We start from the raw sequence: 64253 nt of genomic DNA, 5'->3' as shown, positions 1-64253 counted from the left end.
ATATAAGTGTGTAATAGATTGTAGTTGTCCTGTTTATTTGTTCGTCTTCAGATCTAGGATAAGCCAAATAATGCATAATCTCATAAGCCTAAATGAGATAGCGTTATGTGTGGAACGCTGCCATCAGGGAGTACACCACGTTATCAGTTTAGTGATATGTGTTATCTGGTGTCATAGAAATAGCATTATAGCTCGACATAAGTGCACAGCACAGCATAATCACACTAATGTTATAAATGTGAAAGTTTGTTTGTTTGGATGTTTGTCCGCCAATCACACTGAAACTACTGAACGGATTACAGTTTGGTATACAGACAGAGTATGAGTTGACTTAACTGATAGGATACTTCTTATCCCGAATAAATGCTACCTTGGGATAAAACAGGAATCTTGATATCCGGGCGGAGACGAGACGAGCGTCTAATATAGGAATATCACATACATTTATAAGCTGTGTATAACTATGAACATATATACATCTATGCTTATTATCTATATAAGTTTTTGAAGGTATGTATATCTATAGCATGTAGGTACGTATCTACGTACAAGAAGGAAGGATGGTACAGGATCAATTAAATAATATTGACGTGACAACGTCTTAAATTAGGTTGCGGCTCGGAGGCACTTATGAAAAAGTGTAACGCCCGGTAACGTTACGATGAGTCACCGAACTATGATCGGTCCGCCGCGCGCGCAGCACTAGAGAATTAGGCGCATTGAATGGGCGCGTGCTTGTGTCTCTGTCTCTGTCTTTTTAGTAAACAAAATATATTTTCTATAGTTAAAATTTGTGCAATTCAATTCCTTGTTCCTATTGTGCAATTTAGTAATATTCATATCAATAAATATTCTACCGAGAAAAAGACGTTGTCACTTAAAATCTTCGCCCGTAAAACCGACTTTACAGGCAACCTTTTTTTTTATTTCGTTTGTATCCTATATGTAGAATGTTCTTTCCAGATTCAAAAGTTTTTTTTTAATTATTATTGCGTATGCAATTAAAAATGTACGCAGTGTAAACGTTACGTAGCGTTTTTATAAAAAAAGAAACATTGAAATTTTTGTGGTGTATTCTTTTTTTAAACGTTCTGTAAAATAGAGTAATACAATTGTTATTTCAAACAACAAACTGAAAGCGCTACGGAATACGTTAAAAATATTTCGTAAAACTGATAAATAGTTGATATATTTTCGATAAGTAATTGAATCGATTTGAAGCTTGTTTCACATTATTGTTAGCGTGTATAATGGGGCTTTAGTTTCTCACAAGTTCACGAGAGCCACGTGAATGGTTCAACTAATTGCAAATATTTGAGATCTCGGCATTAATTAATTGACGAATCCATATGAGGTGCTTACAAGTTAGGGCTAATAGGCACTTGATTAATTATTAATTTGCTATCAATATCTCAAGCAAAGTCTATTATTTTGAAAGGTTTGTGTTCTGATTATGATTTTTTAATGTAAGGGCGGGCAACTGAGCTAGTGTCGTCAATCGTCGATGGTTAGCCATCACCACCGCCCATGAACATTTCCAGAGGTAGGGCTGCACAAAGCCCACTTTTGCCCGCTTTTAAAGGGTAAAGGATTGAAGACGGGAATTAAGGAAAGGAATGGGAAGGGTGAGGAAAAGGATATATTGAGCACCCCCACCTGCCGAACGTAACATAGTAGCATATTACTATTCCACGCCGCTTTTCTTTGGTGGTGTGGTATTTCCCCCGTGCGAGCTGTCCCAAGTCGTGTCGAAGAGCACTCGATTCCCACACTCTATAGTAAAAGTTTTGAAGTATTTGATGTTAAGAGCGTGATTTATTAAACTGACATAAATGTAATGTACATAGCAATTATTTTATTATTTGTAATCGATTTGTATAAATGATGTTTGCATATGTTTAGAGGTGACCATCTGTATAATTTATAAATTAAAGAATCAATCACATTATAAAAGGATTTAGAACGAAACCCTTAGCGAGCGTAATAGCTTGTGACTAGTACAAAACATTTTCTGTAATACATATTTTTTAAGAAATATCTAATTAATTAGTACTAATTGAATTAATACATAATACCAACTTACTACCATTAATATCAAATAATTATGTGTTATATTATTGGTGTTTCAAAATTTTTAAATTGACGTATGGAATTAAAATGTATTTAACATTTGCTGCACTCTAAGATGGTTTATTATAAATACATTTTTAATAAAGATTAAAAGAAATTCACATTTCGAGAATTAATAATGCGTAGTTAGTAATTATATAAAACATATGGTTTAACTATAGATATGATAGTTAAAAATCAATTTCAACAAAATTTTCTAAAAGCGGCACTGAGCTTCGAAGTGTGCGGAGCCTTTTTGTAACAGTTTTACCCATTTTGGGATAAAAAGAGAGAAACCAGAGGTTCAGTTGAAATGTAAAAAATTGAAGACACTTCTATCTTCAGTTTTGCTTATCATTACTTCATTAAATCTTGGGTTGATGCATCCTATAATAACCAAGAATTTTTAAACTAAGTAAACTAACTATTAATGAACTATTTTCAAATATGATTTCAATTTTGATTAAGGAAGTAGTTAATACAGGAAAATCATCGCCATCACGCCGTTCGTCGTAAATTTGTCTACGATAAGTCTATGCCACTTGGGAACAATGTAACTTTCTTGTACTGAATTGTGAAATATAAGCTTATATTTAATTTATGTTTTTTGTATAACGATCAACTTTAGAAACAATCGATTTTATTACATAAATATGTAAGGAAGATGGTAAAACACGAAATATAATACAAATAAAGGGACACTGAAGTACCATTTGCATGTAATATAATGGAAGTAGAGTGCCTACGGAAATAGCTATAACACGGGGCAATTTGTGAGTTTTCGAACAAATTAGAAACGGCTAATTTATACCCATCGCGACAGAAATCTACGTCGTGACTGCGAGCGCCATTAGAGTGCGGCCTCTTTGCTGCGAATTCGAAACAACAATATGTATTTTTTGATTTAATTAAGTCCGAAGTCATACAGAATATTAACATTCACAAATCTCTGTTCATACATAGTAAAATTGATAGAGTCTTGAAAATATTAACTACTAGCTGCGCCCCGCGGTTTCACCCGCGTAAGTCCGTATCCCGTAGGTATATCGGGGTAAAAAGTTGCCTATGTGTTATTTCAGTTGTCCAGCTGTCTGCATACCAAATTTCATTGCAATAGGTTGTGTAGCTTTTGCGTGAAAGAGCAACAAACACACACACATCCTTACAAACTTTCGCATTTGCAATATTAGTAGGATTAGTAGGATAGAATTCAGCTTGATTTCGATACTTGATCAAAAGATTTAAGTCTGAATAATGGTGCAATGACAATAAATAAATGTGATAATAATTTAAGCAGTTTGTTTAAATGATGATAGGATCATCATAAAATTAGAGCGTTCCTAAATGATACCATAGTTTAGTAAGTAAATAGTTTAGTAGTTTAAAAAGATCTACATAGATACTTTTTGTCAGCATGCATAAAAATAAGGGTACCTAATATATTGAGTATTATATTAATCTGTAGCTATCCTCACAATGTAAATATTTAAATACTTCTATGACGCTGTTATAAAAATTTCGCTCTAAAAATTGCTTCAATTATCCGTTAAAATATTGAGGAAATCCATTAAACATTGTTACTTAAAACCAAATCTTTAATTATAATTTAGATTGTAAGCAAAATTTAAATTAAATACCAGTCGCATTTACTTACAGAAATAGGTAAGGATGCGTGTTCATTTATTTGTTTCATAACATTCTAAGTGAACTCCACTTTTCCAACACTCCCCTATGAGTATGTAATATGAATAAATAAACAATCACCAACACAATTACAAAGTGTAATCAAATATATCAAATGATAATGCGCCTGCGATGGAATTGTATTTCTACACAAAATTATATCGTACAAAACGAAATGGATGCAGCTAATAGTATGGGTATTAGCGTGCGGACTGTATACGTCGAATTTTTTTATTTTTTGTTATGTATAAATTTAATAGTGAAAATTTTGAAATCTGGCCACGTTCACCTCATTGTTGTGAACGATCAAATTGGTTTGTTAAGCTTCGATGTTTAAGGTACATAGTGGAGGACACATAGGTACATAATACTGAATCAAATGTGATTATTTTGTTAGAGTGTTGGATGTAAGTATATTGCATTTGTAGATCGAAACATATAGCAGCTATAGTTAGGTTGTTAAAGTCATGTTCTTCAATGAAAAAATGTTTATATTTTTAGTTTTATTACTTTAGTAGCAAAGTCTTTATTATTTTTGATTAATTAATTTTAATGAATAGCTACTTTATGTAAAACAAAGTTCTTTTAAAAATAATTTCCTATCAACTTAAATTTACGAAGGAAAACATGATGAGGACATTTGCATATTCTGAAACCGGGATCGATGACTTAACAACTGCCAACCGGCAGATTGCCAGCGTGCTGGTTTTTTTCTCATAACCCTGCTAAGAGTCTTGTAGTGGCCATAAACTTTATATGTAAAGATCATAATAGACAATAAGGGAATGCACAATTTGCACGATTAATTAAATAAAAATTTGAATTTTCTAGTATCTAAATTTATAATTACATTTCTATACAGGTCCGAGAAAAAGTATTCCAGTAACAAATTTTAATTATAATCATTTTGTCGCGCAATTAGCATAAATCACCATAAGGGCAGTCAAATTATACGAAATCTCAAGTGCTCAATTTCACTAACAATTCAGTCTTAAAATAATGGATACAAGAAGGTCGGAGCTGGAGTGGAAATTCGGAAGGTAAAAAAGGCATAATGTAAAAGAATAGGTAGGGTTTTCGCAAGCCGAGGAATCGGACTAAAGCCAGTCGTGAATGAATGACGTTTTAATTATCCGGTTAGACTTCTTGATCTGAAGAAAAAAGCTCTTCATTGCGATTCGTCCTGGTTCAACTTTGCGGGTTAAGATTGAATGGAAGTTTTGGCGTTAGGCTCTCGTTAATTGTGTGTTTTTTCATGTCTTATTATGAATTATACTGCGGGTATTGTCTTTTTGATTAAACTGTTTAAAATGGGATTTTATATTTTTTTAGCGAGAACTTTGTAAGAATTTAGAGGAAGTAGGAGGAATAATATTTTTTCATGTTTGCTTATTTTTTTGAGTCTCCTAAAATGATTTCTTTATCTTTCTTCACAGACATTCTTACTGCAAAAATATTTACCTTTTTGGGTTTAAATAAAAAATTGTTAACTGGCAAGGTACCTAAATATGAAATCTCGCTATTTTATGTTTAATTTATTTATTATAGCGTTTCCAATTTAATAACACGCTTTTTGGTTTTACTTGTATATCTGTATGAAACAGACTCCTTTCAATTCAGTTTTGAATTATATTAAATGCACAGTACAATAATTTAATGAGTTAATCATACTGTCCTGATAAGGATCGATAAATTTCATACGTATATAGTATAAGAGCACGTGAGACAATTAAGTGGATTCTGTAATTATTTCGGTGTGTTTTTTATTTTAAAATTGAATAATAAAAAAAATTACGGGAGAAATTAATGAAACAAATAGCCTACATAAACATCAACAAGATAGTATTTTCTTGTGTTTGATTTTACGCGAGTATTATACATTTAGAATATATTTACAATATAATGAATAAATCGCGTTTAAAATCCGTTAAAAAGCTTTTAATTTCTAAATCAACAAGATAATTCGAAAAAGACTTCCAAATACAGGTCAACCAACCCTATATATTTAAAGCGTTATATTATGTCGGAGTCGAGCACGGTTCGCCACGAATTCACCCCGTATCACACCCCCAGAGAACATGAACGTAAAAATTTATAATATCCTCCTGTGTTTCTTACTATGAGAGTTGGGAGTCGGAGGCCCATTTTCTTTTCTTCACCTTACCCAGTCTATTCCTCTAATCCTGTCGCCAATCCTTTCATTACCTCTTGAAAGTGGACACCGCTGCTTATGGGCATTGAGTATTGCTTACCAGAGGTGCACCAGTTCGATTACCCGCTCTAACATGAAAAAAGTAAATTGATAAAAGTTCTTTCTTCTATAAATTGCTAAAATAAAAACGTAACTTTTAAGGGTGGCTAAATTCGTGACGAAGTATATGCGACTCAAGAGACTCCTTTATTTAAATTAATTCAATGGCTCAGTACGTTCGTACTAATTCTAAAAGTTTATTTTTAGGGAATTCATTTAAATAGCTAAATATTATGTTGAGCGACGTGCGCCGTTAGTGCTTTTAATGGATCTTATAATAGTTCCATTTTACTGTAAGTATAGGAAATACAAAAGTTTATCGACTTTCAAAGTGCCAACAATTGCACCATTGTTTTATTCAAACAGGTATAACTCTGGAACTCGTAAGTATTTCTAGGGGTATTGTTTCCTATTTAATGTGTTTGTTTCGATATTTCTATCAAATAAGTAGAGTAAAACAAGTTTGTTTTAAACGCATTTGAATTTAAAAATAAAGAAAAATGTTTTATTTGGGTTACCCATTACAGAAACCCGCGTCTTCGAAGCTTGGTAATACTGAAAAGTTCCATAAATAAGTACATAAATGACAGGTTGTCAAACGTTCCTGCTCTTAGGTCATTCTTTATTTTGTTATGTTGATAATCAGTTCGTTCATCGCTAATTTGAAATATTTAGCGTGATCGATACAAAACATTCCGCGTGATCAACCCTACAGCAAATTGGATGTAAAACGTGTTAACAACAACCCATAATGCGAACTAAAAATCCTAGGTGTAGATAAAACAAACAGAACATTTCTGTTTTCGTGTCAATGAGGCATTAGGGTTTAGTACGCTGAACATTAAATAAGTAGGAATGTTTTAAAGGCGTAGGTAGGTGTACCGAATTTTTTTTGTGAGTAGGTAGGTACATTAACATTAATAACGCGACGTTTGATTTATTGCTTTTTAAATGTATGTTCTTTCGCTTTGTTATTTTGCTTTTGGAATATTTTGAGTCCTTAGCTTTGCTATTTATAAAACGGACGAGTGATGTAGCTTTCATTTTAATTTGATGCTAAATTGCCGAGTATATTAATATGTTTTCTGTCACCGTGTGAAGAGATTTTTGTGATTGCTTGTTTAATTTTAAGGAGAGCATGGTTTTTGGATAATAGACAAGGTCTTGTTGTTAAATTGTAATAATGTATTGATTGTTGGTAATACATTATGTGATTGTATGAGAAATTACAAATTGTTTGTGAAAACATATTAAAATACAGATTTGATAATATGTTTTTATTTTTCTCAGATAAGTACAGGAACATCTGAGAAAAATGTAAGGTACATAGTATTTATGGATTGTAAAGTGGTGGCAACACTTGGAATATTATTAACACATAAGCACTATTTATTTTTTCTCAGGAAACAAATAAAGTTTTAAAGTCATCGTCGACCTCTGGGAGTCGATGCTCTTGGTTTAATATCATATCATACCTTATTTATTTTGTAATGCCAAAACGTCACAAACTATTATTTAAATTTAATTAAAAATTCCGTCTTTTACTGTTTATGTCTTAGTATTATCCGATTTATTTTCTACAAACAACCTAAGACGTCCGAAATTCATAAGTAAAGCAAATACGTTCCGAAGCCATCCTCTCTCTTCTTTCCATTAATGTATTTTAACATTATTATAAAAGTTCATTTAAGATTTAAGCGTCGATTTACCGTTCAAATGAAATTACCTCAACCTCTAATTGTACACGATAATCTAGTAATTTACCGAGAGCCACCCCGAAGATTCGCCAGTAATCTAGTTACGTGAAAATCTGCCCTCCTTTTATTCATAATGAAGTAAAACTGACCTGAAGCATTTTGCTAAATTGCTGTTATTAAGTTTGCTCGAACGGCATTTGATATTTTCATGTCACGTTATTCATAGGAATAAATTGCTATTTTGTAACATGAAGATGACTTTTGTGTTAGCTTGCACTTGTTTGTGAATTGTCTCTGTTTAGAATTGATTGAAATATTAATATTAAATGTAATGTAGTAAGAATACTGTACTTGCTAATTTTTTAAATGCAAAAGTGTATTTATTTGTCTTATGATGTGTCATTTTTTGATATAGCTAGGAAACTAGAGATGGTATACGCTTCTTTTTACCGAGGCGAAACATCGCATTCTACAAAATACTAGCTGTATATTATAATGTTTTTGATGCGTATACGTTACTTGATTATTAGGCTATGTTTATCACATATTTCTATTCCTAGTAGCGGGGGTTAAGCTTGTTTCAGGCAAAACTTCAATGTAAAGTGAATAAACTTATTATTTACATTTAAAACAACTGCAATTAGATAAAAAGAAGCTACTGAGCTTCTCATTTAATGCTTAGTTGTATAATTTTTTCTAAGATTCTAATAACATAGAAGTAATGCAAGTACCGTGTCATTTATTTTTTCTCAGGCTGTAAGACGTAATAATGCGGTCCGTCTTCGTACATTAACAAAACGAGTAATTTGTAGACATAAGTCCTGATCCTAGAACTCATAAAACTGCCCAAATATTTGTTGAGTTTACCGCTGGGAGGGCACATATGTGCGCCATTTCTTATGAGGTGCTAAGCGTTTACAATATACAGTTGTTTCTCTGGAATTATCTTTATAAAGGGATGTTTACTCGGCGTGTTCATTGTAATGAGGCTAGACTTTTTCCGTAGAACTAAGATTGTTTATTTTATTTGAATCTCAATTCAAATTTATGAATGAATCGTATTATTAATATACACTAAAGATTCTAAAAAGGGACCAAAACCCACCTTCCTCTTTTGGGATCGTCGATTAAAATTTTCTCCAATCTTCGTTTAAACTTATAAGTTATATATTACAATTGATAATAATTAAGTAAGTATAATTGTTCTGTAGACAATAAATTAATATTGACTTTCAACCACATTTATACTATAGAGTACAATAAAGTTTTTCATGAAATACAGTAAGATCACGTAAGTTTCGGAGTTCCAACAAACTACACATTCCCTTGAGATAAACCGAATTTCAGTACTATATCAGTCGTAAATTGTAGTATTTACTCCATTAAAAGTTTTTCTTTATTGTTCATCCACATCAAGTCTGATAAACATCAGAAAAACAAAAAAAAAATCAAAGTAAAAGAGCTATTTTGCGCTAATGACTTAATATAGTAGTCATATCCGATATAATTCTACCATTTCGGTTCACTTAACTAAAGAGCTACTATTTCCGATAACATTTCTACAAAGGCCTAGAATTAAACCGTTAAGCTCTGTTAATACGTAGTCAATTATAAATGCGGGGTAGCACGGGGCCATTCTTTTAGTTTCACGTATTTTCATTATATGACTTGTGCGTGAAATTCCATGATATAGAGATGCTGGAAGACTATTGACCATTATATTAAGTAAAAACACTTATAAAGATATATGGAATATGTTATAATAATAAATTCTACACTTATGTTTTGAAATACCAGTTAATAACCTCATATGGTTATTGCATTTTTTTGTCAACTGCAATTTGTTTCTTATATTTAGTGGTTGTTGCAGAGTGACAAGCTTATTTCAATCCCTTCAAAGGTACGAAAAACAATGATTTTTGTGCGTTTATGAAAAAAAGATGAAAAATAGTTAACGGACGTAATTAATGAAAGCTCGCCAAAATAGCCGTGTCGCGCTGTAATTGTGTATCTGATACAAAACTAGTTTGTACCTTCTAGATTTATATATCCTGCATATAAAATTGTTGCTTTATATTGAATACAGGTGGCGTGTAAAACGCTCAAAATGGCCGATCCCGGTTTAATGTACAGCCGACACGACAATACGTTCAGGGCTGACTCACTGAATGTTTGTACAATTACACGGAAAAGTGTAGTTAGAGATTTTTATTTAGATAGCAATATAAATGAATACCTGAAATGTATTTATTGTTACGTGGACGTAAACAAATGGATATAATATTTTAATTTACGTGCGTATCAATTTTTGTTATGTTCAGTGACCTTTTGTAAGGCTCTTGAATACAATACTGAGTATTTGACGGCGTCTAGGCGAAGTATTAAGCTTAAAATATAATCTAATTATTATATGCCAACTTATGTTACCTACATATAAAAAAAAAACAATTGCTGTCTCAAAAATCGTTAGTCTCGCTAAAAATGGAGAATGGCTAGGCTGATTTTAATAATTTTGGTTTGATGCAATCGTGTTTATAAGATACAAACAATCAGGAACTTCAATCAATCAGTGTCAAAAATATTCTTTGGCATTGCAAAGTACAAAATAATTCACTACTGCCATATAAAATTGTTGAATTAAAGAAAACAATAAAGCACTTAATAAGGGAGTCAAGACTGATGTTGCCACTTAGCCTTAAACTCCCGTTAAACGTTCAAAGTTGCTCTCGTAAAAATCAACTAACCGTAAAAGAAATTATAAGGGTACTAAAAGGCAAAAAATATTTATGACGTCATCATGCCTTACCTTCTGGACAAAGAGGTTCCATATATTAGCGTCTGACCTTCCTATTACTCTACGGTATTCTCAACCGTGACCTATAAAAAGTCTATTACATTTTTCTTAAAGAGATAAATTGAACAGTGGACATGTCAATTGCGTACGTGAAACTTTTAGCGCCTGATAAATGTGTGTTAGCAAATACGTTTATATGCTATTTGCAAAGATAATTTTTCCATATTGGTTGGAATAATATGAAATAATGGATATTTATTACGGCTCTGTTTTAATAGATTTATCGAATATCAATCACATAATTATAGTCGAATAAAGAATCAAAGTTGCAAAAAATTAAAAACGATAAGATCTTAATAAATCTTTTTGTTATTAAGATAATGTTAATAATGAAAAAAAAAGCGAAGCTTCCTTTGACTTATGGACACATAAACGTAATGTTAAATAACGTATAATTTATTATTACGGTCTCCATAATAAGACATTTGTACCTATCACATAACTAATTTGTCTTTCTGATGTTCGTTGAAAAAGCAAGCGTATAACAGAAGATAATATAACCTTCGAACCTATCTTTGAGCGCGTCTAACAATTCCTCACTAACAATAATGAAAGCGGTCAAACACTGACAAATACGTGCAGTCGCACGTAAAAAAGTACGTATAGTGACCCTAACAAATGAAACGAATAAATCAAAAAACCGTGCCAGCCCTCATGTTTATGTTTCACGCAATACGTGGCTACTTCCATATTTTTATCGCGTAATATTATAATAGCGCCATTTTTCATTTATAATTTACTTCCTTACAACTTTTATAATAGGTTATTTAAAAATTTTAATTGCGCGTACTTAATAGCTGTGATTAAGTTTTTTGTTTAAATTGAAATTGCTGAATTTTAATGTCTAAAACACTAGATTATTGTTATTTATAAAGTGTATTGTTGTTAGTTAATGGAAATACGCGGTAGCAATATTTAAAATGAACACTTTTATGCACTTTTACAATTTATGGGAGTTCATTTAACACTTGTAAAATATTTATGACTGGTGTGAATTAAACATTATCACGTACGTCGTATGCATTTGTAAATTGTTAAAGGGAGAGTTATCATGCCAATTTATTTATAACAAGATAACTATGTTTATTTACGTTAAAGGTTTTTTTCACAAGATATATAACTTATCAAGAACAGAACTGTTATACTGTATATATATTCTGAAATAAAATACATTTATTATAGTTAACAATTAAAGTTACATAACAGGTAAAAGTGACCAAATTAAATCGCAGGTAATCAAATATAACGCGCAGCTGCGTTTGGCATTTCCACTCATGTAAAAACCTAATAACATACAGAAAAATTTATGCTATTTCATTTATTTATAAATCGTGTGTGGTTGGTAAATGTATAAATCAATAGTAAATAATCTAATCTAGATTTACGATAGTGCAAAAGTTATTAATAAATTAAAACACGGTATGGTTCAGCATCGGATTTTTTATGTCATAGCGGGCAATTGAGCTGGTGATTCACCTAATGGTAAGCGATCACAACCGCCCATGAACATTCGCAGAGCTAGTGCCTCTGCGAATGCACTGCCCGCTTTAAAGGGTAAGGTATGAGGAAAGGATTGACGACTAAGTATAAAGACTGAGTTAGCAGACTTTATTTTCTATAACTTCAGTCGGCATATTTACATAAACAAAGCGCTACTTTAGAATATAATACATCTGTATAATAAGTGTGATGAGTATAACAACAATATATAGACACTAAACTAAAAAACGCCATTAATTTTATTTTCACTTTTATAGAATTCAAATGCTTTATAAATGAGATTTTATTTCCTATTCTTTTAAAATATCTCAACGCTATTAATCCTAAGTTAAAATGTAATAAATATCAACAAAAATTACTACAATGTTAATGAAAACCACACACGTGTTGAGATATCAAACTGAGATAAATACGCTCAACAAAATAGTACGCGTATGCATGTTTAATACCCGAGGGTTTATATCGACTCGGCGTGGCGAATAATGAATCTATAATTTAGTCATTTTTATCTCCTTAACAAGACACAGGATTGACAGCTAGACCGGTACCTTCATCATATATTATTTTGTCAAATGTCGGCTGACTGTGTGACGAAGATATTTAACCTATAACTAGTTAAAGTTCCTTTTTCATAACTTACAGTATCTATGTCTACCTATGTGTTTGATTAGTTTCAAACGTGTTTGTGTTGATATTTGATGGAACCGTTGTCTATTTTATTGGTATTTTTGTATGTTTGTAACGTTTTGATCCATAATCACTGGACTGATTTTAAAAATTTTACCTTTAGAAAATTTTGTGTGAATGCAACTTTGCTGAGTGGTATAGGCTATGTACCACGTGCAAATGAGATGCATACAGCTACTCTGTACTAATGTGATCTTCAGTGGTCACATTTATGACATTTTGATAGACTTACCACAAACAATTAATAGAGAGCAGGTTTAAAAAAAATGAAAATAATGGATTAAGAAGCGATATTCAATCCTGACCAATACAATCCTCATGATTTTATCTCGGCAATCGAATTTCTTATGTGCATATAGGGACGTCCTATGCCATCTATAAAGCATAAGATAAATGTTAAAACCATCTTAAGTTATAAAACTTTCAATGATCACAATATTGTCTCCATGGAACGCAACCTTTTCGTATTTTATTGCATTATCATAATGCACAATAAAAACCATTGAAAATGTTAAAGAATAAAAAAATACCGATCATAAGACGGGATTAGAAATGATTGACGAAAAGTTGTATTCTGAAATGGATTTTTCAATATAGATCGACCGATATGTCGAAGAAGGAGTCAATTAAGAACTGCCGGCCATGTTGTGAGGCCTTCATCTATTGAAGTTATTTTCTGGAAGCAATTTCCAATCGTCTTTGAAGGATCGTTTCTTAGTAACCATAAGAACTCGTACATAAATGTATTTGGATATGAAACATATAAAAGTGTTGATGTCTTGAAATGCCAATTATTGTATGGCTTTATTATGATATATTAGTTTCTAAGATAACGCGCAAAACGGGATATAATCTGTGTAAAGATTAAAACATTTATAAAAATCTATACTTACACTAGCTGACCCGGCAAACGCTGTTCTGCCTTACTCTTATCCTTTAGAGGTATGAAAAATAGATGTTGGCCGATTCTCACAGATACCCAATATGCACACAAAATTTCATAAGAATCGGTCCAGCCGTTTCGGAGGAGTTTGGCAACGAAAACTGTGACACGAGAATTTTATATATATACTTACATTATAAAGAGGAAAGATTTGTATGTAAGTATTTGTAACGTTTTTATACAAAAACTACTGCACCGTTTTCAAAAATTCTTTCACCATTAGAAAGCTGCAACTTCAACGAGTGACATAGGCTATACATAGACCACGTGTGAAGCCGGGGCGAGTGGCTAGTATAACACACACGATTGGTCAAGTAATTGCTTACCCATACTTTGAATTTAAAGGAACAAATTACTTCTCGATAACTCGATATCAAAACACCCGCAAAATATAAATATCAAATAGGCTAGAGGTCCGGTTTCGCTCGTGGTACATATATTGCACTCACGTGAAATTCATTTTGGAAATCGATTCCGTAGTTCCTTAGATTAGTACGTTCCAACAAACAAACTAATAGAATAGATATAGATTATATAAACGGGCAAAACAAAAATCCTTCTCACTGAAGAAAAAGTATAATTGGCCCCATATCATCCCACTGAACCCTTCCCATAAATAAAAAGAATAGCGATGACTCCTATCAAGTGCACCTGTCGATACGCTCGTTATTATGGAGGCGTATATTTTTTATTTTGAATTCATTTCTTTGTTGGCTCGTTTACGTCTGCCGTCTTTTACAGTTTGACACAACAAAGCCATCAGTGTACAGCGTACAGCCCTCATTGCCTTAAAATAAGATTTTCGAGAACAATGCTCCACTAGTTTTCTATTGGAGGAGATAAGATCTGTTTTTATTTAGCAGCCTTTGTGAGGCGCGAGGGTGTCGAAGTTATTTATTTAATGGAGAATATATTTTGTATGAAAGGTTAGAATTTTATAGAGCCCCGTTCCTCGTTTTTGATATAATGGTTGAAATATCATTATTATAATATTAAATGGATGATATACATACAATTTCATTTACATAAATATATATAAGATAATATACCAGTCGCATTTTCTTATTAGCTAATAAATATTTAGATATACTGTACTGTAGTTTTAAATGAGTCCATTTCCACAGAACTCAGCCGAAAGAGAATGATATAACGTGACGATATCGAAGTGTCAAATCGGATTTCCAGATATTTCGCACCCAATCTACGGAACCCTCGAATCTGGCTCGCCAATAATTTTTGACCCTTAAACGATTTTAGGCTGTATGTAAATTGTGTTAAAATGTCTTTTTACCTGACAGCGCCAGTCATACTTATTTGTGACAGGGACATTTCATTGTTTTAAAGATTTATTACATAAAAACATATGCAAACCTTATTACATAAAAAAGTCAAATTGAGCTCAAATTTTGCTGTTGAAATTCTGTTTTGTACAAAATTTCTGTTCTTGCTGTTCTAATTATTTTATAAATACGATATATGCTTACGATCCCAATAACAAAATAAATCCAAAACTGTAAGTTTTTTAAGTCATGGCCCAATTCGCATCCCACATTAAAAAGCAGTGGAGTATTTCTATTTATTTATGTAATTTAAGGCACCTTAAAATTGTAAATATCCTAGATTGTTTCCAGGTAGTATAAACTAATATCTTGGTAAACATCCTACTTCCCATCCTATCTTACTAATATTATAAAGGTGAAAGTTTACAAGGAAGTGTGTACGTTTGTTACTCTTTCACGCAAAAACTACTGAACCGATTGCAATGAAATTTGGTACGTAAATAGCTGGACAACTGGAATAACCATAGCCAACTTTTTATCCTGCTATTCTTACGGGATACGGACTTACGCGGGTGAAACCGCGGGGCGCAGGTAGCGTAATATAAATGAGAAAACCTGAAAAGAAATCTTCTCAAGCACATTTTATTTAGTTATATAGGTTTATTCTGGTTTAATTATTATTGATTTTGTGTTCAACATAAGTGTTTATGCCAGAGTATGCTTAAGCTTGATAGGGATCCTGAATATTCCGATGGAATTATTCAAATGGGAATTTCAGTCAGTCAAAACGAACACTGAATGTCAGAGTTGGGGGTACATCAAGCGAAGTTTACTGTGGACTACAGATTTACGTTACAGATAACATAATACTATACTAGTAACTCTTGTGTAATTTCAGTTGTTTGTATATTTCGTAGCTGATTGTGTTAGACTTAAACTCAAACTCAAACATTTATTCATTCAATTACACTTCTTATAGAAGCACTTTTGAATCGTCATATTACACATTTACCACCGAGAGGAGCCACTCTGTAGTTGCTCTTTTAAAATAATATAAATTTTACATTTTAATTCTACACAATATGTAACATGTACATAACAATGATGCCAATGAACTGCCCTGTGGTTCTTAAGCGACAACATTCCATGGATTGTCATCTTCAATATATTTCTTAATGCTATAGTAGGCTCTCTGAACTAATACATTTTTAATAAAGTTTTTGAATTAAGCACTACTTAACGATTTAATACTATGAGGAATTCTATTGTATAAGCGTTTCATTAAATATAATTCTATTGTATAAATTCTATTATATAGCTTGTCCCATAAATGAATTTTTTACTTTACTAAGCCGGAAAACAGGCATTTCAATTTTATTTCTATTCCTCCTCTCATAACTATGTCTATCACCTACTTTTGTATGTCTTTTTTTAATGTCATAGCGGGCAACTGAGCTGGTGGTTCGCCTGATGGTAAGCGATCACCACCGCCCATGAACATTCGCAAAGGTAGGGCCTCTGCAAATGCGCTGCCCGCTTTTTTGGGGTAAAGGAAAAGGAATGGATTAACGACTGGAAAGAAGGAATGGATTGGGACGGGTGAGGAAAAGGAAACGGGCCTCCGGCTCCCCCACTCACTGTACGAAACACAGTGGCAATGCCACTATTTCACGCCGGTTTTCTGTGGGGGTGTGGTACTTCCCCGGTGCGAGCTGGCCCAATTCGTGCTGAAGCGTGCTCGACTCCCACAATAAAAGTATGTAAGTCGATGTTACTGTGTATGTGTAAAATGTTATTAAATACATACTGTGACGGCACAGTAAGTATAGTATACTGGTACTCTTAAAGAGATCTCTCAATGAGTCCCTAAGACTTAATTACTATCATGGCTTAAAGATTACGTGATCATTTTTCGCAATGTAAATTGGAAAATATGGAGGAATAGAAGAAATGTTAATCTGGTGATAACGACACACACATACATGCTTATTCATCCCTCACAAGGCACATGCACACACAGACAACAGATTTCAAATATGCAACTGTAAAAGTTGTAAATTTTGAACATAGCTTTTATACATAGCTTTTTTTATATCTTTTATTTTAATATTTTAAAAATTTAAGTCTCAATTTAAAAAAATAAAATGCCACAAACTACTTCTGGATTACTAAACTAGTTATAGTGTTCGCCAAAAACTGTATAGACGATAGCTCTTAAAAACGTCTCGTAGAGCACGTATGGCCAATATTCGGTAATACCCTGACAAAATATATTTATTGGCACGTTGACTCATATAATTGGTGTGTTTGGAAAGGTAACGTTTCCCATTTTATAAGCTGCAATAAATTTAAATGTTGACTTTTATCTGTTGCTAGCGGTCTGCCCTGGCTTTAACCGTGTAACGTTTTTTTATCTTCATGAGTAGCTAACCTGTGACTTAACAAAGACCTTGTTGTCTTCATTCTACAAAAAAGGTCTATTGAGACGTGAAAAAAGACAAACAAACACACATTAAGTAAGTCATTTCTCAAAGGGGCCTATTGTTTATAAAAAAATATAGAAGCTATTACAGTAATGTATTACATTAATGTTAGTACACGATATAAATTATAATCAAGTTATAGAAATTAGAATTTTCCTTGGGCTAATTCTGCACCGCTGTTCGCAAACCGTAAAACGCTTGAAACGATGGGTTAATTAATATCATTATTGAAAGCTTATAAAACTTGTATGTGGTGGTCGAGCATGCTTCGGCACGAATTGGGCCAGCTCACACCGGGGAAGTACCACAACCCCACAGAAGACCGGCGTGGAATAGTATACTGCTGTGTTTCGTTCGGTGAGTAGGGGAGGCAGAGGCCCATATTCTTTTCCTTACCCTTTCCATTTCTTATCTTTATTCCTCTCGACAATCATTTCTTAATCCCTTCCCAATTTAAAGTCGGAAGTCCATTTGTAGCGGCGTAAGGTCTGCAATGGACCTTATGCCTCTCAAAATGTTTATGGGTGGTGGTAGCGCTTACCATCAGGCGCCCCACCAGCTCCATTGCCGATTGTGACATTAAAAAGAAATCAGTAACTCATACGAGCAAACCAATGGAGAGAAAGTAAGGTAATAATAAATACGCTTATTTCAATCATGGCGGTTAATCACAGTAAGCTTTTTTTATAATATTCTGACAAGGCATTCGGAATTTCATATTTTATATTGAGGGCCATTTTCAACTCTTCCCTTTATATACATACAGTATTTGTCATTTTAACTGACAAATAAGATAGATAAATGATATCCATAAGTTGGTAAACTGGCTATAATACTTGTAACTCTTATATTAAAAGTGGATTTCAATTAGGGCCAGCGTTCCGCTCTCAGCTCAATGTAAATAACTCAATTTTTACAGCTTTTATTCGAAGATTTATGTGGGCGTTTATTGACTTTTGTATTACCGATAACTCTGTTATAAAGTGTACTAGTAATATGCCTTTAAATAAATTGTAATATAAAAGAAAATAATATATAAAAGTCGTGTTGGATACTGGGAAGATAAATCAGCCCATTCAATATTTTATTAAATGAAATGAATCAATGAAATAATTTATTTGAAAAACTTTTTTATTACGTTAAAAGAGATTAAATCGTTGATTCAGGGTAAGAAATGCATAAGTAAATAATAATTAATTAAATCTGTCAAGTGCAAGTCGGACTCGCGACGCAAAGGCTTTCTTTTTATAGCAATACTAAAATATCAGGTATCTAACTATTGTAGTATATGAGATACAGTGTAGTGAAAGACGTACAGACAGCGAATTCTAAGTTATAGCAAAGATATAATATAATACTTTAGGTTATAAGTTTCCATTTTACCCTTTACATACGATCTATATCTATAAATAGAATAAGAAGCGTGAAATACTAATTTGTTTTACTCTGGTATTAATAACATATAATTAGTACACAGACAAAAGAAAATGTTATAGGTATCTGTAGAGTCTGTTTTATGTTTGTTTCAATGAGCTATTCTCAACAACTACAGGTTTAATCAAAATGATTATATATCAATATTTCCTTTTGTTGGATATTTCAAATATATCGAGCATTAAGGCTATAACTAAACCATAATTACAATTTTACGAATATAAACGAGTCATCAAAGAAAAAATAGATAAATACATTCCTTCTTACGCATTTTACGCAGTTGCGTGAGTTATTTTTATTAAACGCTATGTTGTATTAAAAGCTACTATACTAATTAGTATTAAACACTACGGCGTATCTTTGGCTATGCCGTAGTGTTTCCGTAGTTTTGCCATAGTCTCACTGATATGATAAGAAATTCACCAAATGTAAATATTGGTTAAACAACAATAATTATTTTGAAGTGAATAATTAATAATTATTCATTTAGTGAACTTATTAATTCCCTATTCCAGGATGATATATATTATACGCCTAAAAATTCGTACTCTAAAAGGGTATTAATATCTTAATTATACAATCAAACATTAACAGTGTATTAAAGGAGAGACCCTAAAGGACTATGAGTTTCGGTTTCAGACCTTCAGTCTTAGCGAGACCGCCGTTGTGTGCGAACGTGTCTTAACTCTTAACATGTTTTAGTTCTCGTGAATATACCTCGCGAAGGGCACGCTTTTCATATGTTATCTGTGCATCTCGATCTAGTGCGCTTTTAATAGCTTGTTTTCGCGCGTTTAATTGAAATTCGAATGTTTGATTCGAATCCAATGAGGTTTCATGACGTTCATGTAAGTAAAAGTTTTTCAAACTTTTATAAACTAAATTGAATATTAAAATAATTTTGTGACAATATTATGGTTTAAAATTTGTGTAAATATTTTTATACTTTTGCGTTGAAATATAGTAACGTTATAAATTATTATCCAACCTATGACAGAGTGACAGCTTTATATAAAATGATAGAATCTATAAATTTACGATACAAAGTGAAGCTTTCGAATTAATAAGCCTGAGCATAAAATATTTAAAGCCGCGCAAAATTTACGAGACAAGTTAAGTAAAAAGTTTAATATCTTTTTTGATAGTAAAAAATTTACCTCACAGGCGGCGTTCGGGGTTGTATAGGGTAAAAGTTTTTATTGTTAAGACCCCAAGCTCTTGCGTTAAGCCGTTTAAAGATTCTTTTAATTAATAGGTTAAATATTATTTGCGTTATATCATTTGAAAAACATACAGGCCTATGAGAGGTTTGTATATAGATATAGATAAAGATGAATATAATATTAAAAACGTTTTTTCATTTTTAACTCTGAGCAATAACAAATTGAAGCTATGTTAATAAGTATTAATTAAAAGAAATGAACTTATCGCTATGAAGTTATTTCTTTCAGACATCCGTATCTATGGAGGGAAATTGAACACAAGGAAATGAGTAGGGTAAATCATAAATATAAAATTATTATTATAGAAGTAATAATCATTTTTGATATCTAAACTGATTTAAACATAAAATCTTCGTATTGAGTTTTATTCAATATAAAGAGGTACTTGAAGCATTCCTTTGAAATTATTCATAAGTTAAAATAATATTGTTGAGCACCTTCAATGTTGACTTATACCTAAAATAAATAACATAGGTCTAGTCTAGATTTATAGCCAGAGTGTACAATTATGTTGACAAGGGTATGTTTATTTTCTTCTGTTGATTTACGTTTTGTTTGGTAAATAAAGTTAGTGATACAAATATTAATTTAAGCTTGTGTTAGTAGGGTATGTGTTTCTCATTCAGTTGGTTTTATTTTACATGTGTATAATATTTTGGGATAGTTTCAGCGGATTATGTTCTTGGAAACACTATTCCCTACTACTTATTTTTATATCTTTCTGTATCATTTAACGTATGTTTGGTTACAAGGTGTGATTTCGTAGAAATAGTGTAAATGCCTATGATGTACTGCTTTGAAAATTATTACAGATTCCATGTTTTAAACTCATAGAAATACTAATAATGCTTTGAATTTTACGGCGAATGTATATAGTGGTAAACAGGTAAAGTAACATTCATGGAAAATCATTTCTTTCTTCGTGATGCAGCATTATCTTTGCAGTATTAAAGATGATCTTGTTATAATAATTGACCACAAGTAGTCGTGAATAGTCGATTCGGGCGATTAGCGATAGAGATCTCTTTAATATGATTTATTAGTAGCCGCCGTTAATAAAATAATGTGTTCTTTGTTATGGAATGTATTGTAATCACTTCACCAATTTGACTATATACAATATATAAGGTCAAATTTTATCGATGTGTTAGTTAGACAACATTAAAAAAATAATAATGACAAAGATAAAGTTAAACGAGGTAATCGAACAGAAACATTACATGAAAAAAAATCGTATTCCTTATTGAATAAATAGGTTATATTTTCTTGTGTTTGATTTTACGCGAGTATTATACATTTAGAAACTAAAGACTTTTTAACGGATATTAAACGCGATTTATTCATTATATTATTAAACCGACGTTTCAAACACTTTACAGCGAGCGTGGTCACGGGGAGACTGGTCTGGACAGTATCCGTTAAAAAGTTCTTAAATTTCTAAAAAATAGGTTGTCTATTTCATCATTAAATAATACAAAATGTTTTCTACATGTCACATAATACATTTGATACCTAATAAGCATAATATTATCAACAAATGAAGACCGATCTTCGCGCTTTTATTGCCCTTATATTCGGTGACTTTACGAAATTGGCTCTTTATAGCCTTTCAAATTGTCACGTCTCATTTTGAATTCTTAACACCAATATCAGTCGTAATATTGGAATATATTTTCATAATAGTAATTAAAAATAATATTATTATCAGAGTACAGCACTTTTAGTGCAACAATTTCAATTAATAGTTTAATGATGGTAACACTTATATTGTGTTGATTTTAATTTATTTCACGCATTTATAACACTCAAAATACTTCATTGAATTTCATTATTTAATTAAAGCTGTATACAGGAAATTTACTTTTGATTGTTGACTCTTTGTTTCTTATAATATTTCGATTGTTTATGTTTGTATGCTGAGATCTTTAAATTACGCAATAGAGTTTGGTTTTAAAAATAGATAGAGTGTTCAATAGGAAGGTTTATTTGTATAATAAAATCCATTAAATATTGAAAATTACTGCTATTTTTGAGGTATACGCGTGCGAAACCGCGCGCAAAAGCTAGTTAACAATATCACACTAAAATGGTGACTTATAATCAAATATTAGTAAACATTATCACGTATATTTGCAGTGGAATTCCTGCAGGTACAGTTGCAGCTCACATTAGTTTTTATTGAAATTGGTGACCATTACAGTTCGATACAAGTTTTTTTAATCGACGCCAATGCGCAGAAACAATAAAAGATATTGCTTCTGTTGATAATGTTTTGTTTTCTATCAAACTGTGTATTAGTTAATCGTTTTTGAGTTGCCTGTAATGATAATAGATTACTTTAAATTAGTTCTTGGTCCTTTAAGTACGCTTTGAGAATTTTATCTACAGATAATTAAATACCTACTACGTAATATATTAATTTATGGTTAATTTTACATTATTTTTCTTATATTTCTTTTCGTTTTATAAAATTTCAACTATGTGAGATTCAATGTAAATATTCTGTTTATTTTGCTTTGCATTAATTAAAGTATTATGTTTCCGATTAAAAAGTATATCTTGAATCTTTCCCTGTTATTTACGTTCGTATGTACGTACATACTCGTATACACATGAATTACTATATATATATCACAGATAACATAATCCGATATGATAAATGCAACGGGAAACTATATGAAATCTCGCTTTTTCTCGCGCTCACTTCGCTCTGTAGACATATTTACATAACACTCGTAATATGATGTTTCAACAGTTATTATTATTTTAGTTTCTAGTCCAATGAGTCAATATTTGAGTTTGAGTTTAATTTAAAATGATCGAAAATTTTACGACTATGACAGTTTCATGAATTATCCATTTCGAATCTGTCACCCAAAATAATAATTTTTAATGAATTTTTCATTATTGTTTGACGTTATTCGATAAATGTGCACGTTACTTAATGATAAGGTTATGCGCAAGTGAAGTGTTTTCGCTACACGGCATGTAGGTACCTCTACAATCTGTAATTACACCACAACTTCCGTTGGAGCGTAAGCAGTAGGCCAGTCGACTGCGGGCTGTCTGGCTGAGGTTTTTCAGTTAGAGATATACCAACTTCTTTCAAAAGATCTTTTAGCTGTCTTAATATAACTCAAAGGTGATTGACTGATATAGTGATCAACTACGCACAGCCCAAACCACTGGACGAATCGGGCTGAAATTTAGCGTGCAGATAGATGTTATAAAATAGGCATTCGATAAGAAAGGATTTAGATAAATTCTAACCCCAAAAGGATAAAATAGGTGATGAAAGTTTGTACCATGACAATTTATTTCGACCGTACGGACGAAGGTGCAGTCAACAGCTAGTTAAATATAAGCTTACCGCGAACAGATAGATAGTCACCTGGTTTTCCCCACGAAGTTCCTGTTCCTGTGGGACTTCTATTATAAAATTATCCTATGTCATCCTATCTATTATTTATAAGGTCTCAAACATATATTCTCATTCATAAAGTCAAGCTATCCCTGTATCAAATTTCATCTAAAAAAATCCAGTTATTTAGGCGTGAAGAAAAGTCAGAACGACAGAGTTATTTTCGCATTTATATTATTAGTAGGGATTGTTACGACCCACTCAGTCCATTGTATGTGTTATGTTTGTGTATGCACAACATAATAACTTTAAAGATATTCATTTAAGACCAATATTCAAAAAAGGGAAATAAATATAAAACAACACACACGCTCACACTTACTATGGACGCCCACATTTCACCCCAAAGTAATATTAAAATTTCAAGCCCCAAATGGCATTTTTGCTTAATTAACAGATGCACTTATCGGTCGCCGGCGCTTTTTGATATGTTTTAAGGGACACTTTGTACTAATTAAAGTTTATGTAGGTAATTAAATGTGAACCACAACACTGATGCAATATTTCAAAAGGGTTTTAAACGCACATTTTATTTAGAAAAACGTATGCGATATTTTGTGATTAAATTGGGTATACAGTGAAAGATTACATAATATTTGGCGTTTACATTTCACAAAAATTCGTTATAAAATCCAGCGCTTCAAAAATAAAATACAATAATTTGTAACACATTTGAAATAATTTTTTCTCTATAATCCTGTTCTTTCTAAATAAACTCATCAATACAAAGAGAAAACATTGACCGCCATTAAATACACATTTTTTTTTATCTCTTTCAAAATAACTATAATCATATTTTAACTCTTACAAGAACGAAGTAACTACTGAAGATATAAAACCATTTCAGTGTCTTTCGTTTACCGAAATTGCAGTCCGTGGTTGAAACTTGAAAGTGCTTAAAAATATTTGGTGCGAAGAGAAGTCAAGAAGATATAAAGCTCACATTCAATTAAGTACCACAATCCCAAACAATATTGCGACTCAGTTTTATTGGTTGTTAGGTTTTCTACGCCACTCCCATTATTATGAAATTTATTCAATTGTACATTTAATATAGCTTGTACTATATTAATTAGAATTGAAGAGTTTGTTTATTTATCAGTTTGATTATTAGGATTTAACTCGAAAGCAATTTGACAGATTTTGAAGTTTCTATTCATATATCACACAGGTAAATGCAGGAACGAAGGTATAAAAAAAATTGAACATTCGAAATATTTTATAACATGTACTGCAGTTGATTGTTAACATGTTTTTAATTCACGTGTTATGTTACATTTCGTATCACTTAAATTAAAACTGAAAAAGAGGCAACCAATTTTCCCTTACTAAGAAACTCGTTATAGTACATTCGAAGCATAAATCAAACGTGAATTACATGAATAATAAATGTACTGAATTTATCTAAATTACCATTTCAGTATCGAAAACGTAAGTCATTTGGTAAGTTTTTTAACAAAAGTCGTAAATAAAGGATTTTTTTTTTTATGTCATTGTGCGCAATGTAGCTGGTGGGTCGCCTGATGGTAAGCGCTACCACCGATCATGAACATTTGAATAGGTCGATAGCAGACCTTACGCCTCTTCAAATGGATTACCGACTTCAAATTGGAAAGGGATTAAGAAAGAATTGACGAGAGAAATAAAGGAAAGGACTGGGAAATACCACGTATACCTACATGCACATATACTAATATCATAGATTATAAATATCACAGTCTAATCCTACTCATATTATAAATGCGAAAGTTTGTAAGGATGTATGTGTGTTTGTTGCTCTTTCACGCAAAAACTGTTGTACCGATTGCAATGAAATTTGGTACGTAGACAACTGGACAACTGGAATAACATATAGGCAACTTTTTATCCCGATATTCCTATGGGATACTGACTTCAAGGAGATCAAGGAGGAACGAGCCCGATCTACATACGCCAAGATATTAGTAGCTCGGGACACGATTTAGGAGATGCCACACATGTTTTAATGTTGTACCTTATATTATTAAATGTGTATGATTAAAAGAGATATCTTATTACGTTATTAAAATGGTACATATAACTTGTTCTATTAGACATTACGAATGGTCGTTTCGTGTTAACAGAAACTGCGTTCTCATCATTACTATTTATTATGTACTTACTATTGAGTTGCTACGAGATAAAGGTTGTGTTGTTATACTGTATACTCTCTTTATACTGTGATAATATTGTACTCTAGCAAAAAGTCACACATTATTAACCATTCGCGATTACAACAAGACATGGAAATTGGAAAAGGAACAAGATGATCGATAAATCTTAAAATAACCGTTGAACGCTTTGAATTTCGCATTAATTCATTGCAGTGCAAAGTCAATCTTACTAACAATCTAGTGAAATGGAAAGGAATTCACAATCAATCTATTGTAGAATAAATACATTTCTATTGTCAGTTAAATTGCACTTTTAACAATGGCGTTACGTTCCGTACTTTAGTAAATAAACTTGTAGTTATATACCTTAAATAAAAAACAAATAATATGATTATTTTATTATTACAGTATTTAGAGGCTATTTTTGTTTTCCACATGGTGATACGTATCACATTCCACAAACAACCCGATAAAACCTGTTTAAACATTACTGTTGGCTAAGAATGTCGATTACTTCTCTTTAATATGTATGCAATGGAATAACAATGAAAGTTATAGTAAATACTCTAACCTAACCTTTGTTAGTATACAAGATTTAAAACTGAAGTCATCGAATTTGAAAGATGCGCTTGTCACTGCGAAAAATACCATTTTCTAAGTTAATAATTCACAAAAAAGTTTGCGCCATATTTACTTCCTACAAATTAAAGAATTAATTATATTAATTCACTTTTTATCGCGTAAAATATATAAGAATTACCGATTGATACATTAATAATTCCACCCACAAACTAATTAAAAACGTTCACAGAAATTTTGATTTTCGTAAATAGAACTCTTGTTGAATGGGTTTTTAGTATCGGCCAGGATGGATCAAACGTATAGTGTTATTGAAAGCTGGTTTATCGGGACCGACGATTAATCACAGTTTGTATGTAAACAGCTTACAAAGGTATTCACCTGCTAATAAATGACTTTCATAGCGCTCTACTTTCAAAAGCACTGAAGTAGAAGTCTTGTAAATTAATTCTAGTTAGACGACAGGTAAGGCTAATCACCTACTCGCCTGACCTCATACTAAATAATAAGTTGGCGGTACCATTAAATTGAACTTTAAAAGCCAACTTTCAATTACCTGGCATATTGTTTGCTCGTTTGTGTTGGAAGTATTTGTTAAACATTTGTCGTCTTTGTTGCGTCTATTTCTTGTCAATTCTTTTCATGATAATTAAATGTATACACGTAGAATAATAATTGATGTCTCAAATTTATATTTCTGATTTCGGTAGATTCCAGATTCGTTACAGATGTAAAAACTCAAGGATTCTTTAATTTTTAATGATATTATAACTACGTAATATAGTGTTATAATATACACTACTAGCGACTGGCACAGGCTTCGCCTGCGTTGGATCAAGATAAGAAAATAGCCTTGTATTCGGTAAAGATTGGAAGCTTTTTATTGGTAAATTAATTTTCTATGTCGAGATAGCAGCTTTTAAGTTTATTTAATAATACAATTCTCTAAAACATCGTGCAGACAGTATATAAAGTAATAATATGTTAAACCATCATTGGTTGGAGGTAATATTTTTATTCTTAGACAATAAGTATTTAGTTATATCATTTTAAAACAACAAATTAGCTATTAAATAATATATTTAAAACATCTGATGTTCACAAATTGAATTAACGAATTACCTTTCATATTTAATAGAAAGTGTCGTAAAAAATTGGCAAGCCCTAAAATTAGGTATTAGAATTTTTTGACACACACTAAAAACGTAAAACTGTGGCATAATTAACGAGCCATTACCCAAATTAAACAGTTTCAAATGTCTATTAAAGCAAAGCGACCATCTGTAACATCGCTCATTCAGCGGAATCGTTAAATCGACACATCAATTTCCAAACCGCCAAATACAATCCGAAATACGTTTACTAATGAACCTATTGTGCGCTACGGTTTTTACACTGCAATTAAAATCGATTCTCAATCGATGCGGTCTGTTTAATCATTCGGTACAGTACTCGCAGTGACTACTTGACGTTCGATTTTGTCGGCCTATCGATGTTGATCGATGCTAGTATTTGAAGAGGCTTGACTCGATTTGTGGTGACGTATATCAGTTTTATTTTGATGTTAATTGGCGGATAAATTATAGCACGTACGTTTCGTAATTGAGTGCTGTTTGGGATATCGTTGGCACTTTACTGTTGAATTGCGAAGGTTTTATTTGATTTATTTTGTTAGTGCAATAAAATGCAGGATTTTGAGGACTATCTGTCTTTATTAGTATTTTAATGTGTTTCATTTTATTTGAACATAAGAAAAAACACAAGACAGCGACATGATCGTTATATTTATAAAAAAACGTAAGAAAATATTTAAGATTTGTTTATAATATGCTCGAATTCAAAAAGTAATCAAATAATACGCATATACATTACATTATATGTCGTCCCTAATATTGCTCTTTGGCTTAAATAAACTTTAACGACTGTTTTTAGTAAACATTTAGAATTAAGGAAAACGTTAAACGGAGTAGATGACGATTTAATTACCGACTATTACTTAGAACATTCGTAAAATTATTAAAAATTCTATTTCTCAAAGCATGCTGAGACAAAATTTTGTTCTTTCAACCGAGCTTTCATTTATGCATATAAAAAACAAATTACAACTTCCACTGGATTGGTATGCATTGCATCTAGCTGTTATCGTTTGAAATAATAAATTAACTACTCTGACAGACTGTTAGTGGTTTGAGAAAACTTGGTTGCCTCTTCCATTTTAATTACGTTTCTAGAAACATCCCTGAAATCTAGTTTATTTTCAACCTTTGACATATACCAGGGTTGATCTTATTTATACATGTAGCTGTGTTTTGCGCGTTTGTGTGTAGAATGTTCTGAAACGGATAAATCTTCTGTGCACAGGACGTAGCGAGGAGGCATTTGATAGCCTAACATAATCGAAAGCATTCTGAGATCACAACTCACATTTGACAAAATACGATAGAATTTATGTATATTACTAATTTGCAGTTCCAAAAGACGTGATAATTACCTGCCAACTTCTGTGACTTCACTATCTATTTTGTCACCTTGAATGGTTAATATTCTGCTATCCTAAGAGGCCGCTAGATCTAGACAGTTTTAGGATGGAAGAAATCTTTTAGTCAACGCAAGTACTAGGTTAACAGAAATACTTTAGTGATGTTATAATTTACGTTTGTCAGTGACGCCTTATTCTCACATACGTCGATAACAACAATGTATTTTAATGTCTTGGAGTAATTGTATGTTTTTTACACTAACATAAATATACCTAAGGTACTAACATTGAATGAGCAATATTTAAATTATAATTTATAAACTGTTGGTAAATATAAAAAGGCGAGCCTACGATCATATATACGATTTAACTATGTAACTTTGACATTACGTATTCTTACAATATGGAGGCGGAGCTCATTATAACATGCCTAAAATAGAAAATTTTACGAAATCCATAACATCGGTTCGTTAATAACTCACGTACGGACTTACTCGAATGTAGTATCGGTCCGAATTAATTAAGATCCATTTAATTACCCCATATTAGCCCTCGCACGTCACTCCCATATTATTATTTCCCCAACTTCGCATTTAAATACAGTGACGGAGCGAGAAAAATTATACCAGCGGCCTAATATCCAACTCTGTAATTAGAACTTTAGTTGTCAAGAAATATTGTATAATTTTTGGTTAATGTTAATTATTATGTAGATTGATAAAGTTTTGTTCGATAATTATCCACAAAATAATAGTTGTTACAATTTGTTGTCTGTTTATTAGGGCTGTGAAATTGGTGGAAATGTCTCGTTTTGAATGAAAAGGTTGCGACATCATGAAATACACGTGTTTTTTAAATTTTACTATTATTATAAAGTTGAAGAGTTTATTTATTTGTTTGAACGCACTAATCTCAGGAACTACTGGTCCGATTTGAAAAATTCTTTCAGTGTTAGATAGCCCATTTATTGAGGAAAGCTATAGGCTCTAATCACCCATAAAGCTAGCCGAACACTGGTGGTCTAAAGATAAATAAATTCATTTTCATATTATCGTTGAAAGTAGTTGTTATTCAAAACTTCATGTATATATAACAGCCTAACGCTACTTGACAATAAATATAACAAAGTAAACCTACATTTTTAGCAATGGCAGCGTGGCCTTGTATCAATTGAATAAAAGATAATTGTCACATATATCTGTCTATGTTACAATTTCATGTTAAGCCCTGATAGTAAAAAGTTAAGCAATTTTGTGAATTGGACAAAAAATGAATAGGATCAAAGTATTTACATAACAATATTCATATATAACAATAAAACTGATATCTCACCTACAATTTACCAATTTATTCAAGTTATCGCTAACACCTCTACACATAAATATTTCAGCAATGACTGCACTTTTTGTAAAACGTAGATTCGTGTAAAAACTGTTTTCCCGCCTTATAAAAATACATCCCGGTTTCCCATTTCAGTGCGGTAAAGATAACGCTTGTCGTCTAAATAAACAGTGGGAAAGTTAAAGCCGTATCGTGTGTGAAAAACCGGACATGTCCTACCGTTGGCAGGTTTTTATTGTTACTGCATGTTTAGTTTAGGAGCTGGTGTTATTATTTTTCATGTCACTTGATTATATTGTATTTTATAGATTACCGGAGGTGAATAAAAGAAATACAGATAAAAAAATGGTTGCCTGTAAATTCGGTTTTACGGGCGAAGATTTTACGTGGCAACGTTTTTTTCTCGGTAGAATATTTATTGATATGAATATTATTAAATTGCACAATAGGAACAAGGAATTGAATGAAAATAATTCTCTAGTGCTGCGCGCGCGGCGGACCGATCATAGTTCGGTGACTCATCGTAACGTTACCGGGCGTAACACTTTTTCATGAGTGACTTCGAGCCGCAACCTAATTTAAGACGTTGTCACGTCAAAAGAACTAACGTTTCAGGCTTTTGTTGTTTACTGTTTTATAAATCTTATTGCAGAACTTTAAAGAATTTTAATTCAATATTTACTTTAAAACATTACTAAACGATACAATATTACCTTACAGACTACGTATAAAGTATGAATATTCAACACTGAAGTCGATTCTCTATCACGTTACTTTCATGCGAGCGAAATGAAATTTGTACCGAAGATTGATGGACGTGACTATTAATATAAGCATTTTTATAGAACATACTTCGACTGAACTATAAAAAGCACGTATTATGTATGTAGACTACTACACCCATACTAATGGATGAAGTATAAGAAATGGTAGCTCAGTGGTGAGTTTCTTGGACTTAATATAGATAAGACGGGTAGTGCGGGAAATAAATAGCTTTTTCAATTTATCTGTGTTTGTCTACCATCACCACAATTCAAAACGAAGATCGTGAGGAAACCGGCTTGTCCAAGAAACAAAATTTCGACAACATGTGACATCTGCCAACCCGCATAGACCAGCGTGGATAGCCTGAACATTCAAAGGAGGCCTGTGTTTTAGCAGTGGGGAAATATACGGGGATGATGGTCATGATGATATGAGTATAGATATAAGGATACATGTATATTGCGTTAAAAATATTATATCTCAACCAATTACTGCACATACACGACACTTTATGTGCCGCAGCTGGTATATTATCCTTTTTGAGACTTATAGTCCCCAGCGTCGTATTTATTTGCGGACACGGTACAGTAGAAGTTGAAACTTTGTATGAAGTTTTGGCGTTACAAAGTAGATCAAATAGTGCTATAAAAACACTAAACTAGCTGTTCGCTTCGACTTCGCCCGTGGTTTATATAGCCTATGTCACTCAGTGAAGTTCTGATGGTGGAGGAATTTTTTAAATTGGTACAGTGGTTTTTTCGTGAAAACATTACAAACATATAAAAATACAAAAGTTTCCTCATTTTATATCTGTGTCTAGATAGAATTATAAACGGGAATATGATATCGTAATTATTAAATAAAAAACTAAATCGCTTTGTCAAAAACTAAGCCAAATTGTGAAAACGCTAAATTTAATTAGGTTATTTTTATATTTTGAAATTCAATTTATTGTTATTTTTATTCCAATTAGGATCTGCTCCTTTCAACGGCGTTATTATTTTATTTATTCATTTATTTCAGGCAACATATAGTAAAGCAAAAAGATCTTAAATAAGTTTATACTACGGACTATATAAACTAAAAACAAAGAGGGATATCACACGTTATAACTTCGACGTATAAACTGTATTATAATATTATACATAGCAGTCTCGCATTCTCTTGCGTAAAATCCTGTCTCCTAATATTATGAATGCGAAAAGTTTGTTGCAATGTATTTATGCTTGTTAGTCCTTCACCGAAATCACTGAACGTTTTTTTTATCATAACTTATGTGTTATTCTGGTAAATAAGTATTTTAATAAATACTTGCTAATGCCCGCGAGGTCGCGAAAACACGTGGCACAGATAGTAAAAAACAATGCTGTTAAAAAGGGTAAAAACTACATTCCCAAAGTACAAAAAAACCATATAAAATATCCTGAAATTCCCCATGAGCGCCCAAAACACAAAAATGTCGGTCCCCTGCACAAACAGGGTAGTTTATCTTTTAAAAACTCCATCATATTATCCCGGGGGAAATATTTGGTGAATGTGTCAAGTCGATCACTCAATGAAGCAAGGTGGTTGATAAAACATTGTTAGAATTTTCCCTCAGCTCTTATCCTTTCTTTTTCGTAAGCTCTTTCCGAAACTTTACTGCACCCGTCACGTTGTTGACGCGAAATTTTCCACACAAATTAATGTCTTTGTTGAGGAGTATAATGGGGCTACGCCTTTACAAGCCCCGACGAAATTTGTTTGGACTCCCTTTTTTATAGAAGTCAATATACGTGCGTTGTTGAATTGTTCAAGAAAAGCGTACGATGAATGAATCGTGACGTTTTAATGCGTTGCGATATTTGCTTTTGAGAGCACTGTTATCGTTGGAGGTGAGAGAGGACACGTTGTTAATTATCTGTCTCTTACAATCCCGCAAAAAGATTTCAGTCACATTTTATACGCTTTTATGTCATTCTTATTAAAAAAATACATATACATATGGAAAGAAGCATTATAATAAATATGATACCTTTTTATATCAGTAAATGACAACGAAACGTTAACGTGAAACTTTGTACATTATAATTGAGAAATTTCCTTTAAACAGAATACAAATTACACAACAAACAGACCGATGTTACGCCATACTTGCTTAAAAATGAAAATGCTATTTAATTGCTGAGGGTTCATTACAGAGTTGAATGTTCTCGAAGTAGTTAATGAAGCCCAAGAGTTTATGACTAACTAGTCACATTAATTTATGGCCCCTTGATAATATTATGGGGGCGTTGAGAAAAATATAAGTTTGAAGTAGTACTTGAATAAATAAAAGTTTCTTTGTAATAAAACCGACTTTATTTACGACTTTATTTTTATAGCTATTGTTATGTTAAGGCGAAATTATTATATATTATTGGAGCATTAATATCTAAATATTTCATTAAAATTATTTGTAATAAGGTAAACTTTTAGATGTCTTAAATGAATCAGTAATTATGAGTGTTAACGGACGTTTATTACAGTAATGATACTTCTTTAAAGTTTCAGTTTATTTATAATATATATAGTTTATATAATATGTTTAAGAGTTTTTATCCAGAAGTGTTAAGTAATTCAGGATTCTCCTCTTTCCACGTATAAATATTTTAGGTCTGTGGTTAATATGATACAACGTCTCTGGTTATATTTGATCTGATAAATTGATTGAACTGATGAATTGATAATAGAAAAATGCAAAGGATTAATATTAATAAGTTGTTAATAACTGATAAGCCAATAGATCAAAATGTATAGATTTGCGTTCTATACTAAAATTTCAACGACTTTAAGAGATTGTATACAATCTATTATTACGAGATAAACGAAAAATTCAAACACATACAAGTTAGCCGTCATTTACTTTATACCTGCATGAAAACGGTACAATAAGCAGCAAAAATATAAAAAAAATGTAACAACAACAGAAATAAAGAAATACGAAACGCAACGTCATAAAGTGTAAACAACATAATATTTCACGCGTATTAACCGGTCGTAGCAAAGTAAACAAATTAAAGTTTATTCAAGCAACGGGTAGTACGGTACAGTGGACTAATTAAGTAATTAAGCTTAATTGCCCATATGACAGGATGCTGGCGCGACAAAAGGTTGGATACGGTACTAGATCTAGGAATTCGACGTCTTTATTTGCTGCTAATTGCCAACAAGAATGGGTAACTGCTATACTAATTATATAAAGCAGAAGAGTTTGTTTGTTAGAATGCGCTAATCTCAAGAACTAGTGAACCGATTTCAACAATTATTTCTCCTTGCTTTATTGAGGTTATATCTATACTAGGTAGGAAGTCGAGGCACAACGGTAGTGTATTAAAAATAAATGCATCGGTCACGGCATCACGCGTGAACGGCTGGACAGATTTGATGAATTATTCTCTGTGTGTTAATTTTTATTAGGGGAAAAATCTTATAAAATAAATAAATTCAGGCGCAATTAGGCTAGAAATTAAGGCTTCAAATAGCTTCAAATAGCATTAATGACTTTAAATTTCCCTTGTCACAGCACGACATCAATCTGGTGAACTGAAATTAAAATTTCATGATGGACGTAGGCTTTATTAAAAACAGATTAGTCTATCGTCATTGTTGTTAAAATAGTAGATCGATCATGTAAGTATAGGTTTCTGAATTACTATTTCAGTAGTGAAGGTTTTGTATTTAATCTATTTGTGAAGAAAATGGGGAAACAACCACACAAGCAATGATAAGCTGTATAAAATTTACAGCTATTCGAAACATTGTATTATTTTAATAATACAATTTTCCATTCATACAATTTCCCTAATGAATAACTGTGTTATAGTTCGAAACAATAAATTACATCGCCAATAAGATATTTGAGAATTTCCGCACTTTTTTCAAATAATGTCTTCACTACGTAAGGGTGGCGTTTACAGTTCAATAAGTATCGCTATTTTCCATATGAAATTACAAAGGAAAAATTCTCCAACGATCCCTCATCAAGTTAATAATATTAACTGGGTACAAAAAATCATCCAATAGAACATTAGACTGCACACTTTTGTCTGAACTCTTATAAAAAAGACGTAATAAAAACGTTGAATAACGATATGAGTAAAAGTTTCACATGGAAAGTTCACGAGGACACAGGCTCATAATCTACATATTTTTACGAGTTTTCTTTCGAGAGAGGAGCATTTTAATAAATAATACCTCTCAGTTATGTTTACGTGCTCTGCTAAAAGGTACGTCGAGTTTTGTTGGTATCAATAATTCGTATCTATTGCAAATAATAAATGGCTGCTTCTGTAAGGGATGAAAGCTATAGGCTCGTTTTACATAACACATTTCGTTGATAAAGGGAAAAATGAATGAGCATGCTTTGTGTGAAATCTGATGGAAATTTTTGGTTAGTGATTTAATGTGAAACTAGTAGGCTATATTTTTATTATATTTTCTTTAAACACGCCGACAGTTTTACATACATGAATATCAGTATTAATAAATCATGTACACTTACTATTATTATAATCAATAGGTATACAATAGAACAAGCCATAAATTAATTCTGGTAAGACTATTGTCATGGTAAATCAGACTTCGGAGCCCCGTTACCTTTTCCTGACCCTTCCCAGTCCATTCCTTCTTTCCAGGCGTTCCTTTCTTTATCCCTTTCGCCTTAAAATCGAGCAGTGTATTCGCAGAGCCAGTAACAACAGTTTTTTTACAATTATTTTTTTACAATAAGCTTTAGCTTTTAAATTGACATATTGTTGATTGGTTTGATCGTAACTAAACAATATTTGTTGATGAATAAAAATCAGACTAACACATCATATGAAACACTAATATATCATGACACTGTCGTAGTAATATTGATATTAAGCAATAACACATGAATTGAAACCTTGCATAAAATATCTATTACAAATGATAAATTGTATGCAAATGACTTGCGCAGCTCGTAAGCACTTCTTCCGAACCGATTGTAATGTAAATGCTTTATAACATCACGATATAAAACTATTTGCTAAAAGGTAAATGAATGAATGTTACTGCTCGAGTCTCCACCCTTTCTTACCTTTTATGAAAAATGAAATACTCTATACGGGTATTAAAAATGAATAAGTTACCCGCATTTGACGTTCGCCCCGGTTTTCAAGCAACTACACTGTAAGTTTAATATGTTGTTGTCAAGAGGCTGTAATATATTATCAAGAAATGCACCTGATGCTGAGTAGTTACCCACTACATTGTTAATACTGCAGTATAAATTTGAAGGTGCATTAATTTTGGATATTATTCTATGCTCGTTTGACTTCAAAAACCGGAACCAATTCGACTGTTTTTTGTTTGTTATATCATTACGTTTACTATATGAATTTTTATGATTCTTTATTTTATTTGAAAGCGATGTCTCCAGGTCCTATTTTAAATGTTGTTTAGATCTGTCAATTTGAAGACGCTTTAGTTTTATGTCTGAAACAGTTATATTTGGTGAATGTTTTACGTTATTATAGTATGGTATTCCAATATAAATTACTGCACATTTCAGATTCAATTCCCAGTTTCTTTTATTGAAAGTAGCATAAGTATGAATTTGGTTTTATGTTATAATGTTAGATAAGCAATCATATTATACTACAAGTTAGGTATCGTAATAATATTATTTTGTGCTATTGTCGTTAATTACTCCGACATGTGCACTTATCTATGGCACTTATCTCATTCATTAGTTATATGTTTATATCGTGTTGATTATTATGACTATAACGCGAAAATACTAATGGCTATTTCTTTATTATTTATGAATATTTCTTAAAATTTATTTGTTGGTATGTTAGTTCAAAATTACTGCCCGTTTCGCCATAGGCAAACATTAATTAATATCTATTGAAAGCGATACATACATTTAACATATCATAAATTTAAATAAATTGTTATCGGATTCTGACCTGGCAATCGCTGTTCTGTCTTACTCTCATTTATGGGTATGAAAAATAGATGTTGCACACAAAATTTCATGAGAATCATTCCAGCCGTTTCGAAGGAGTATGGTAACTAACTTTGTGACACGAGAATTTTATATATATAGTCATATCTCAGTTAACATGATGAAACAAGCCGTTTTTTAATAAACTAGGCTCTTAAACAGTGTCGTTTAATTAACTTTTCTCTTATTATATCATCATCATTGCTGTATTAAACGGTTCAGCTGGGTATCACTCAGGTAACCAACAACGGCGGCGTTTAATCAAGGGCCTAGTCTTCTAATGAAACGGTTGACTTAACCATTTGACTGCGACATATACATGGTTCTAACTGAGTCACTATGAGCATATTATCATCACCCATCATCAAAACAATATAAATAGATATTCATGTAGCCATTATCTTTCTTTGTAATATATTCATGAATGTAAATAGAGCACGTGCGAAGTATTCAAAATACATTTTATTTATCGCCGATACAAGTTAAACGACACGAACGTTCGGAGCTAAAATTTTTAAAAGAAGGCAAATTTGTAGATAGCGTATGTGAGCGAGACAGCAATGCTGCAATAACTTTATAAACGTGTGATAAAATTGAAAATTCTTCATATTGTTATTCGAAAGTAAGGCATATTTATAGTATTTAATTCGTTATTATCTTACTAAATTGATTGATGGGATATTGTATGATTTTGTTTGTCAAATACGCAAATTTGCTTGTGCAAATCATATTAGAAGAGGAAGCAGACTGGGAAAGATTAATTATATTAATAAAGTCAATTTTTTTAGGGATTTATTCAACAGGTCAAAGTTCATAACTAAATACTTGTCTTTGAACGTAGATAAAAACACAATACAAAAGAAATCCAAAGACAAGACAATATACCTATATCTTATATGGCTTTACAGTCAGTTCTATCTGATTTCAGAGCTAAGTATTGCCAAATTAGGATAAAATTTGCTTAACTAATATAACTATATTTTACTCTGAAAATTATATCTTATTCTGAGTGCTACGCGTATTGAATTACATTTAATATTTAACCCCGATAACAATATGTGGCAATACTAAATAGATAAACAAAATCTCAATATTTTTTCTTTGTTTCAGATAAAAGGAGCTTCGATGTGAAAGGCAGTAAAATGGGCTTAAAGTATCTGATCCTAATGATTGCTTTTGCAACCGTCGAAATAAATCTCACTGAGAGTCGGCAAAATGATAAACGAAGATGGAAATCTGATAAGTCGCCCTACTCACATTACGTAAACATTTGTGATATACAAGACAGAGTGTCGAAAGTACATTGTTACTGTGAAAGTATCAAAATCAAGACAGCCACTAAAGCGGATTGTTGGGTTTTCAACGGTGGCATAGCTGAAGACGATCCATTCTGGTCCAACTTCTATTCTCAACCAAAAATCGAAAGACTAACATTTAACGTAAGGGCTGACGGCGGACTGACGTTCATTCCTGCAAAAGTGATCGTTCGACTTGACCACTTGCAGTTCCTAAACATTCAATATGCCAATATCTACAGTATACCTTCATTCGCATTCACAAACTCAACCACCTTACGCGAAATAACGTTACCCAAGAATAAAATTGTTAAGCTGGAAAAAATGGCTTTCGCTCATTTGATAATGTTAGTAAATGTTAGTCTCGTAGAGAACCAAATTACCGAAATTGCTAAAGACGTATTCTATTTCTTGCCCAATTTACAAAGATTGTATCTAGCGAAGAACACAATAGAAGTCTTGCACGATGGTTGTTTTAAACATTTGAACAACTTGATTAAATTGGATTTGTATAATAATTTGTTGACTGTGGTGGTTAGAGAAAATTTCCAAGGTCTATCAAATTTAATTACTCTCGATATGCGGAACAACAAATTGAATATGATCGGGGACCTGGCTTTTGCGGAACTTTGGAGCCTTCAAGAACTGTATCTAGATGGCAACGAAATAAAATTTATTTCGGAAAGAGGTTTCGGCGGATTGACTCAGCTTAAGAAACTTTCTTTAGCCGATAATAAGTTGGGGATGTTGGATGATGGAGTGTTCGACGATATACAAAAGTTGAATGTCTTGGATCTGAGGAACAATAACTTGGAAACATTGAAACAAGAGACGCTGAGAAGTGTTATTGATAATATGAAAACGAATTATGCGTTAATCTCTCTTGACGGTGAGTTTTATGTATTATCGTTTGCGTCATGTATTTCTTTGTACGTGTCAAATGAAATTAATGGCATCAGTGTTTCTGATACGTTAATGTGATTCTTTTTAACTTTATATTTCTATGATTATTGACTTGTTTATTTTTTACCTGACTGACAAAAGGTGTATATCTTATATATATAAAAGAAAGTGGTGTTAGTTACACTATTTATAACTGAAAAACTGATTAACCAATTTGGCTAAAAATTTGTGCAGAGGTAGCTTGGACCCAGGAGGCGGACATAGGATAGTTTTTATCCCGGAAATCCCACGGGAACGGGAACATGCGAGAAAAACCGCGGGTCTAAGTTTCCTGCGACTACGCGGGCATAGCCGCGTGCGGATAGCTAGTATAAATATATAATATCACATAGTCATATATTCCTACGTATATTACTTTGACTTGCCCTACAGCTACAAACCGCTGGACGGATTTTGACATATGTGATGTCGTTGTAATCATCAATATACAATATCAAAATGGCGTTCGTAAATTAAAAAGTGGTAGGTTGTGCCTGGTATTGGTGTTATTCTAAAAAAAATCCACAAAAATCTAAAGCCTAAGGGGGAGATAGATCTTTCCTACTTGTTTTTTCTTTTCAGTTCATTATTTTATATCAGCCGGATCTTCTACTATTACAATATAAACTTTACGAAGTATATGTCAATTATAACTAGAAACATGAGATTTAACAAGTCTACCAGGTTTAGAACTAGACGTAAGACGGCTAGTCTAGACGCTGCATTACACCTTCCTACTTATAGTTGACATCATATTATATAACTATAATATCGGAATTAAATTTATTACAGTATTCTATATACGAGCTGCATCCGTGGTATGTTTTTTCTCACCATAAGAATTTTGCCTTGTAAATGAGTTTTACGCTTACAACTTTTGGCGATTATATTTGTATTGCGATGATGATAGGTCAATAATTTACACTTAAAATTATTTTTGGGTTTCGTACCCTATTCCTGAGACTTTTGTGTCCGTCTGTCTGTATATTTGTATATCTGTTTGTCTATACGTACGTTCGACTTTCATTAGACTCTATCTCATAAACAATAGTAGTCGAGCTTAAGCAACGGTTGGCACGGTCATAAATTGAATGGATGAACATTTTTTTTCAATTGCTTTTCAGCTTAGTGTCCCAAGTCCGACACGGACTTGACCAATTATTCAACAAACGCGCGAAGAATTTTCAAATATTTTCAGACGGTTTCAATAAAACGCATTTGTGGGCGCTGTTCCTACTCCACAAAAGGAGTTGTATGATTTTTGAGCCTTGTTTTATATATTCACACACTAGTTAGTGGCTCTGTAAATACGAAGTCAAAACGGACTTTTTTAATCATGTGTATGGTGAAGAGTGTTGTGTCTTTCGTCTTGTCTTTGAAAAGTCTTTTGCAACAGTTCCAATGTATGTGAATGTAGCCGGGAGGGTTTTGTCAGCTAACTGCTGGCTCATATTATTAGAAAATATTACAAATCAAACTATATATGATTAGTTTACACGATCTTATTGTTATTTTCACCTGTACTTCTAGACTTGTCGCTCCTTAGTTCAGTTCCCGTTGGAATCTCACCTGGGTATCAGTTTTAGATATCTATTAAAAGTTTTCTAACAACTTTTCCAATTAACCAACTATTTTATGCGTTTCTCGAGCCATTGAGGCGTTCATGTTCGAAATCTTGCGTTTAATTATGTCAAAAGTTAGTTATCGTTAAGTTCATAAACTCACGAAGCACGGCCTCTTATGAAATGTTACTCATGCCTTCCGAACGATCTCTCTATGGGATTAATTACATATGTTAAATAAACATGAATTATACACTGTTTTTAAATTTTATGTAGATATACGTTTTACTAATTGTTGAATAGGTGTTTTAATCTAATTTTTTCAATGATAAATACAATCGATCTAGGTACCTATTCAGTTATGTGTTATCTGTCCAATAAATATAAATAAAAAATAATGTTATTATTATGAGATGAAATAATAGTACTGCTACAGTAATGAATACAAATATAAATAACAAACATAAAAATGATCCTATATAAATTGTTATTATTGGGCAACTAAAAAATTTCTCGCATACAAAAATTCAACAATTCTTATGATAAAGACAAAAAAACATAAAATTCCGATTACAAATTAGTAACACGTCCATTCTTTTATACAAAGAGCTTCAGGATTAGATAAAATTGTCTTTGTTTCAGACGAGACAATTTTAAAGGTTCTTTCCATTATTAAGAATTTATAAAAACAATTATTTACACTTTCACGTATTCGAAGCGCAAAAAGATGTTTTATTTCATAACATATTCCGTCCTTCATTTATGAAATGAGACAGGATTGCCTCAAGCGGCACATCATGTCAAGAAGTCGTGTTCAAATATTTTTTCCCTACAAATAGTTTATTATTCTCTGTGCAACTCATTTTTTATAAATGTTATTAAACAAAGTGTATTTGAAAGCTTGCGGTGGTGTAATTTCAAAAATGTTTAAATCACGTTAATATTTTAAATGCGAAAGTATCTTTGTTCTGTTTGTCCGTCAATCACGCCGAAACAACTAAACGGATTTTGATAAAATTTGATATACAGGAGCCGGGAATAGCGTCTAGTTTATAATAAAGAAGTAGGTAGCCTTGGTGATTCTACGAATAATGTTATTGTTTTGAGACCTTGATTCGTATAATCACACATTCTTCTTAAGTCTTTAAAATCTGAAGTCGTTAAAAAGAGCATGGGGCTCGCATTTCACATTCTTACTAATCAGTAATCAATTTTCCATAAGCACAAATGGATGATCAGTCTTTGTTTATGTCTTCTAAAATCATACGTAAAGTATCACGAATACACCTTCTATTTATCAAAGGAGACACTTTAATGTGGTGCACGGAGCCAAGAACGATATGTGTGGGAGCCGCAGCTCTGCTGTTGGGCTTGCGTTTTCATATAATATAATGTATTATGGCAATAAGCAAACGTAATGCCAGTAGTGACTTCGTTGTATATTATTTTTTTATATATCTATGCTATATGCCTAAAAAGTAATGTTAAATTACCATTGTTTTTCATTCATGATCCTCTGGAACGAAGCTAAAAATGGAAACTTGACTAAGTATTTAGTTAAAATTCTTAGAGACATAAACAGCTTTATTATTATTATATAAACCAATCACCACAATGTTTTGAAACAACCTTTTTTCGATGTATTAATTCAGAGAACTTAATTCCATTCAAAATTAAAACAGAACTATATTAAACTTCTAGTTAAGTAATGGAACTTATTTACACTTTAATATATTTTCTTTTGATTTAAATTTCTGACAAGAAAACTTAAAACTACATTTCGTGGTTAGAATAAACTCTGTTCAGTTTATGTTATACTTACGAAAAACTTGTATTGCAAAGTAACAACATACTTAAATAATGTAGGCCTAAGGGCTACGGCCACGAAATCAGCTGAAAAAAATCTAGACAAAAAGGCATATGGGTGTACAGGCCTATAGTTGATAAATTTTGGTAATATGTGTTATAATTTGTTAAACTTTCGCGTTTTTTAATACTTAAAAAAATCATAAAACCAAATTAATAAGACATATAAAAAAAATTAAATACACCTATAGAGAGGTAATATTTGATAGAATTTACAATCTATACCTTAGTAATATTTGTATTTTCCCACAGGTAATAAACTAACATGCGACTGTCGACTGGCCTGGCTCCATAAGCTACGAGATGAAACCCGAAGCAAACGCATAAAAGGCTCCCTCGCACGTCTCAATTGCATCATGGACAATAAACTAAAAACCAACATGATCAACATAAAGGTGCAACAGAAAACAGAAGTGCCGAATAAAATCAACAATTTGCAAATAACACAGAAGCACGATAGGAATTACGAAGAAATTGACGACCTCGATGATTACGACGATACGCTACAAGATCAAGAGACGGACTTAGATGCAAGCAAAATAGAATACCGTAGGAAGCTTCTAGAAATACCAAAAGATATGCTGCCCTGTCCGAGCAAACTCATTTCAGAGGCTTCTTACTCCCCGCCTACACAAGACGAAGTTAAATATTACAAGACATCAGGCAGCGAATCACACATATCTCTCGATAGAATATTAATTTTATGCATATTATTTAAACTTCTGTAACGAATTAGGTTTGCACGTTTTAATGCTAATTTTATAAAGTTATGGTTAGTGTTAGTGTAAATAGCTAAAACTTGGATATAACTCTTAAATGTGGGTAGTATATAAAATTGCTTTCGTTGATAACATCTGCTTTATATAAAAGTTTTATAAGTGAAGGTTCGTTGGGAGCATAATCGGTTTATTAAGAACTGTCTTTAATAAAGGTATAGCCGCTGGATATAGAGTTTATACGAATGAGCAATTGAGCAGTAAGATACAGGACAAGGGTGATGTGTATTTTGACCAGAGGTCAGTGAACCTGATTACTACGCACCACTGGATGTAATTATCAACTTTAATAGTTATCAGCTGCCTAATTTTCAAGTTTCAGCTATCATAAACTAGGTAGCAGGAGTTTGTAGGAATATTTATTTCATCCATCATTGTATATAATATTTGGTAATAAATATAATTGGCTGATATATTTAATAATTTACATATTACACATTATAATTATTGTTGGCATAAAAATTTGTTAATTGTAAGAAACTTATTTTCCTACACTTTTATCTGGATTGTATCTAGGCGAACATAATTTTCAAGCATTGGTCTTCTCTTTTCACGCTATACACATATCGGATTATATCATGAAATAACTAGACTAGTATGCTCTAGCACGTTGATTAAGTACCTTCACGATATTGATCATATAAAATCAACAAAATGAACTGTCAATGTATAATAATTTTCATTACATTTACGATACATTCCTGTAATATCGATGTTTTAGATTATAATCATTACTTTAAAAAATGTATGAAACTAGTATGTATATAATACGTTTTAATAGTATACTGTATATGTCATATTCATTTTTTTTAATGAAGAATAGGAAGGATACATGTACCAACTCATTTTGTATTAGAATATATAGAACAAAATGATTCAATACAATTTTGCAGCAATCGACTAACTTTCTATTCACTATTTTTATAATAATAACTCTTCGGTGTATTATATTATATTTTTCGCTATAATTCTATAAAAGTATAACAAACCAAAGATTAATTAAGATACTCTTGTTTAACGGTAATATAATTAAGATTTAAGAAACGCCTTGTGATTCATAATTCATTGTAAATAATCATAATTCCGAATATATATTAATGTTTGTGTAATCAATTCAAATGTAAAATAAATTGATACTTTTTCTGTCGTTGTTTCATTTTATTCCTCTAATACTTTTGTTTTTAATTTTCAACAATTGACTGATATCGGTGGATAATATTTGACTTGGTATTAGATCTTGTGTTTCTATTATTTTGATTTTATTTCATTTCAATAACTCTCTTAATTATCATTATGTAGTAGTATTATGTATATAATTTTTAATTTTTGTTTTTATTATCGAATACACTATATTATTTTTTAACCTTTTCATTTTAAAGGTTGTCTGGAAGGAATCGCTTCTTAGCGATAAGGCAGTCAATTTATACAATCCAATTATTCGTGTAACGTTATTTTTTATGTCTGCGCTTTGAGGAACAATGTGTTTTATGTGTGTGTTATTTTTGAGAATATCAAACGAGAAATGAAACATAAGTTTTTTATCGAAAGGGTTTGGCATCACATGAGTTGAATAAACTAATAATCGATATTCCTACGCTATTAATACAAGTTAAAGGACGTTATCATGAAAAATGTAATGAAATTGCTTCTTCTATTTTTATGTAATTAGAACAATAATAAATTTCGTGTACCTTAACCTTACTATCAACTTATTATAGTCTGAACTTTAAGCAATTAATAATTTACAAATCCGATTCCCTTGAATTGTAGACACAGGATACATTTTTGTCATAAAAAGATTTCAAATCAATTAGTCTACAGTTCACAGACCTTAGACTTAATTAGCAGTTACATTTGCAGCTTGTTCCTATATGTTAAACACATTCAAGAACTTGGAGATAAAACCATAAGAAGAATATATTGTATTTTCTGTTTTTTTTAACGTGAAAGTGAGTCTGTTTGTTTGTCTTCCAGATATACTACAATATATAACGAAATAGACAGATCAGACAGAATGCTTGTAACATGTAACACAAAAATATAGATGCCGCTTCATCAACGTCACGTTTTTTCAGCTAAATTAATTTCATTCATCCGCTGCTGTATTAACAAAATTATAAGCCGTAGAATTTTGTTTTACGAACATGTGAACGAACAAGATTGTGTATATTTTTCTTCCCAAACAAACATCCTGTTATATTAATTCGTTGTACATAATTATAGCCGCAAACGATCGTGACCAATATTATACTTTCCATTTTACTGGTGGTCTCGTTTTCATCGAAAGTTTTGACTAATTTGAGGTTTTGATTTACTTACCTTTGCGCGTGTTAAACTCGGAGTAAAACCCCTTATCCCCCTTTTTTTCTATATGTAAACTTTCCTCTTGAATCACTCTATCTATTTAAAAAAAAATCTCATCAAAATCTGTTGCGAAATTTTAAAAATCTAAGCATATACACAGATGGCGGAAAGCGACTTTGTTTAATACTATGCATTTTTAAGAATTTGAGAAATTCTTACAGTGTTAAATAGCCCATTTATTGAGGAAGGCTATGTGCTATATATTTACCACGGGCGTAGTCAAGGCGGACCGCAAGTTATACTATATAAAGACAAAGAAACAGTAATATGGTTGCAATAATAGTTACGCTACTGTCGAATTTTGTATAAAAATACATTTATATGAGGAAAATAATTAAATAATCACCATTAATCTCCCGTGATATTTATCATACGTAGCCCATACAGTAAATGGCCTCGTTTCATGATCCCTTCTATAATTGATGAAATACATAATGAGTTAACAAAGCTTTTTCGTTCGAATCCATCTCGTATTTAAATTTTGCGGATATAAATTCTGTTTTCGTATGGAAAGCGTCGGAACTGATTACCTATGTTTCGTCATATATATATCCGATATTGATGAAGCTGTATTGCTTCGAGTATATTTTTATCGTAAATGTTTTATTAGTACTTATGTGTGTTGGAAATGTTTTGTGCAATAATAATATTGAAAATATTGTAAAGAAGCAAGTAAATTAATCTATCAACTGCATCATTCTGATCTATATTTTGAAATTGCTTACGTATCGTTTATATTATCTATAGTGTTACCAACTCACGAGTATTTTGGAAATGAATGGTGTCGTCACTTATAGATTAATATTCCCTGCATCACTTTTAATAGCGGTCGGCACCTTTACAATTCAATTAAAACTTAGACACATAGGGACAAAGACACAGAGCACTTGATGTAGTCAACAATGGCATTTCAACAGCTTTAGTTATATTTTTGCACCATTTCCGTTATATGTTAATGTGTGTTGGAAATATTTTATCGACATATGGTTGGCCCTGCTGTAAATTGGTGGAGTTGTTTTTATTTATTTATTGGTCTTGAAAAATTTATAGAGTACATACACACACACACACAAACATAAACAAAACAAATAACATTTTTTAGAGTAAAACCTTTATAAGTTACCATAGAACATGGACTTATATCTAAGGATTATTTTAACAATATATAGGACGAAGAGGGTGTTACCAAGCAAACGTTTCAATTTACTGAAACAATTTGCCTTCTAAATAAATTGAAACCATTGAAAGACACATGTGATCGTTACTGGGAACAAAACCTTGGACCCCTTGGTCGCTTATAAGCTCTGTAAAAACAAGGTGGATGCATTCCCGAAAATTTATTCATACAGTACAATCTGATGCCCACGCATGCACTCGGTTGTTCAAAGAAATTAGCAATTGACATAATCGTCACATTTTATTCGGAACATACAGCGCCATCTATCGGAACTCATAAATTTTAAAGTGATTCAAATGCGCCATATTATGGATCTGTACATGTGAATTATATATTTCTTCATATAAAAAAAGGTGTGTGTGCGATTCACACATGATAGAAGTGAAACTTCAGAAAATCGACAAAAAAATGAATAAAATAGTATGTATATTTCTGTCTCATTATTTGCCGGCTTCATTCTACACATTTTTGTATTTGTGTCTCTTACCTGTCGTTTTTTCCGTTGCATCACGTTTGAAATCACAACGATCCTAAAGAAGTTTCACATCAATAAAAAGTGGCCTGTCACTTTCTCTCCTCCTAACTATCTCCAGATACAAAAATCGCTCCATAGCAATGTGAAACAAGCATAGACACTTTCGTATTTACATTATTAATAAGGATATCTATTCCAAAATAAAAACGACATTCTTTATTCTGAAAGTAAAGTATCCGGTACCCAATTAATAAATTCAAAACGTTTACATTTTCCTCTTTAAATGTAACAGATGTTGTATAATTTTACTCATAAAAAACCGGAAATTAAATCGGTGAGGCTATTTTATGAGGGTCGCATTTTTGTTTAGTTTATAAAACGTATAATGTCTATCTTGAGTACGATGCTGTTTTAAAATTGAATGAAACGAATTAAAGAAAAATATATTATAAGTAATAGGAAACAAGTTATGACAGTTAAACTAGTTTAAAGTTAACACGTAATTTTAATGTAGGGCCGGCCACACATGCTTCGGTACGAATTGGAATCGGCCTAGAAAACCGATGTGAAATAGTACCATGCTAGTGTATTTCGTTTGGTGACTGGAGGCCCGTTTCCTTCTCCTCATACTTGCTAGTTCATTGCTTCTTTCCAGATGTTAATGTTTTCCTTATGTAACGAATGTTCATGGGTGGTGGTGATCGCTTCCCATCAGATTAACCCCCAGCTCAGTTGCCCGCTTTTTGAATAAAAAATACATAAATAATATTATTTATTTATTTTGAAATAATATAATCCCGATGTATGCATTAGAGTGACAAACATTTTCCTCAAATACTTACTAATTTAGCAATCAATTTTATTTTATTAGGTCTTCAATTTTTTAAATAACAGCATCATTTCATACAACCCCCTGAGACAATGTAGTCATACAATACTACTTCAACAATAAACGCGAAATTTTGTAAGTATGAATGGATGGATTGTATGTAACTCTTTCACACGAAAGCAGCTCATCGTATCTCTATGAAATGTGGTATAGAAATAGATTATAGTCTGATTAGTATATAGGCTCCTTTTACCCGGGCACCACGCGTGTGACGCCGTGGATTCCAGCTAGCACTTACATAGAACCGATGAAATGCATTTAGAAACATTTGAAACACGATCTATTATGTCACTAACAAAAGTTAATGAAGAAAGATATAGAACGGAAATTATGAAGATACACTCTCCAATTTCAACATCTGACCGTATTTATTATAATATTTTGTTAGCGCTCCTACTGGCATTTTTAAGTCTTTATTAGAACTTTTAACATTGTGACGGACGGTTTTTTATTTTTTTTTTTATTGGCGAAGGATCAGCGGAATTAAAGAAATAGGGTCCCGTTGGCATTTTTTGGTATACTCGAAATAGAAGTAGATCTTACAAAATATACTAGCCGCTACGATTTTTGTATTATATATTCATACTTATTACTTTATCATAATGTTTAATACAAGAGGGTTGATAAATGCAATTAGATTAAGATAAATTGAATCAACACCCTTACAATAAGTCTTTGTAAACTTTCCGATTCTTATTACATCCTCCTAATTAGTGCCCTGATTTATGGTCCTAAAACCAATTACTATAATTAAGGTCCTAGTGGGGTTTAGCGCAAATGTTAAAATTTATGCAGCCTATGCTATTTATCGTTATTAAATAAAAATTATAAGATCTGGGATTTAAATTAATTAATTATAAGAATGCAACATTGACGAGATGCGTCAATTGTTTTTTTTTATTAACTTTGAAAGATAGCAATGATATGCTAAGCTTAATATAACTGATTTTGTTTGAAACTAGCTGATCGCCTGTCTTATCGTGGTACATATTATAAGTCTATGTAACTATGTCACTTAGTTAAGAGCGCTTTCTAGTGGCAAAATAATTTTGGAATCCGATTGCTCTGTGAAAATATTACAAACATACCTACAAAACGCTATTGTTTCCTTGCGCCCGCGTAGAATTCGCTTATATCGCGGTAAGGAGTATTTTCTTCGCATTAAAAAGTATGGTTTGTTCTTTCCCACGTTGAGTTCCATCTTCATACCAAGTTTCATCAAAATCGGTTTGACAATAACGAACTTTCATACAAACTTTCATCCCCTCTTTCAACCCTTTCTAACCTTTTTTCGCGATAAAAAGTATCCTATGTCCTTTCCCAAGTTCAGTTCTATCTTCATAGTAAATTTTATCAAAATCGGTTCTGTGGTTTAGGCGTGAAAGCGAAACAGACAGACAGACAGACAGAGTTACTTTCGCATTTATAATATTAGTAGGGATAATAGGCGAAAGGTAAGTTAACTACTTTGGGTATTGTTAATGCCATTTCTTTATAAATGGTTATCGATTTACAGATTGTCTTCAAGTCATGTAAAGCCATAGATTATTGCATCGCATCCCCTTAAATTCCCTTTTACAGCAAGAAGGCATATTAGTCTCGCATGATATACCGAGGGGGTAACAGATGGTACGATCATTAACAGCACGTTGATATAGTATTAAAAGATTTGTGGCACTATTTGTTACCGTGTGGAATAAAGTTATACCGATTTGTTAGTATGCACCCTTTGTGATACATTGTAAGAATTGTGCTCGTATTGTAATATTTTTATCTGTGCAAGAAAAAAAGCAATATGCAGCGATCATTCAAATTTGGAATGAGTTTCGTTTCTTAATATTTAATGTCATGTGATTTTAAAATTGTTGGGATTTAATATATATAATGATTTTGTTGTTAAAGTGTAGTTTGATTATTATAAAATTAGAAAAAGTCTAGGTAATTTTGATAGACTTATTATTTTTTTCAATATTCTTAATATTGTTAATATCGCATTTACATTTACAGATACTGATTCCTGTCAAATTGTTCTTCAAGCAACGTGATAATTTAACAGTGATTAATATGTTTACTACAATAAACAGATATTTAGTAAATCAGGAATTCTTGTTTCTCAACATAATACGTACGTATGTGTGCGTGCGGTCCCATGTACTGACATTGCTGGCCGAGACCGCTCATAGATTATACACTTATATACTGGGCTCAGACCGTCATCACAGATAACATAATACTATACCCGTCGTGTAGATTTAAATATAAATGTGTGAGTGCATCAGTCTAGGTTTAACCTCTCAGCCCTTGAACTTCATTTTTAGTATGAAAGTTAATTAACATACTGGCAATATCCATTAATGACTATATTTTTATATCAGATATAATGTAAGAGGTACATTTATTATATAAGATAGATAAGAAGCAAATTACCTACTAATTCTTATCCTATATGCATTCTCGTATCTCGATATTTTTTTCACTAACTAAACCTCCTTATGTTGGTCGTTTAACTAGAAACATTTACCATTAATAATGAAGCAGTCAAAATTGAGAGTGTTAATATTTCGTGAACAAGCAATATAAAACCGCTCGTTCTAGTATTTAATGTAAAGTTATTTGAACATAAATTCATGTAATCAGTATATTAATCTGCGATAAAGGTTGAATATAATTTGAGGAATGCTAATATGAGCTCTATTAAATTTGTTTTTGGGCAGAAATTACTGTAATTTTACAGTCCGGTTACAAATGACTTCTTTTTTATATATAATACTTATAGGCTATAGTGACTGAATTTATGACTCATTTATTATTATAAACTTTTACGTTACCTACTTAACTAGCATAAGGTCAGAAATTGTTTGTGTTTATATAGATCATAGATAGATTTTGTAATTATTTATCTTTTGTAATTATATATGTGATTCTTATTCTGTGTAATAGAAAATTGTCATTTGGTCCCATTTTAGAATTTGGAATGGGACCTCCCGCCCTAGAACGATAATTTTTTTATTGTAGAATGGAACAATATAATATCAATCTCACAGAAACTAAATTTAAAATATAATAACTCAAGAACGGATCAACCGATTTGGCTGAAAATTTGTGCAGAGGTAGCTTAGAATCAGGAGACGGACATAGGAAAGTTTTCATCGGAAATCCCACGGGGATGTGAACATGCGTTCAAAACCCCTGGTCTATCATTCCTGTGACTATGCGGACAAAGCTGCGGGTCGAAAGCTTACATACAAATGAAACATTATTTATTAATATTCCTTCAACATATTATAATACTATAGACCCATTTGACAATAACGGTTAATACAGACGAAGAGGAAGTTGATATGTCTAGTTGAGGTGCCGGTAATTTAACTTACTGAATGATAGGTCAGATACGGCATTTATTAGCACTAACTTTGTCACTGGGTCCTGACGCAGAGTAGTTGTTTGTTTGGACTTGAGGTGTTTTTGTACTCTTACTTCAGTACGTGGTTTCTCTTAAAGAATGGTCAGACAGTCGGCGATGAGCATTTCTCGTTCTGGTGTGAAACATTAAATATACATCATAATTGTTTTTACTTAGTATAAACTTTAACTTGTATTATACATTATACTTAATATAATGATAATATGTATAAAGCTAAAGAGCTTGTTTGTTTATATAAATGTGCTCATCCCAGTAACTGCCAGACGGATTTAAAATATCCTTTCGCCGTTGGATATTGAATGGTATATTATATGTATGTTGTTAATATTTTTTTTTGTTAAGTTTCTTATTCAGTACGAAAAACTTAAAACTATATCCCTTGGTTTAAAAATTTTACATCATTTTCGCATGCATATGCATATTATTAACTATGAAACAGTCTGAATATAAAACGTTAGCCAAAGAAACACACAGGTATTTCTTTCATATGAAAATGGGTTCAAAAATTTAGTTTTTTTCTGTATAAAACATTATTTTGCATACAAACGTCTAAAGTTTCCTTACACTATGTAAAGATAGGTGACGTAATCAGAGAAGTTTGACGACGACGGTCGAATCAAATTAGGGTGAGCGAGGGGTTACATTTTCGGCCTTGATATGTGTTTGGTCGTGGTTAACATCTTAAACCTTATAGGGACTTACTATATTGCATTGATTTAATTTTAACTAGCTTCACACCGGTGTTCAACCCCAGTACTCAAAGTAAGTTATATAAAGTCCCAGTATAGTTTTCTCTATATAGTTTTCGTTGAATATCTGGAATGTAAATATCTTGGTTCAGATGCTTGGAAAAGAGATAGACAGACAGGCAGATTTGATTTCCCATTTACATTACTAGTAGATATTTGAAAATATCTAGTAAAACTGTGACTGTGTTGCTAATAATAATAAGCGTAGGTTGCTTCAATAACTAAATAGACTATTGTCCTTTATAATACACTCTTATAATGGAATGAATGCGCTATCCTATAAAAAACTTAAAAAGACAAAAACACATCAAGAAAAAAGGGAACCAATAATAATTACATTAAGAGTTATTAACAAATACTCCATTATCACTAGAAATGCAATATTTCCTGATAGGGTTTTCTACATACAATGTACATTAGCGCATTGCAGGATGATACATCTTTCAATATTTCTAGAAGCTTTTATTTCCCCGCCATTCCATGCATCCTTTATTCTAGCAATACACAATTTAAATACATTTGTGGGACGCTTTGTTCACAGAATATTTGCCCGTAAATAATATTTAAAACACGCCCCGTTTCGTGACGAATACAAGTGTGGAGTCCCTGAGGTAAAGGTTATCGCTCAATTTACATTTGGCTATAACGTTTGTTTTAGTTCACTTGATGTTATACGTCAACTAAGTGACGGAGTACCTTTTGGTTTGAATACTAATTCAATACTAATTCATAGTAATGTGATTGTGACTAGAAAGAAAAATGGGGTGATCTTAAATTGAAAAGGCGCTAACGATCGTGACTCAGGGGCGTATTTTAGATGAGGCCAAGCAGTGGTTATATAAAGGCTGAAGATGATGATGATAATATATAGAAAAATAAGCAACGACTTTTATAATGATATTTGTATTGTCGATAAAAACAGTAATACATAGTAATAAATATTTTAATATCTCTGATATATTAGAAATGTCTTTTTTTATTATATAACAATTATATATATATATATATATATATATATATATATATATATATATATATATATATATATATATATATATATATATATATATATATATATATATATATATATATATATATATATATATATATATATATATATATATATATATATATATATATATATATATATATATATATATATATGTTACAAATTTTTAAATAAGCTTTCTTATGTTTTTATCAATCTGTGTGTTTATTTTTATTGAACGTTTTCATTGTGTTGTTTGTTATTTTTCATTTGTTTGTTTCTTTTACTTTATTTATTTTCTACGATATGATACGAGTTTTTTTCTGTGCTCTGCCTGTGTTGTCTAAGACTCAATAACTTGTATTCTATATTGTGAATAGACAGCCAGACAAACGCGGCGGAGGTATTTGTATTATAATATGTAATGATAAACATATGATAGGAATGTGCAGGTTTGCATTAATTTATTTAATGATAACAAAATTTTGTACCATTCATATACATTCCATATTGACTTGTTCGCTTATTATCCACTATATTTCTATCAATTATTTATATCTAATTTAAAATCTACCGTATACATTTAAATCAAAATAAATCTAGAAACGTACAGTTTTCAGCACCAATCTCATATAGAAATCTACGAATTAATTTCAAACCATTTCCCTAGTATTACTTCCCATGGCATGCACATGCGAATGAATTCCTTTGACGTATTACGGAGAATAGCGGTAATAACAAGAAAACCACCATAATGCGGTACAATTAATAGCTTACACGTGCATTTTCATAGTAAATATATGGTATTGTAACACTAATACGTGCACTTAGCTCACCTAACAAGTTGTAGTTTTATATTAAAGGATAATCTTTGTTGATAATAACTGTAATAATATTAGCGTTTAAAAGCATAGGGATTAGAAAATACCGTGAAATGGAACGGAACTTTCACGTGCTTAGTGTGAGTTTAATTACGATTTTATTTACACGTTGCGTTAAAGGAAACGAAGAATCCTTTTTATACCTAATGAATTATTTTTTTTTTATTTACTGATGGCCAAAATTTAAAAAAATGAGGTTTAACATGGTCAATTTATCGAGGAGGTTATATAAGCATCACGCTATGACAGAAAAAGAGGAGTAGTTAAAATTTAACAAAAATGGAAGCTAATATTCATTTCAGATGATTTTCTTATAATACCAATGCGAGCAACGATTTATATAGCTGTTCTAATCCTTTGAGAGATCAATTTATAAAATCGTTCACGTTTAATATGATCATTATTCATCACCTTCCTCAAATGATGTCACAATTGAGAATGGTGATGAATTTTCAAAGCGAGTGTTTGTCCACAGCTTAACAATGGGACTCGGGTCAAACGATAAACGGGCGTTAGATTTCACTAACCAACGAATTGTTGATACGGCATTTAATTATTTTTACATTGTGATAACATTATGTCATTGATAATTGAATTCTAAACTCAAACTCAAACATTTATTCATTCAACTAGACTTCTTATAGAAGCACTTTTGAATCGTCATATTACAGTTATAACATTTACCACTGGTTCGGAAGGCAGTTTCTACAGAGAAGAGCCGTTGCTCTTTTAAAATAATAAAAATTTTACATTTTAATTCTACACAATATGTTACATATTACATATATACATAACAATGATGCATTTAATACTATGAGGATACCTATTTATAAGCGTATACCTTGTCCAATTGACCATACTAACCCACCGGCATAGGTAAAATCACATATATATATATAGATATATATATATATATATATATATGTGATTACTGTGATATATATATATATATACATATTGAGAAGAAACGAAATAGGCGAACAAATAAATACACAACAGCTCTATAATCTTCCATGCAACTTTAGGACACAGTCCACACAAAATCATCAACTTAATTTGCTGTTATTAATTATATATTACCACGTTAAACCTATTTGCTACTGTTCGAAGTGGAAAGAACACCATTTTAATTCTCCATGTCTATTCTAAAAAAGTAGGATATCTTATCTAAATTTTTAACATCCACGATAAAGGGCTTTACATACTTAATGAAGATTTTAAGTCGGAACTCAGTTCAGGACCCTAGGCACGAAATATCAAGGCAGGTATGTACCTTGAAATTATAGACTAGTCAACATACAATATTGGCTTGCGTTAGCTTTGCTCATCCAATCCCGGGGGATTAAGTTGAATATCAATTGTTATTGACATAAGTACGTATGTCATAATTGAATGCAAGAATTGAGTGTATTATTTAATATAATAAATTTAATGATTTTCTCTTCATTTGAAAATATAGGTACGCGTGGAATTTTGTTTCTTCGCTTTTCCGTTGCTTGGCAATCTGTTGTTCACAACAATAAGCCCTATTTATATCTATTTATGGTTTCTTTTTTGTTGTGAAAAAACCTCGCTTGACTCTCATTCTATCGTGACAAATGTGTTCCGTAGGAACATGTGTTCCTTTAGACTTGGGTATTGAAAGCTTTGATCTTCGTTCAATCCAAGGAGTAGGTATATGATTTATACATGGACATCCTACTAATATTATAAATGCGAAAGTTTGTAAGGATGTGTGTGTGTTTGTTGCTCTTTCACGCAAAAACTACTGATACCGATTGCAATCAAATTTGGTACGTAGACAGCTGGATAATTGGAATAACATAAAGGCTACTTTTCATCCCGATATTCCTACGGGATATGGACTTACGCGGGTGAAACCGCGCGGCGCAGCTAGTAACATATAAAGCACATACTTAATTAAAAAGATAATGAAATTATAAATGATTTAAACATTTTCAGCTTAAAAAAAAATCATTGTAGCAAAATGCTAATTCAATTTTATAATAAGTGAAATATTTCAAATTTCTTTTCGTCGTAAAAACAGTTATATCTGTCTTAATAAAGTGTTAAAGTTTGATTTTATCTGCATTTAATCCGTACAATGCAAGAAAATTACATTAGCCCGCTAAAATGAAATGTTTTATTCATGAGTATTAAATTTTTAAGCGCGACAGTAAAAATCTATCATGATTTATTAGCATGGGGTGTTTTACGAGGCATTTGAGCTCGGCTTATGATAATGTATTTGATACCCATTCAAGTATCGCCATTTAACACGTAGTACAATCGTGATTTAAGATTTTTATTCCCAAATACCATTGTATTTACAAATATTAAGTTTTTGTTGTACTTATTTTTGGATAAAATATGTAGATATTGCAAAGACTCTAAAGTTATTGTGAAAATAATAATTTTGAATACCTCGTTCTTTATTTTAAGAGCACGCGCACCATCCTTTTATATCACAGTATTTTATTAATTGAAGAAATGAAATATTTTCAACTATAGATTTTTTAGACTATATGCTATGGTCAAAGAAATACGATTCAAATATTGAAAACGATACAATATAATTGTATCACACATACAAAGCATGACTATTATGATTAAAGAAAACCACAATATTACATACAATACAAAATAATCCGTTCACAAACCAAACACACGATAGACATTAATTAAACAAAGAAGATATAATTGTTTTATTCAAACCGCGTTTCTAATTAGAATCTATTTTAGCGTCTAACAGTGGAAGTTTGATATGAAATACAATTGTGTTCGCTAACTTTGTTCTTGTATGTTTAATTGTATGGACCGATAGTCGTGTAAATCGATTTATTTCGCGTCGCATGCATGTCTCTATTACTATGTAATTTAAGCTTAGATTGTTTTAAGTCTAAGGTTAAAACATTATTGATTTATTTTATTTTATTGACATCGAATCGAGCTGAATATTAAGTCATTCCGGTCTAATATAATCGTTGTTATGTAGACTCGATCACACTCAAAAATTGTCTCGGCAGAGTTTTCTTGTGAGCGATATAATTTATACCACATCCTTCGGGCATTATGATGATATTTTAATTTATGTTAGTTATATACAGGATGTCCCACCGATGGTGTACTACGCTCAATGGTACTTATAGTTCTACAAATGTTGATTAAGGAAAAATACTTACACCCTGTGTAGTATGTCGGTAGAATCCTATTTTCGGAGTTGTTTAGTTTTTGGTGCTCAAAAAATTGCAACAATGTATCCGCTTTTTGAAATGAATACAATACTGCAATAAAGAAAGACAAAATAACTTTAAAATGATAAATTATAAAAAAAAATATCTTTAAATGTTTCTACTCTTAAAAAAATCTCACTTATATTATATTATAATACAGCACATTAATGCTATAAAACTAAAAATGAACTTTAACATATTTTCTGACCGTACCAATCCAACATACAAAAGTACATTCAATGGGAAAATCGAAGTGTCTACAGTCTATTCTTATTATATTCATGCAGACGGAGTGGCCATTTAGGGCGATATAAATAGAAATAGGGATATGAAAATATCGGATAACTTGCTATAAAACGGCGATACGGCATCACGGTTCACAGTACAGCCGGAAAAACTCCTAATACGACACTAATTTCATTTTCCACTCGACTGCGTACACTTAACAAGCTGATGTTCATTTAAGTTCCCTTTAGTGCTCTAAGCGTAATAATAAATAAGAAAAAATAAATTGGATACTGCTCGCGTCGGTTGCTTTAACAGCCAGTCGCACACTTTGTAGGTGAGTTAAAAATACTCGTGGAGTTTTTGCAGGAGAATTATTATTTTTTTTATTTACGACGGGCCATGGAGTTTTTACCGTGGCGGTTGACGCGGTGGGATATAATGAAATGCTTATTTATAAGCGGTTAGAATTTATGCAGGTAGATTATGATCTACTAGCTGCGCCCCGCGGTTTCACTCGCGTTAGTCCGTTTCCCGTAGGAATATCGGGATAAAAAGTTGCCTATATGTTATTCCAGTTGTCCAGCTGTCTACGCACCAAATTTCATTGGTATCGGTTAAGTAGTTTTTGCGTGAAAGAGCAACAAACACACACACATCCTTACAAACTTTCGCATTTATAATATTAGTAGGATTATAGTAGGAATTAGCGTGTAATATAGCGTGGATTGAGAGTGAAATCTGAAACGTGCCGTTTTAAAGCAGTTCTAACTCCAGTGTGAGAAAGTGACAGCGCTAGGCGAATAGTTCTATCTCTTTCCCATACTGCGATTAGTAGTGTTGTGTCTAATGATATTAATCAGATTGCATTTTTTGTTTTCGTTATTCGAATTTACAAACTAAAATTATGCCAATATAAATCGCAATTCATTAAGGTGCAACTATATTTGAGTTTATAAATATTTCGTACTTTTGTAACAATGTCTTCTTTTATTCTGTCTACCTTTCAGTATTTAAATATACTAGCTTGTAGGCGGACGATCTCCTATAGATTTCAATGTAAAGGTAAGACGGTTATTTTAATTTCTCTGAGTGCAACCGGTTGTTTGGAAGAAATCGCTAATTAATGATAAGGCCACCATTTTTGATAAAGTTACCCAGCTTAATTTTCAATCTGGTATTTATCAAGAACAATGAAGCATAACAGACAGAAACGGGCGCTTTGTAGTGGTCATTGAGCATCGAACTCAGATCCCACGGATGCAAGGCTCACACGCTAACTATTTTACCAAAGAGGCACATGAAATACTCACAATACCCTCAATATAATCCTTTTATTTTTACATTCAAATTTCAAACTCCCAATAGTGATTTCCAAATAAAAACGATTTCTTAATTAAATTTTCCAAAGCGTAAAAATCCATTTCAATAAATATTTCGCCTTTTCATATTGAAAGCAAATATGGATTGCACTTTAACAAAGCTGCATCTATGTTTAATAAAATATTGACTTTTAACTCGACAATTGTACTGCGCGTTGAAAGAACTGCTTGTTCTATGATATATTTATCATACAAATATTATTGTATTTTTATGCTATATAATTGATTAAATAAGTAATGACATTACATTCTAAATAATTTGCAACATTCATAAGCATTTTGATGAGAGGAGTGTTAATACTACTACAATGAGTTATATTTGAAAACCTGTTCGAAGAACGGAATTAAAATTAATAAATTAGTCACTAAATAGTATAAAACAAAGTCGCTTCACGCTCTTTGTCTGTATGTGCTTATGTACGCTTATATCTATTAAACTATGCAACGGATTTTAAAACCGTTAATAAATAAGTAGTGCTTAAAGAGGAATGTTTATATATTAATACATGTATAAATGCACTCCTGTGAAGCCAGAGCGAGCCGCAAGGTTAAAGGAAGAAAAATAAACAGAAAATTTATTTCAATACATAAAATCAATATGAACGTTGACAACACATGAATATAACAATTTAACAATTATTGCCGCTTGGTTAAAGCTGGCAGCAGCTCATATAATCATCGTAGATGTTGATTAATGAACGCATATTCAGAATTAAAATTATTTCTGATTTTTGAACCGCCCATTGATAAAGTCATATTATACGTGGTGTAACATTATGGGAGTCGAGCACGCTTCGGCACGAATTCGGCCAGCTCGCACCGGGGAAGTACCAAACCCCCGCAGAAGACTGGCATGAAATAGTGGCATGCTACTGTGTTGTTGTTTACCCCATAAAAGCGGGCAGCGCATTCGCATAGGCACTACCTTTGCGAATGTTTATGGGCGGTCCACTTACTATATAGGCGAACCACCAGCTCCACCACCAGCAGTTGCCTGCAAAAAAAATACGTTAAAGTCTTCGAAGAAATGATTTTCGAAGAGTTTTAATTTAAGTGGTGACACGAGAGATGACTTCGTATGAAAGTTTCGTGTTTGAGAAAGGAAAAGTTTATATACACGTACAAAGACGCGAGTCTCTGCTTGTAATTTTGTGTGATTAAAGTTTCTTATAAATTTGAGTTTAGGGCCCAATATTTTAAATTCTTATTTAATTAAATCGTACTATGTTCTGTGGTAATGTGATATCATAGCTACACATATGGGCCCAATATTTTAAACTTTTATTTAATGAAACCGTACTATGTTCTGTGATAATATGATATCATAGCTACACATATGTTAAAAAAAAAATTAAATTTATACGAACACGATATTACGGATAACACAGTGTACCATAAAATTTAAAACATGTATTCATTACGAATCCTTATCCTCACTATCCCTACAAATGTCTTTACTTATCCTGACCTATATCATAATTGTAATGTGTTTGTTTGTTTGTCTTTCTTTCACGTCGCAATGCAGTGATTGATATAACTTTTAAGTCTGGAGACAGTTAAGAGGCTAAAGAGTGACATATTAGATCATACAGGATCTTTTTATCGCGATAAAACATCATTCCCCTGCGAATTTTCTTTAATAACTAAAAACATTTCATAGTAGGAATCGTTGCATATTAGTTACATTAGTATAGCTGTTAAAAACAATTGTTCCTTTATCTCTAGCAATAAAATACAGAGAATCATTAGAAATCAGATATTATGATAATTTTTTTGCATAATACGTGACACAAATGCGCTCCGGTAATGCACTAGAAGGATAAATTGCATGCGGTTATAGAATCCAATTCTCCTAGCTCGCTAAACAAGTTGGAGCGTGGGATTCAGGAAAAATTCGCTTTGCGGTAATCAGAAATGGGAATAAGTTTCTTTGAGTTGAATATTTGAAATACGCATCGCTTTTTCAGCTCACAATCGAGAATTCGGGCTCTAGTTGAAAATAAATATGTACGTATCGGCTATGAATTCGGGTGCAGAGAGAGTTTTCGAAAAAGGTTCGCACATTTTTCTAGTCGTACGTGCGTAAAGCGAACACCCTTGGTGTTATTCACGTTTTTTGTGGGCTCTTTTTACACGGATCTGTAACGTATTTAAGTTTTAATTTGTGAATGAAATAATTAGCAGTAGTAATTGTAGTGTCTTACAGTGACACTATTTGTTATGAGATAAATGATTGAATAAATTGATTATATATCATAAATACTGCAATCTGTTAAATCAAATCGATTAAATGTATGACCCACATCAAATAACTGTGTAGATGTGAGACATGAAGCCAAAATGTAACGATAAAACGAATGCTACTGTGTTTCGTATGGTGAATGGGGAAGCAGGAGTCCCATATCCTTTTTGTTGCTCTCTCCAATACTTTCCTTTCATCATGCATCAATAAATTTCTTTGCAATTTCGGTTATGACATAAAAATAATATGGCTTTGGTTTTTTTTTTTTTTTTTTTTTTTATGTCACAGTCGGCAATGGAGCTGGTGCGACGCCTGATGGTAAGCGCTATCACCGCCCATGAACATTTCTAGAGGCGTAAAGTCGATTACAGACCTTACGCCTCTACAAATGGATTGCCGACTTTAATTTGGGAAGGGATTAAGAAAGGATTGGCGAGGGGAATAAAGGATAGGACTGGGAAGGGGAAGGAAAGGGATATGGGCCTCCGGCTCCCCCACTCACCGAACGAAACACAGCAAAATGCTATTTCACGCCGGTCTTCTGTGGGGGTGTGGTACTTCCCCGGTGCGAGCTGGCCCAATTCGTGCCGAAGCGTGCTCGACTACCACATACAAAACATTTGGTGAAACGATTTAAATGATTATGACGGAATAAGGTAATGTAATTCAATGGGTATTACTAAATACAATATAAAATTCTATGTTTATCTGCAAATTAACATGTAAATATATTTTTTTTTAGAAATAATCTATTAAATCCTTGAGTATTCTTAAGTCAGATGCACAGTAGACATTCAACTCAAGCTACTTGAAATATGCAACAACAGATCTATGAAGAAACAGAATTGGTTTAACACCGTTCATCCACTCTAAAAACACACGTACATTTACCGTAAAAACGCATTAAATGGATGAGATTACACTACGGTGTAATATACTCCCATGAACTTGTGACTCATAGGTGATACGCGAAGGTATTTGTAAGCGTACCGTGTTTGACGCTGAAACATGCAATTTGGTGTACATATTACTATTTATAGCATGTAATTTACTGAAATACTGTTTCTCAAAGAACAAGCGATGTAACTCAGTTTGAGATACGTACAAAGATTTTATTCTATTGTTATATTATTTAGAAATATACGTGAATGATGCAAACGAAACTCCGAAGTTTCTCCGTGCACCTCAAGCCAACGCCCGCTACATATGTTTTTTAAAGAAATTACTATATTTATTAGAGTATCTTTTAGCCCGCGGTAATACTGCTTTCTACATTTGGATATTACATACCTATAACAGAATAATAATTATATTTTAAAGGCAACGTTTAATTTTACGTTACACATCTTCCTAACCATAGCTTAAATAGGTATTTTTGGCATTGGTGTTTTTGCTAGAAGGGTGTTAAATGGTGTTTTGGGATAATTGCTTTAAACTTTGCTTAGAACAAACAGCTTAGGTTTAGCACTTCGAAAATATGTGTTGTTTTTTTTCTTTAAAACTTGAATTTTTTGTTTGCCTTGTTAATTTTTATATTACTGTGGTGAAGACACGTGCTGTAGACGATTCTAAAGAATATCATTTGTTTTCTATACGAAACTTCAGTTCAAATACTAGTTATTTATGATAGGTCATAAAGAGTCTCGAAGATCATAAAGTGATCCCTAAATAGAAGGCAAATGCATTTTGCATGTTTATCGATCGACCTGAAATATAAATCAGTTTTCAATATGTTTTTTGCTGAAAGTAGTTTGTAATAATTAAATTTGTATGTTGACTCATCATCATTATCATCATCAGTCCTTACACGTTCCCACTGTTGGGACACAGGCATCCTATGAGGGTTCAGGCCATACTCCACCACGCTGGCCAAGTGTGGGTTGGCAGATGTCACATGTCGTCGAACTTTTGATTCTTGGACATGCCGGTTTCCTCACGATGATTCCTTTACCGTTTTAAGCAATGGTGATGTTATCCACAGATGCAGATAAATTGAAAAATCAATTTATTTCCTGCACGCTCGTATGTTGACTGGATCAAATAATTATTGCCCAAAAATACATAATTGATAATTCTTGCTTGCTCTCATAATCCGATGGGACAAAAATGCGAACCAGATTACGAATAACGTATTTTTCACAATTAATTTAAAGAATGAAAATATTACAAGTGCTAATGTATTGTCAGTTTTTTATGAAAATCTATCAACCTATCACTGATCGAGGGCCAGCCGTTTTTAACAAAACCAATTGCTACGCTGAAGTGGTGACATTTAGTGAAAATTGCCTTAAAAAAAATTTAAGGCATTTTTACGAATAAGAAATTGTTAAGGCAATTTCTTATTCGTCTGCTAACGTAATACGAGAGGAAACCATAGTGTTGCTTTTACTCAGAATGAAGATGAATATTTTGTTGATATTTCAACTAAAATATGTTGGTTTAATTTTGTTCGAGACAATATTATTGTTTTTTTGTTTAACATATCTCCTTTTTCTCTATTTCCTTTTTCTTTAATATATCTCAAAACAAATATTTTATTTGGCAGCTTTTAAATTAGTATATAGCCTGATATTAGTTTATAATAATTTACACAGCAGAAATATTTTTACCTATTAACCACTACGAAAAAGTAACCTAAACAAAATGGAAACAAAAACTCGCAAAATTTTGTAAAAACTGCTAACAAATTTATCATATAACAACAAATCTTGTTCTAAAGTACATAAACGTTGTTACCATGATTACGGTGGTCGCTAGGCGAGCTCAGGAAACTACACCTACAGATATATATATGTTAGCATTACAACTTATACTAATGCAAACTTTTAGTGCCGATTCAAACCTCTTCAGCCCCTGAAATTTCAAACTGAATCGATGCAATGCATCCGTAACTTGATACTGCGTTCAGATTTCTGGCCGTGGGCTTG

At 31.9% G+C, this 64253-nt stretch overlaps 1 protein-coding gene across 1 annotated transcript; it reads left to right on the top strand.

The window, feature by feature from the left end:
• Nucleotides 1–19572: 19572 nt before the first annotated feature.
• On the top strand, nt 19573–43672 carry LOC119833114 (connectin-like). Its single transcript, XM_038356999.1, has 3 exons — nt 19573–19769; nt 37967–39040; nt 42774–43672. Exons 2-3 carry the CDS (start codon nt 37999–38001, stop codon nt 43247–43249), a joined length of 1518 nt encoding a protein of 505 aa, XP_038212927.1. The 5' UTR covers nt 19573–19769; nt 37967–37998; the 3' UTR covers nt 43250–43672.
• The last annotated feature ends 20581 nt before the right edge of the window (nt 43673–64253 follow it).

Source organism: Zerene cesonia, chromosome 16, assembly GCF_012273895.1.
Source record: "Zerene cesonia ecotype Mississippi chromosome 16, Zerene_cesonia_1.1, whole genome shotgun sequence".
NCBI lineage: Eukaryota > Metazoa > Arthropoda > Insecta > Lepidoptera > Pieridae > Zerene > Zerene cesonia.
Note: the sequence above shows the minus strand (reverse complement) of the source record. Positions and strands in the feature narration are given on the sequence as shown.

What these genes read in the sequence shown, in the direction of transcription:
- LOC119833114 (XM_038356999.1), top strand. Translation starts at nt 37,999, where the DNA reads ATGGGCTTAAAGTATCTGATCCTAATGATTGCTTTTGCAACCGTCGAA. An exon ending in TGCGTTAATCTCTCTTGACG is followed by an intron (nt 39,041 to 42,773) that starts GTGAGTTTTATG and finishes ATTTTCCCACAG; the next exon opens with GTAATAAACTAACATGCGAC.